The sequence below is a fragment of the Callorhinchus milii genome, unplaced genomic scaffold (genome assembly GCF_018977255.1).
Source record: "Callorhinchus milii isolate IMCB2004 unplaced genomic scaffold, IMCB_Cmil_1.0 Scaffold3, whole genome shotgun sequence".
Taxonomy (NCBI): domain Eukaryota; kingdom Metazoa; phylum Chordata; class Chondrichthyes; order Chimaeriformes; family Callorhinchidae; genus Callorhinchus; species Callorhinchus milii.
This window is the reverse complement of record NW_024704744.1, coordinates 86,253,096-86,325,184: the sequence shown is the minus strand read 5'-3', so window position 1 is coordinate 86,325,184 and position 72,089 is coordinate 86,253,096. Positions and strand designations below refer to the sequence as shown.

The 72,089-nt window shown below is 39.1% G+C and overlaps 2 protein-coding genes across 5 annotated transcripts in view; both read right to left on the bottom strand.

Moving 5' to 3' along the window:
• The window catches only part of sertad4 (SERTA domain containing 4), a 12,160-nt gene extending 8,041 nt beyond the window's left edge, over nt 1-4,119 (bottom strand). The window contains exons 1-2 of one of the 4 annotated variants that reach the window (XM_007892475.2): nt 3,890-4,119; nt 1-155 (exon numbers count right to left, since the gene is read on the bottom strand). The exon at nt 1-155 is cut by the window's left edge and continues 20 nt beyond it. In XM_007892475.2, coding sequence (XP_007890666.1) covers nt 1-140 — 140 coding nt within the window. In that variant the 5' untranslated portion in view covers nt 141-155; nt 3,890-4,119. Of the gene's footprint in view, nt 156-700; nt 781-2,233; nt 2,411-3,889 lie in introns of those variants that run through there. The other 3 variants (XM_007892477.2, XM_007892476.2, XM_042333316.1) reach the window with 3 other exon arrangements.
• A 13,627-nt stretch (nt 4,120-17,746) lies between these two features.
• On the bottom strand, nt 17,747-60,207 carry syt14a (synaptotagmin XIVa). Its single transcript, XM_042333725.1, has 8 exons — nt 60,164-60,207; nt 58,486-59,714; nt 54,566-54,787; nt 35,028-35,308; nt 30,071-30,520; nt 25,792-25,981; nt 21,658-21,714; nt 17,747-19,423 (listed from the first exon to the last, which is right to left on the bottom strand). Exons 2-8 carry the CDS (start codon nt 59,594-59,596, stop codon nt 19,110-19,112), a joined length of 2,625 nt encoding a protein of 874 aa, XP_042189659.1. The 5' UTR covers nt 59,597-59,714; nt 60,164-60,207; the 3' UTR covers nt 17,747-19,109.
• Nucleotides 60,208-72,089: the final 11,882 nt, after the last annotated feature.

The following is a 72,089-nucleotide window of genomic DNA, read 5'->3' as shown; positions in this document are numbered from 1 at the left end:
AGGTCTCCGTATTTAGTCGGGGTGGGAGGCGCGGGGCTTTTGCTGAAAGACTCTTCCCAGATGGGGACGTACTCTGGGATCTCCGAAGGTTCTTCAATGGGAAGATCGCATAGTCTGCTCATCGAAATCACCAATGTCATTGCTCAACCTCGGCACTGCAGATTCAAAAGGGCGAAACGTTAATAAAAAGAAAGGGCAGTGGGGAGGGGATAGAGTCTTGTTTGCATTGCACTGGATTTTGGGGGTGGATTGTTTTTTTGGATGGTCGCTGTTTATTCCAGCTCCTCTCTCTCTCTCTCTCTCTCTCTCTCCCTCTCTCGTGTTAACCTTCTCTCCTTCATCCCTTATTGCAACCCTTCACTGTGATCCCACTTGCCATCCCTCTCTCCCATCCCCTCGGTCCTCTCCTCTCACCAGGGAGGGCGGTGATCCCTTTGCTTCAGTCCACCAACTTTTGCAGTTAAAAAAAAATCTTAAAAATGCCACTCGATTAAATAAAACCCGAGTCATTTTCTACACTCGATCAGAAATATTTAACCATCAGCCGAGGTGAGGGGAGGGGGTGGGGAGGGGGGGGGGGGGGCTTTGCATTATGGTTGGGTTTCTCTGCAAAAAGAAACCACGAACCCATCAAAACCCCTTTCCTTGCCCCCCCCCCCCCCCCCCCCCCCCACACACACACACACACTCCCTTCCTTACCTGTCATTCAGGGCCCGTTCCAGTTGCGAATCGATATCGGGTTTGGGGAGATCGCGAACGAAAATCGCATTGAGATCCGAAGCGGGAGAGCGGGGGGGGAGGGGGGAGGGGAGAGGGGGGAGAGGGGGAGGGGGAGGGAGGGGAGAAGGGGGGAGGGGGAGAAGGGGGGAGAGGGAGGGAGGGAGGGGGGGAGAAGGGAGAGTGGGAGGGAGAGGGGGGGAGAGGAGGGGGGGGGGAGAGGGAGAGGGGAGGAGGGGAGGGGAGGGGGAGAGGGAGAGTGGGAGAGGGGGGGGGAGAGGGAGAGGGGGGGAGGGAGAGGGAGAGGGAGAGGGGGGGGGAGAGGGGAGGGGGAGAGGGAGCACAGGCAGAGCCGAGCAGAGCAGAGCCGCTCAAGTCATAACAGTGTGAGAACCGACGGGACAGGAACATTGGCACCAGATTGACTCTGTGTTGTGTGCCTTTGGGTCCCGGAGCAGCTCCGCGCAACGTCAAAACCCTGAACATTAAACCCGGCCCTGGGGTTTGGGGAGAAAACACTGCACTGAGATCAGGAACACACACACACACACACAGTGCCTCGCGTCCAAAAATCAATCGGTAGCCTCGTCTTTTTCTGAGCTACAGATATTATCTGTTATGCTTTTTTTCCCCTTCTCTCACTACTGGTTACAGTCAACAATCTTGTCTTATAAATTGTTAAGAGGGAGGGAGGGAGGGAGGGAGGTTGGAGCTGAGGAGGAGGAGGAGGGGAAGCAGAGGCTGGGGGTGGGGTGGAGGGAGAGGGAGACTGTGTGGGAGAAAGATTTGATCTGCATAACCATACGGCTTTCTTCCCTTTTTTTCCTCCCCAGTGGTTTATTTGCTGTGTTTCTCTGCCACTTCCACCGAGATTATCCCCACTGAAGCTCTGAGCTCTGAACGGATCAGTAGTGCCAAACATAATTTGGAATCCAATCAGTTTTGCAATGGAAATATTAAGCAGAATGCGTTTCCAATTTCAATCCGCAGACAAGGAGATAAAAACCCATGTGCATACAACTTGGGGGTGGGTGGGGGGGGGGGGGGGGGGGGGGGTGAGAGAGTCACTTTCTTTTTAAGGGGTGGAAGAAGAAAAAAAAACAAATCCAAAAATGTGCAAATAATTTCTTAGCTTTCTCGTTTCTGTACTCCTGCAGTAATTTCTTGCTGGTGGTCACACAAGAGAGAGAGAGAGAGAGAGAGAGAATCTCCAGGGCCTTTGCAAAGTAAACTTTTATTCTACATAACCTGTTTCTGGTTTGCAAAGCATTAAAAAAAAACAGCAGTAAAGTAGCCTCCTCGGGAGAAAGAGGAATCGGAGCCAAGACTTGGGTGTATTCCAGACATTTGGCCATCACGAGTGGTTTCTTTACTTGAACTCCCTCCTCCTTACTCCCCCCCCTCCCACACATACACACAAGTCACCTGAAACACGAGCATTAAATGTTTTTATTATTTATGGGGGGGGGGGGGGGGGGAGAGGGGGGAGAGAAGAAAAAAAATCACAAGACATACCTAATTCTATCAGCACAGCGACTAGTGAAATTGGAAGCGGATGCGGGAAGCTAACGCCAACATTGCTGAGTGCTTAACAGTCACAGCCCCAGGAATCCATCCATCCCACCTACAGTATCCATTTCCCATAGAAGGAAAAATTATTAAAGAGCGGAATGAATGCCCTTAGTCTTTACTGTGCAGAATAGGGCGGGATCGCTTTTTCAGATTGGTTCACAAGAAGTCCACACACACACACACCCCTCCCCCCTCCCCCCACACACACACACCCGGGATAGACTCCAAGAAACAAACTGCTGGATGCCTTTTATAGAGCATTTTGGTTCAAGTGCGTGACATTTCATACACGCGGTCAGACGTGGCAACACCAGTTAATAAACCCGGACTGTATTTGCGCAGCTCCGCTCGCTCTGGGTCCAGGGGGTAGAGATGCCCTGGATGGACAGAGGGTGGGTCAAACCCCGACCAGACCATGTCTGTCCTCTTGTCTGTGCGTGAGATCTCTTACCCCGATCTGCAGCTTCAAACCATTTTAAAAAAATACCACCCCAGGAGTCTGTCTCTCCCTCTCTCCCTCTGTGTGTGTGTGTGTGTGTGGAGTATTTTTTCCGGTTTCCATGATTATCAAACGCAATCGATCTCAAGCACTTAAGCTCCTACACAAACACACACACACACAATCATATGCAGAAAGCATTTCCCACCTCTGGATAAAACTCTGTGCAGACTGAAAGGCACATTCCTCCAGACTTCACATTGTTGGACATGCACCAACAGAGAGGCTTTGTGCAGTCCAGCCCTGAATCCCCACACCTTGCGGTGAACAGGGAACATCCCCGTGGATCACACGGGGTAGATTAGAACATGCCTGTCCTCCTCTGTGCCACAGAGCTCTGACACCTGTGATTATGCATCGGAAGAAAGTTATCCGCCAGATTCAATTAATTTGCCCCTTGATTTGGCTGTGCAGCCGCCAGCGGTGCGGTGGGACTGCACTGTGTAACGCTGTGTGTTTAGTTTGCTCCGCTCTCTGTGTGTGTCCAGACAGGGTCTGGTTTCGCGTTCAAAATGCTATATGTATGTTCAAGTGCCTCCTGGACTGGGGAAAAAATATCCCAAATCGGGCCGCGCCTTGGCATCTGAGTCATTACACGCCCTATCTGGTAAGTGCGTGGATTAGGAAATCGCCTGAGGTTTGGAATTCAGGAAACGTCTGAATGGGTCAATTATTGTATAAACAAAGTCTCCGCCGATTCATAAATTGGCTCTAAATCCTGCAATACACGGCGGATGCTTCTTTCGACAGCGCGACCTGGAACCGAGTGGTGTAGAGAGGGGGAGATCTCCAGTTCCCTGTCCCCAGTGCAGCACTGACACCGAGAGCTTATCTGTTGCATCGATCCACATCCAATGTCAACAAACAAACCAGACCCCTACTTTTTGCACTTTCTCAGCTTCGTTACACCCAATTGGTAACAACAATTACAGCGGGTGTTAACCACAGGCTCCGCTATTCGTAGCCCTTATGCAATCTTCAGCGGCTCTTTTTTTAAGATATAAACACAACAAAAACCTTCCCCCCGCGGATTATCCCGCAAACATCTCATCGAATTTCTTACAACACATTGTGCCGCCATACACACGCACACTCCTTACCTGTGACCTCGCCCCAGTGCCTGGATTGTTGGATTGTACAGGTTTTTCAGGTGTAAAAGGTGTTAGAACATTTCATAAACTCCTCTTATTCCGCCCTCCCCTTCTCCCTCTGTCTCTGTGAGAGTTACAGTGATCTCGGCATCTGCAGATCAAACAGGGAGTTGTTCAGTTGCGAGGGTTTGGGGGAAGAGGCGGAGGGAGGACGGAGGGAATAGAAAATCTTGCAAATCCTGTTTGGCATGTCCCTGCGGGCTGTCGGATGCTTTGCTCGGCAGAGCAGGTGAGCACAGCTCAGGGATCTCCGAGGACTAGCTCAGCCCAGCCCAGCTCAGCCCAGCCCAGCTCAGCCCAGCCCAGCTCAGCTCAGCCCAGCTCAGCCAAGCCCAGCTCAGCCCAGCCCAGCCCAGCCCAGCCAGCTCAGCTCAGCCCAGCCAGCTCAGCTCAGCCCAGCCAGCTCAGCCCAGCTCAGCCCAGCCCAGCTCAGCCCAGCCCAGCTCAGCCCAGCCCAGCTCAGCCCAGCCCAGCTCAGCCCAGCCAGCTCAGCTCAGCTCAGCCCAGCCAGCTCAGCCCAGCCCAGCCAGCTCAGCCCAGCTCAGCCCAGCCAGCTCAGCTCAGCCCAGCCCAGCCCAGCTCAGCCAGCTCAGCCCAGCCAGCCAGCCAGCCAGCTCAGCCAGCTCAGCTCAGCCCAGCCCAGCCCAGCCAGCCCAGCCCAGCTCAGCTCAGCCCAGCCAGCTCAGCCCAGCCAGCCCAGCCCAGCTCAGCCCAGCCCAGCCAGCTCAGCTCAGCCCAGCCCAGCCAGCCCAGCCCAGCCAGCTCAGCCCAGCCAGCTCAGCCCAGCCCAGCCCAGCCAGCTCAGCCCAGCCCAGCCCAGCCCAGCCAGCTCAGCCAGCCAGCCAGCCCAGCCCAGCCAGCTCAGCCCAGCCCAGCTCAGCCCAGCTCAGCCCAGCCAGCTCAGCCCAGCCAGCTCAGCTCAGCCCAGCCAGCTCAGCCCAGCCCAGCCCAGCTCAGCCCAGCCAGCCAGCTCAGCTCAGCCCAGCCCAGCTCAGCCAGCTCAGCCCAGCTCAGCCCAGCCCAGCCCAGCCCAGCTCAGCCCAGCCCAGCCAGCTCAGCCCAGCCCAGCCCAGCCCAGCCCAGCCAGCTCAGCCCAGCCCAGCTCAGCCCAGCCCAGCTCAGCCCAGCCCAGCTCAGCCCAGCCCAGCCCAGCCAGCTCAGCCCAGCTCAGCCCAGCCCAGCTCAGCCCAGCCAGCCCAGCCCAGCCCAGCCAGCCCAGCCAGCCCAGCCCAGCTCAGCCCAGCCAGCTCAGCCCAGCCAGCCCAGCTCAGCCCAGCCCAGCCAGCTCAGCCCAGCTCAGCTCAGCCCAGCCCAGCCCAGCCCGCTCAGCCCAACTCAGCCCAGCCCAGCCAGCTCAGCCCAACCAGCCCAGCCCAGCCAGCCAGCCCAGCCCAGCCAGCGCAGCCCTGACCAGCTAGCCCAGCCAGCCCAGCCCAGCTCAGCCCAGCCCAGCCAGCTCAGCCCAGCCCAGCCCAGCTCAGCCCAGCCAGCTCAGCCCAGCCCAGCCCAGCTCAGCGACCTGCGCTCACTGCTGAGCTGTTGCCTGTAGCAACCCCAGTAAGGGAGACTTCTCTCCTCCTCTTCCTCTCCCCCACCCCCAACACCCCCACTCCCTCCCCCCAAAACCCCTGCTCCAATGTAAATAAAAAGGGTTTTCATCCAGAAAATGAAGTAAAACTCGCATAAGTCTGTTCTGTATCAATCATATAATCACCTAAATCATACATCTGCCAAGTCCCATTCAAGAGTTTATATTCTATATAAAGTTCTGCACTGTCCTATAAAGTCCAAAATAGTCCTGTAGCTCACTGGTTAGAGCACTCACCTCGCAAGCAAGAGATCTGGGTTAAATTCCCAACAGGGCGAAATGTTGGACAAGTTTCTTTACTCCACACACCTGTTTACCTAACAGTAAGTAAGGAACCCTGTTGTTAGTCGATTGGTGGGTCGCTTTTCTGGGCTTAATAATTCCTATATAAATAAAAATAATTTGATCGCTCAATCCACGTCTGTTTGTGGGACATTGCTGTGCACAATTGACTGCCACGTTTCACCCACAAAATATGCTCAATTCATTTACAGTATATTCTGTGAAGCGCTTTGAGCCGTCTCGAAGATGTCATAAAGCACCGTATCAAATGCAAGGATTATGATTATTAAGTTGTATTAAATGTATGGTCCCAACTGGTACGACTTATGTGAGGTTTACTATTACTTCACTGCCTTTGAGAGGGTAACCTTTGACTCCCCTAGCCTGAGAGCTAGTGCTTTGCAACTTCAAAAAAGAGATCTAACTGATAATAAAAGTTTTAAATCCCTATGTTTGCAATCAAAATGCTTGCTACAAAAGTTTTATAGACCTGGTTTTGAGGAAATGAGGAATCACATCTTTCAAGTGTAACAGTATATCCTGTGAAGTGAATCCTTCAGATGTCTCGACAATGTGATAAGGCACTCTATCAAATGCAAGGATTATTATTATTATAAATTCTTTAAAATGCATTTTCAGTGGGAATACTGAGCAAATTTAGCATCTGTCTGGTTTTGGACCAGAATATCTGGACTTTTCTAAAATGAGATCTACAAGTTCATCTGCATTTGTATAGCGCCTTTCATGTCGGGAGGATTTGGCAAAAGGTGAGAAGACAAAGTGGCCAAAAGACTAACCTGTCCTCACTGCAAACAAAATTTATATGTATTAAGAGTGTATTATAGTGTGAGTGCTGAAAGTTTACTAAGTTTACAAATGGGCAACCAATGCAGTGAATTTTAGATACAATTATGCAAAACATAGCTATAACAGTAGGAAATTTATTCAAAATAATGTACAATTCAGGATTGGTTTTCAAAATAAGTGAGTACCATAAGATCACAATAGAAGGTTGTGTGAATAAAATCCTTGAGCCCATCTGATCTCATTGTATATCAACGTGATTTAATTTCAGTCCGAAAAAAGTCATGTGTCAAAACCCAGCAACATTTGCTATGCCTGTCATTAACACTTATACGAATACAGATGATATTCATATAAACCACCTTCAGTAGTTCCTTTGAGTTGTGGTATTATATATATATATTTCATAACTTGGATACATTTTGGTGTACCGTGTATATTCCATATAGTAAGTACCACTGTATATGATGAGTACAGTGGAGTGAGCTGGAGACCCAGTATTGCCAGCTTCAGACAAAGAGGCACTGAGATGTTTTCAGGAACCCACTGAAATGAATAGAGCATGATTTAGCTATTTACGGTGAAAAACTAAAAGGTGCATTTCTTTTCACAAAAAAAACCTCACTGAGAATATGTGAGATTTGAGATGTCTATGTTTTGATGGTGTCATCTCAAAATAAATGAATATCAGCAGAATCCAGAGGCTGAATGATAGCCTCAAACTACCTTTGCAGCATCTGGGTAACTGCATTTTGGAAATCAAATCAATAGTATGCACTGTTACAGCCACACTGCAACTGAGACAAGGCTGTGAGGAGAATGTTAACGATGGTTAGAATTGATGAAGCTAGGATACTCGCAGAAGCACATAATAGCTGATTATAACCTGTGCAGAACAGAATAATCGATTTATCTCATTTACTAATGTTTACAATGGGGCTCTTTGTTTTTCAGAGTAACTCCAGAGTTAATTTATACGATGTGAACAGTAAAGTTTATATCACCTGAAGGTAATGCAAAATCTTATGTGTAATACAGTGATGCATCTTCTTTCCCCTCCTCCACTTTTCTACCCTTCCTTCCCAAAGATACTGACTCTTCTCGGGTACAATTTCACAGACACTAATACCTGATCCAAAGTGATCATTCTTCTAGTGTGAGCACTTGGGAATATCAGCGATGAGAAGAGGCTGTCAGAACTAAACAATTTTTCTCTTGATGAAAAGAAAATTGAAGGGGCAAACATGATTCAGGCTTTTAAGACCCCAAACTATATAGTTTATGTGCATATAAGTCGCTTTTTGGCTCAGTCATATTATGCCTACGAGGAGATTCTCAGACTCTGCGTAAATGTATTTATCTTGGTGCTGTGAGTTTACCATAAGGTAATTAATTCATTCAATTTAAAATAAAATATGGGCAAATGTGAAAATTGAGGACACATTCATGAAACATATTGTACAATTCCTACAGTGTGATGTCTACCACTTTTCTGACTATCTCCTTTGTCATAGCATCTTTTGAGACTCTCCCTCTTTGCCTCTTGCATCAATTATTTAAAGCCTGGGGGAGCACCACCTGTTGCCCTCCGAGCCCTTCTGTTATGTGCTAGTTTCATCTTTGAACAAGGGAGCAGTGCTGAGTGAGACACAGTCATTGCCACATGGAATTTTTTCCCGGAACACATCTACTCTTCCATCGTGGCACAGGCATCACAATTAGCATAACTCTGCTGTTTTTATGTTTATTACTTTGTTTTTTATTTTATCACTGATGTGTCACTGTCAATCCACGTTTTCACCACAATCATTTGCAATGTCAGCTTTTTTTAATATGTATACATGTCCTATCACCCCACTGAATTATAATCGTAATGGTTTACCTTGGTGCTTTGTTTCGGGTCAGTTACATCTGGATCTGATCTCTTATCGGGTCTTTTGAATAGCAGACAGCGTCACTGCTGCCCATGACATACTGTCATCCTTTTCCCCATGTCTGGATACTTTGGGCTGCTCTCTCCTGACTAACGACTGCTGCAATCGCTCGATTTCTGTGTCCATGAGACTTGCAGTGCTACAACTGTAAGTTGTCCTTTTTTACTGAGCCATTGATGCCTGAAACGTCACATTCCACAACTGGATGAACAGACGTTTTGAATTTACAAACCTGAATTAGATTGGTAAAATACTTTATCAGAGGGAAATACTGAACATTGTAGGTGCCTCTACATTAACTTTTAGGTTTCTATTAACAGAACATAACAGTGATAGATTTGCCATTTGCACACTCGGCATCGATGTATTTCAGACGTCAGTACGTATCTTTATCACAGAATTGTAAAGTTCTCTAAATGGACGTTTATGGTTATATTTTACGAACAAAGGAATTTCAGCCGCTCCCTGTTTTTTTTTCTTTACATCAAATTTGAACGATTTCCAAAATCTCAGGCAATACTTTTTTTCTTGGGAGAAAGAGGGGGAGGGGAGACTCATTTCCCCTGCTCTCCTCTGCGTTATTTTTAACTTTCATTTTGCTTCCAGCTTTTCGAAATGGAATAATGGAACTTACTTCAATTAATGCCAAACAAATCACAACGAGTTGATACAATGCAATATATTCTCTCTTTGAAACTCTTCCAAAATTGTGTGAGGGCTGAGTCTGAGCAGCTCTGAAGATTTTTAATGCCGTATTCTTGTAATCTGATTTATTGTCATTGTGATGAAAGCTTTTATAGTGCATTCCTCTTTTGAGGAATTTGCATCAATCGATTGTCAGCAGCAATCATCTTCTAAAATATTTATGCATTGGTCTTATTTACTGCCCCTAGTAGTACTACATTTAGTTTATGAGTTTGACACAATTACGGTACGATAGAATATTTAACTATTCATGTGTTATGATTGCAGTATTAAATCATATGCACTTCCTGTAATGACAAAGTTAATCTATCAGGTAATATTAAAGATGATAATAAATATTAGCAGTGGTGTAAGCCAGACCCATGTAGGTGCCGACTTAGATACATTGGCAAAGAGTACTAACATTGGACTCGTAACACAAATCCCCCATAATACTTGACACATTCCTCCTTTACCTAGACACTGCATCTCCTCTCTGCCACCTGTTCATACCACCTATCATCACCTGCTGGAATTCATTGAAAAAAAATCAAACTGGCCACACACAATGCGCATACAAGCAAGCTCGGATCTTCATAAGCTCAAGTTATGCATGACCATGCATGCATCTCAGGAAAAAAAATCTCTAAAGAAATTACAGCCTTGGGGCTGCCTTACACGGGGCAGCTTCTCTTGATCTGCTTACATACATTCCATCATTATTCCTGAATTAAAGCATTAAGACCCAGAATCATTAAGCTAAAAAGGGGAAGTATCCACTGCCAGAAGATGTACAAACTTCATTGCATTATAATAATGTAGGGAGGAAGCAAGACCCGTGTTTGAAAACTTTTTTTTGTTTAGAAAATAAACAATCAATCAGATTAAACACTGAAGAGTAAAATCATCTGTAAACAACAATAGTAAAAGCAACATGCGCATCTAAATTTTCATATAAACAGATCATCCTGTCATACTATAATGTACTGCTGTCTTTAAAGGTTGTGAATGTAAAAAACTAAACTGATTGTAATCTGTTAGAAGCCAGACATTTCATAGCATGGCTCCACAATAATTTAAGAAAATACAGGTATCATTCAAAGTAATGTGAGGAATAACACCATTTTCTATTGTTCTACTTAAAGAAACTGTATATTCCTGACCTGACTTGAAGAGTTTATTAAAAACATTTATTGTGCAAGCAAAAGTCCCTGGAATCTCTCTTAACGCTACAATTCGTCATTTTTATTAAAACAATACTAAATGTCATCATAATGAACGGGAAAAATTGGGACGAGTTGAAGGATTGTACAAGGGGCACATCAAATCCAATTCATTTACAACTCGATTGTTCTCAACCTTACCTTTATTGAAAATTACTAATATTTTAATAGCAAAGTAAAATCCACATTTTCCGAGTCTAGTGACATCCCCCACTTTCCATTAAGATTTTGACGTTAACTTGCAATTTACAGGTATGTAATGTGAGCAGGCCTGTCTGCTTTATTGTGGTGATACTGCAAAAATAGGGGATACATTAAGTGGTACAAGGAAGACTAATTCCACACAAAGGAATCTATGCAAATTAAAATGGGTAGCGTAATTTAACATGAATGAACATAAGGTAATATACGTTGCTATAGGGAACATGAGATATGTGTACACAACAAGCAGTGTCCAAAGGCAAAGTTAGAAAAATGAAATGTAGGTAATATTATCAGCCATTTGTTATAAAAAATATCTAGTTACTGTAATTCCGTGACTTTAGGGTACCATGCAATTAGAACAGGCTAACGGAATTGAAGTTGTTTTTATTGGATTAAAGGAAGATTAAAGGGCACGATTTGAAATACAGAGACACATATAAAGTAGGTGCAAGCAAATTATTAGCCCACTTTTCTTACAGCATCCCTGCCAATGAAACCCCATTGGGACCATGTATTGAAAAATCAGACCTTAAACTGCGAGGCTCAATTTTTATGAGTTTAAAGTAACTATGTTGCTCTACCGCAGAATTTTCAGGCAATCACTGATGAAAAACAGAAACTCTGCTTTGTAGACCCCCAAAATCGCTGCTGTAACAAGCACCAAACCTGGTGCAGTGTGAACAGGTTCACTATATGAGGAAAACTGTGCCCTTTGATCAGTACTGCACTGAATGAGATGCCTCAGAGAAGCGGCACAAACTCACCTGGGGGAACGACAAAGTTAACAGGCTTGTTTCACCAGCAACAAGAACACCATACATCGTCCAATAACAGTGCTTTGGGAGAAATCGCAGCCTTTACAATCCCACTCTCGTGGCTGAAAGAGAATATATGATGACAGGGGAAAATATTCACAAAGGGATATCACATCAACATTTTCATGGATATGCCTGCAGGAGCGTGATTAATGCGGTTCCTCAGGATGGGGTTGCTGCAGAAATTCTTTTATATGGAAATTTTTCTCAGGCATCGAAATATATAAATGGGAATGGAGAGTAGATTGTCGGGACTTCAAGAGTATTGTGGTGCTTTTCTAACATTAAAAATTGGAGATCTTCAAGGGTTGCAAGGAATCTGATGAAGGAAAGAATGCAATGCCATACTTAACTTTTGCAGATTTTTTTCACATTTATGAAGCAATGTTTCTTTATATACAAAATATCCTTCATTTACTTACTGTTTTTTGAATGTATTAATTATATAGTAAGCACTCCAAGATGCTATCCTGTGTGAAGGGCCCTATATAAATTTGATGCAAACTGGCTGTGGGTTTGCCCACAAAACATACAGTCATCCACTTTACAGTATATTCTGTGAAGAGCTTTGGGATGTCCTCCCGATTTGAAAGCCGCTATTACAAAATGCGAGGATTATTCTTATTATGATATATTTAAGCACTGCCCAATTTCTTAAAGGGACTAAAGGTGGAACACAATGTGGAACACAGGTTCAAAATACATGGCATGGTCATCATGACACATTACATAGCAACCAAATTGATGGTGGCGTAGCTTGTTAAATACTTCAAGGCGTTCAGCTATGTAAATAGCTGTATTTGTATTCAACTTGTGATAATATAACATACAGATTTTGTTCTGGTGTTCAGTGACAAATAATTATAGGAAAGTAGTAGAAGAATCAGCAGGGGATATGTTAACATTGAAATTTATGGTAACAGAAGGGCAATAAATGAACAATAAACTTCTTAGAAGATAATAATATCAATTTATTTTTCAGGTTTGAAGATTAATTTATTTTGGGGTCAACGCCTCGCTAATTGCAATTTGCATTTTTTATATGTAATAAATTGGATAAACGCATATCTACCAGGGTCTCATAATTAATAGACAGGAACCATACTAATCTGATCAGTTAGATCAAAATTAAATTATGATCAAACACAAAACTAAATTGTGCCACAGAGCACTGAAAGGATGCACGATCATGCCTGCAATTTCCTGTGTGGTTCTATTTCAATATTAGCTCTGTCATCTGGGGAAAACAGAGGTGTTCCACCAGGAGGGAGAAATTGTAGGTATGCTGCAATGAATCACTCTTGTGCCTCCTGGTGATCAACTACAGAGTAACATTGGCAGAAACCTGGAAACAAGTCACTTGGCTGTCCTCTTGACTGCGGACAATGTACAGAGTGTACAAGAGTGGAAGGAGTAAAGTGTAAAGATGGGATAACAATTTAAAATGACACAAAACAATATGGTGTTACCTCTATCATTAAAAAGCTAAATGAATTAATTTCATAAGCAGGTTGCATTGATAATGAAAACTAGTTACATTTCATGGGATAGTTTTCTTCATTCTTAAAACACATGCAAAGTTTTAGAAATTAAATTATTGCACATATTTTATAAACAAATAAGTTAGCAAATACAGTACTGCAAATTAGATCCTTTTGTGCTTATTAATACTGTACAAAAATAACATCCTCATTAATTATAAAATAGGACCAGAAGCAGCTAATTTGAAACAGTGATGTTCTGTTTAATTCAAACAGCACTTACATTAGGAAAGAACAGCTTGGACATGAAACATATCCATTACAATAGTAAGAATTACAATATTAATCTTACTCACTACCTTCCAGCCCTTTGAGAAGCAAATATCAAATCAAAATATTTCTGAAATAAACGCAAAGTTAAATCTTTTCATTCCTTTTAGTTGGGCAACAAATGCCACATTTCAAAGTTGTTAGAATAAATACTGTGTAACGTTTCATGTTTTGTTCCCCCTTTTTATATTCAGCTCCATTCAGTTCAACTGTTATAAAAAGGCAGCAGTGGAGAGATTTTGAAATGTTTGGCTGCAGGTTCCCACCTAAGGAAACGTAATCACTGTGCCCAACAATAGAAAACTGCACCTAAAATGGATAATGTAAATGCTTATAATGAAACATGTTTCCCCCAAAGAATTTGCAAGATCACTAATTAGATGCAGATCACCAATATGTTTCTGTTCAGACAGAGGCTAACTAAAAGAGTTCATTTTTGTTTCAAATTACCCTTATCCAATGACGAACACACTTGAAAACAACTTGAAAACTGGTAAAGTCATATTGCCTGTTGATGTTATACCCCCATGCAAGAACAGAGACACAACAAAGAGGTTGTCTGTTTTGCAATTTCTGAAGGATTCTATGTCCAATGAAGCAGTATCGGCACTGGCATCAGAAGTGTCCTTGCAACAATTTCAGTCAATTATCTTGTCTGCCAAAATGTGTCTATTGTGGTGATTAGGCCACTTTTTTGGACAGCTGATTTTTTGGACCACAGGGAAAGTTAAGATTACATCCCATTCCCAACTGCTTTTTTCTAAAAAAAAACTCCCAGTCTGTTAAACTGCATTTATTACTTTTCTGTAAACAAACAATGCTTGTCTATTCAGCCAACACAGCCCAATCAAAAGGATGGAGAATGGAAGAAAAGCTAAACTTAACATTATTGTTGTTCTTCATCGGTCATGTCAAAACTTCCCTAAGAAGCAAAATGCAAACTAATCAGGCAGAGGCAGAAATTAATATTTACAATGTAAACTGAACATAACATGCAAGTGATCTAAATTGCCAAGTCCTTCCCCAATACGTTGTAGCCTTCAAGAAACATCTGGATTCCACAATAAATCTATAAAGGTGAGGTTAAGAGCCAAAGACACCATTACAAATAGATCATTGTCTTTAGATTTACATTTCTAACACGCACATTGCAAAGTTTTCTTAATACTATTATGATAAAAATAAGGCACCGATAAGATCGGTGTTTTGCAGGCATTAAAACGTGAGAGAACACAAATGTGTCATATAATGTGAGGGTGCAGATAAATATAAAATGCAAACATAGCAAGCATTTTATCTGTTCTGTGTGCTTTCATTGCCATGAAATCAGCTTCTGACATTAATACCACATCAAGTCACAATCCCGTTTAGTTATTGCATTCATATGAAAAACTGGTGATCAAGCATAAAATACAGTGGAACAAATTTGTGTGCCAGCCTTCTTAAAAAATGGCAAGTGAGAAAATTATAAATCATTGCATCAATACTCACAGTCTGTTCAAAATAAGGTCTCACAAACATACAACCTCAGCACATCCCATTATGGTACAGCATTCTACAAGATGCACAAAAGTTGATTTAAAAAATCACGATCGTCTTGTTCATTTCAAACAAATGCACAGGTTACATTTGCATGGCAAGAACAGAATTCTTGATGGGTATTAGTGTCTTCAGCATGACTTGTGATTGATTTTATACATGTTGGTTAAATACCTTCAGACATTTTTCTATCAGTACATTACAGTATCGGTTCTGGTCATGTTTTATGTAACAACTATTTATCTTGAGGTTACACTCCATTTTAATTATGCCCAATGTATCCCTTCCCTATATCAGCATTATCCATGTTTGAAGTTGGATGATGAATTCATAATTATCGACTCATAGCAGCAGCTGCAGCATGGTACAATTAATATTTGATTAAAAATTAATGATGGCTACGGGTAACCTCTCATTTAAACACAGATTTTACAACACCAAGTAATTCCTTTCATTTTTACTTGTAGTACATTGCTCATCCAGACTCTTTCAGGTTATTTTCAAGAAGGAACTGTAAATCAGTGAGGTTGTAAATCCTATTTACTTGTGTGCCTGCAAGTTTTTTTTGTCCATTGGTGTATTGTGTCAACTATTTTCGTAATCGTGTTTCTGTAATCAACAATAGAAAGGGGTGCAAAGCGTGCAATATGATGGCTCCAGTTAGTGACTCATAGACTGCAGGACAGACCAGATTATATTTGAGTGAAATGATATGATGATAATTTAGCCAAACATTAATAATACACTGCACTTCAGCCCAAAAGTCAGCTTCTACGTTTCTTTTCGATTCTCTTCTTTGTGTCTCATTTTCTCGTCTCCTTCGAACTGCTTTTCGTTCTCTCTTCCTTTCAGATCTCATTTCATTTCTTCTGTTCACTTTTTCACCGCTCCCCACTGTCACCCCTCTTTCTACTGATTTCTAAAGTTCCCTTTGTCATTTTTTTACTCTCTTTCCTCATGTTCTGCGAGCTTCTTGGGTTTCTTATTTCATTCAACTTCAATCTTTTGTTTCTACTTATGTCGCTTGCCTGCCATCCTATCACCTATTCTATTTCCTTTATTTCAGTTTTCCTCAATTTTTCTCAAGTACCTTCACTTCAATGTTGGCCTCTTATTTTTCTTGTTCTCTTTTATTCCCAGGCGAATACAAATATAAGCAAACAGAGCCCAGTGAAATCTTTTGAAACTTTGTTTTATCAGTTCAAAAAGTTTCTGCTTCTCACTTGGTTCATCTGTACTGCAGCCAGTGTGAAGTTAAAGTGGCCAGTGCCTGACTACACTTCCTCGATGTGGTGATTAAGGGGATGGATCCCTTACTGGCAGCTCAGGTAGGAAGATGAGGTACTCATCATCAGCACCCCCGAATGCAGAGATTTTAATTTCCGTTCTTTCATTTACTTCTTAGTTTATTCCAGCTCGATTGAATTTCTTTCTCACTGGTTCATCGTTTTTTTTCTCACCATGATTTTTCTCTCTCGTTTCTTTCTGCCTTTGCCCCATTTCCACATTGTTTCTTTGTTTCTCTTATTTTTCTTCTATTGTCCTATTTTCTTCCCTTCTCTTGTCCTGCTTTGCATTCACATTTCTCTTAACTTTCTTTTGGTTTCTTCCTTTTACTTATACTTCTTTATTGCTACTGCCTTTTAGAATCTGTTCCACTGAGCTACATTTTTCTCTCAATCCTATTGCCAAATTTTACTTTTTACTTAGTGCCTCTAAGCCATATTTTTCCTCCAATGTAATTGTCCACTGCCTCCCTTCTTCCCCTAAACTGTTTCAAGCAACTGTCCAACATTTTTTATCATCCAGACTCTATGTTACTTTGACAGAATGCATCACTTCCTTCACTATGTGTCCTGGTTTCCTTCAATCATTTTGTCTCAGTACCTGCTTGACCTGCTAGCATTTTCCTTCCTTCTCCTCTCACACACACCACTCACTTCACCATTGTAGACAGAGCAGGCTATATGGTAAGATTACTTTCCAAATCAACCAACATTGTGGTAAGTGAACATGTATAAATCAATTAGAAAAGCAAAGAGTCATTTTTTGGGGCAATTGTAGCCTAGCATAATTTTTGGGAAAAGTACTTTGTTCAAAAGTATAGCGGTTCAGCTATGCAATAGCCTAAGCTGGTGAGGTTACTGTCATTGATCTAAGAAAACTATGCAAATTAGCTGGCTTTTTTCACTGCTCCACCTCAGTTTGATATCATATTCCTTTTTAAATTGAATAACTTTCATTACTTTCCATGCATGTATCAGATTAGTAGTTTATTGCCTGTCAAAACTGCCTTATTACAACTAAGTCCATCAATCCTAAGTACACCCTGTAAAATTACAAACTGCAATGAAACAGAGGCCAATGAATCAGAGTATGCAGAGCCCACTAAGATTTTTTTTGTATAATCGGACTGCGATTAATAATTTAATGATTGGTAACTCGATACCACGGATCTAACGTAATTACCTACTTTCAGTGATACTCAAAGCAAGGCCAGGAGTCCTTCAGCGGTCATTTGTTGGCCTCAGCAGACCTGCTGCTCCAAGTGTTTCTGGGCCTCTATTCATAGTTGCTCTGCCATAGGAAACTGTCAGAACTAGGAGCAAAGAAAAGTGCTCGGTTCAGAATACAGACCTATAGCTTTAATGGAACTATTGGTCTTCTGTTTTCCTTCCCCTCTCCCTCCTGTGGGGATGAGTTTGGGCCTGACCTGACAAAGGCTCACACTGGAATGATTGAAATCAAGAGCTCACACTGTGAGTGCAAACCCAGATTCTGTTGCTCTATAGTGCTGGGTTTTGGAGCATTCCTGGAGCAAGACATGGCTGGAATTATCGGCCTCAAGAAAATATTAGTGAGTATCACTGATGTTACCATTCTGATTTATGCTTACTAAAAAGGATAAACCTTTTGTCTTTAAAATAATAATAGAATTATAATACTTCAAAATAAAAATAAACAATGCATTTGTTCATCAACTAGCTGACCTAATTTAATAACAAACATTTAATGTTTTCCTTTGAGTACCTTTATTTTTTTTAAAAAACTTTAAACAAAGAATAGCTATGCTTGACAGGATGCATCATGCATTGTTTTTTGTAAAATTACATTCTCTCTTTCTTCCAGTTTCTTCCTCTTATTTTAGTTCTTCTATGATCCTATTTTTCCTTATTGTTACTATTTTAATTTTTTTTTCACTGACTTTAATTTCTTTCAAAGCTCCATTGTCAATCTGAATTTTCTCATACTAGTCAACTGAAATGACAATGTGACCTATTAATGCACATACACTCAAGACACTTCAACACTGTTGGAGCCTTGTAAAGCAAAACAACATGATCTATATTTGTCACCATGATTTAAAGATGTCAAATAAACAAACCTACTCACCAACATTGCCAGATGGTTTCTCAAGGTAGAGGGATAATCTTACTTCACCAACTCTTACCCAGATATATTCATAGGACTTTTGGCCAACAACCCAAAAGTGTCTGGATGTGCCTCTGACCAGCATGATCAAATCAAGACAATTTCATTATCTGTGAAAAAATGATGACCAATGAACCTTAGGCCCCAAATTCCACCTAGTTCTAAGCCGGTCTAAGATAATTCGGTCATTAAATTTAAAAGTTTGCACAAATTGTGGAAAACTCTTCAACTTAGTTATAGTTTGGGAGCCCTGCTTTGAGAATTGTGGGAAACCAGTTTCTAATTTATGATGGATTTTAATAATTTTTTACGATTCTGCTTCATCTTAAATTTTACAACAAAATCACCTTCCAGGTTATCAAGTAAGTGGAATTTCAGGCCTCTTGTGTATTGTGCTGTTAATGAATGTCTGAATGCGAAATTAAAGATTTTAACATGAAAGTCTGTGTTCTGGAACCATCAAAACACTCAGAAAACAGTGCTATTAATGGCTTCTAGTTTGGTGTGCCAAATCCTATTATTGTGTAAAGATCTGGACTTCATGGGGCAATACAAACTGAATCACAATGTGAATTTTTCATGAAGTTTGTGACGTGTGTTGTGTTGAGAGTAAATGATACACATTATACATTAAATTGTGTTCCCTCGCATTTTCTTTACAGTCATTTCTTCTCCAGCATTTATCATAAACTGAGCCCATAATAAGGCATTTTGTTCCACAAGCTGGACGACGGACTCAATAACTGTTGTAATAAGTTGTTCCTCTGTTGTTGGTTTGGTAAGAAAGAGTGTGGGTGAAAGGAATTGTATTGACCCGCTAAGCCAAGGGCCATTGCCGTCCACAGCCCATCCATTAGGATTCCAGTAAGGAATGCCATCGACACACCTGTTGTCCTTTTGATTCTTTCATTTCAGTCCAATGGTTCAGCTCCTCCTCCCCTGAGCTGTTGAGGCCGAGTGAAATCCAGCCAATCATTTCCTTGCGTTTCATGCTCCGTTTGTTATACACAGACAGTATGAGTGTCACGTCTGAAAGTTGAAAGAGTGCTACCTGAAAAATGAATGTCTCCTTGTACAGAGGGTTTGGCTGGCCTCGACGAATGGACGTCTTACATTTAGACATCTCCTGTCCCATAGAATTCAGCAGTGTTAACTTGACATACGTGTCTGGAAAATCAATTCAGTTTAATAGAGGCATTAGAAGCACAAAGTACTGCTTTTACAATGCAACACTGTTACCAATATCAAACACTTAGCAAGCTTCCACTAGCCACAGCACTTAGTAAGCATACTAGTTAGTTTCCATTAACGGATATACAATACATAAAAAAATAAAAAGGGATGCCTAAAAGACAGCAGAGGTGATGAAAAATGAATCAGGAACAAGGGGCAACAGGGAGCACAGAGAATGCCATCAAAACAATTTGGTATGGGATGGTCACTAAATATAGCAACTGTTGGAATAACAATCTCTCCATGGTTTGTTTTGTGTTTAAATTTTGACCTAACTGACAACAGTAGGGAAAGGCTATAAAGAAAATAAATTTGTTGTTGCGTGAGATTAACTGAATTGGTTTGATATTCTGGATGTCAGTTCTGGTAAATACCAATATTATGTAGAAAAAATTCAAAATATCGCATCTGGTGTCAAGATTTCAATTAAATCCGACGTTTTATCGGTGGATAACACCATATATATGTTATAGTAGCAGTGCATGCCTTAACATGCAGTTGCCTTGAAATCTCTGTTTACTTAAAGAACAGAATTTGTCAGACAGATGTTTTCTTTCTGTAATTAAAATAATTAAAATAAAATTGCATTCAACAAAGTGAGAAATAACAGGGCTCAACAATGTTAAGTGCTAATCTTAGTCAATAGTCATAATGTTAAGGTATAACATTAAGCTTCATTCAGTGTCCAACTTCCCCCACCTCTCTGGCCCAGGTCCAACAACATTTCTCATTCCTAACCTCACAAAAACATTCCAACTGTACTGTGAAATTTCCATTTTATTTCAGGCTTCTTGAGTGAGAGTGCCAGATTAGTTCCAATTGCTGCTGAATTACAGCTAGTTGTGTGCTCTGAACTGAAATCCACTTGAAGCTGAATTGAACCAAGGTTCGCTTCACTTCAGACCATTAATAACTGGATTTAAACACAGACCCCCAAATTGCAAGGAGAGTGTAGAAACCTAATGTGCCACCAAAGCTTTTGCTATCCACATCACAAACATCTCTTCAAAATGGAAAATAATATCTGCCTTGCCTTAATGCATCATATGCAATGCTACAGATCCATTTTGCAAGGGATGGTGACCTCCTGCTGCACTGAACTGTTGGACATTTAGGCTCCTCTGAAGTATAAATGACTTTTGTCTTATTATCAAAATCTATTAAATTCACATTATTTTGTCAGAATAGTGAATAAAACACAATGGATTGATAAGTACATTAGCGTCTTGTTAATCTAAACACTGCCAATCTCAATGCCTTAGTGATGCATCAAGCATGCATCAAAAATGACTGGGGTAATTTCTCTATACAAATTTGACTTGTTTATCTTAGAGACTCATTAAACCAACTGGATTTGATCCAGAATGCAGTGAGGTTATTTAGTCATCTCTGTACTTTTATTTCGAATTTCCAACTTTTAAATATTGGAACCTTTCACACACCTCAGCTATGCTTAACCCAGTTGGCCAGCCAAAAATATTCTGAATCAAAGCACAACATTCCACCAGTACAGATCACATCCTTTCGTTCTCAATATTAAAATTCAGATCAGAGGACAACGCTAAATATTCAATATTAAATTCTTGACTTAAATGATCTCCATTTTCAAAGTTCAGCACTCCAATCTCTAAAGTCTACTATAATCCATTGAAAACAACACATTTTTACAAATTATGCAAAATAAATATTTGTCTTAAATGCTCTGAGTGGTCTTTTCAGTTTCCATTGACTGATTAATTGAATAATCAATTGATGAATGGTTGGGCAGTGGTTCAAAGATTTGTCAATTGATTGTTTTTATCTGGAGATTTCTAGAAATCCTGATCAAAGCATTAAATTTCTTGGCAAAGCACATATGTATTTGTCAGGATTCAATTGCATCTTTGTTTTTAAATTTAAAAGACTCTAAACTTCTAATATTCTTGTACTGTAAAGAGTACTGGCATAAGAAGCTAATTTGATGCCTTTGTATCTACCCTAAATTACTTTTCCCATAAGGAGAGATGGTTAGTTCCAGATGTACAGTTTATTCTGATCACAGAAAATAACATTAGTTAAAAGTCTCTTTTAGTAAGCCAGCGTGAATGGTGGACAGCTTCACTGCTGGCAGGTTTCTTTCACATGAAAGAGACAAGAGCCACTCATAGTGATCCTGTACTGCAACTCACCTCGGATTATATAAACCTGCCCACCTATCAAGTGTTTTAGACAACAGAACAGTCCATCTGACAACAGGGGGTGGAAAGCAGTAAAAGAAATAATGGCCAGATGTCAGTAGTGAGTGAGAAAGGGTCATAGGTCAAAAGTTAAACGAGGAACAGTGTTTACTGTAGTGGTAAAAATACAAGAGTTTAACAGTTCAGGTTACAAGGAAGGGTTGAACAGAAAGGGTTATTATCACACGCGGTGTAATTACACCGCCTCCCCACATTATCATGCCCCCAAAATGTAATCTTACTTCATCTTTCAAAAATGTAATTTTTGGCAATCCAAGTACAGTATTTTGCTATTCCTTCCCTCAACACAAACAGTAAATACACAAAGAGCTTGTTTCCCTTACACTGAGTGACATTACACTGCAATTTGACCAACATGTAAAAACATTGGCACTAGTCTTATTACTGTACTTATAAATTTAAGTGAGTCTTTAATTTGTCAAGATAGGAGACATCAAACTACAACATGGTCTTATTTGTGAACATGAAGGAATAGGCCTTCAAATGTCACTCAAAGTAGGTTAACAAGTCCTCTGAGATATGTAAATTTTCACAAGGAGCTTCTTGCCAAGTCTTTAATCCTTGATGCAGTTTCTTTCCCCAAACAGCAATGGTGCAACAATTACCATTTTATAAGAAAAACTTGTACTTTATGACTCTCTATTTCTTCAGAATATTTTAAAGTAATTCACAAGTAATTACTCCCAAGAGTAGTGACTTTTTTTTAAATGCAACTTTGGTAACCATTTGCACATCCCACAAAAAGCCAGGCAGTGAATGACCAATTAATCAGGAGCACTGTTGGCCAGGACACTGGCGGGGGATTAATCAAGAGGATAGTTGGTCAGGACACTGGGAGAAACCTCCTTGACTTTTTAAAGAGTGTCATGGAATCTTTAACATCAACCTGAAAATTGATAGGTTGGGCCTTGATTTTGCATCTCAGCCGAAATACAGCACTTCCAACAGTGCAACACTTACCCAGTACTGTAGTCTATGAGCTCATGCACCGATGTGGGGCATGAATCCACCTTTTGACACAGACTAGAGTGCTGCTAACTGTGCCAAATTGTCACATTTTAAAGAATAAGCAATAGAAATGTTTTAACTTTGTACTTTTTACCTAATAATCTCATGCACAAAACGTCAGGGCCCTCCCTACATGACCAACTCAACCAAACAAATTCCCAAAAGGTTAGGTCAGATACATGACAGAATAATGGCAGAAGCAAATGATGCAGAAAAATATAGTTAAAAAGATTCAAAAGACAAATGTTTAAATGCAAATGAGCATATTAATAATAATAATAATCCTTGCATTTGATATAGCGCTTTTCACGTCTTCTAGATGTCTCAAAGCATTTCACAGCATATGCTGTATATTGTTGCACTGTTACTGTTCCTATAAATCACGATTAGGCCTAAAATTAAATACATTTAGGTACTGAATACATTCATCTACAACTTGATTCACACATTATGTGTTTACTAATATCCAAAGGTAATACAACAGTTTTACCTCAGGGTGTCAGTAAAACTGTTTATATGTAAACACAGTCATTATTATGTAACGTTTTAATTCACAGGCTTGCCAACGTTCAGTTTTCAACAAATTTAAATGGTTATTTTCACAAATGTAGCAGAGAGAAAAAAACAATAACTTGCAAACAAATTGTTTCTACAGAATTCCAAAATGTTTCTGAATCATGGCTGAAGGCACCAAACCATCATTATATTTTGCCAGAATACCTGAGTCCAAATCTCAGTAAAATAACTGGCCACTATACATTTGATTGTAGTTTTAAAAAATGGTCTTTATTTTGTGTGAACGGGTCTAATTCTACTGAATCATACTTGAGCTTAACTGTAGTTTTAATCATTCTGTAATAGAATATATCATTTACATATGATAATTGTTTTAAAATCTAGAATCATAAAATGTTTGCAGCATAAAAGCAGGCCATTTACGCTAGTGTTACCAATCGTTGATGGAGCTCTCCCATTTCTCACACTATTTCCTCAAACCCTTTGATTGAATTTCTAATATCCCTCTTGTTTCCTTTTTGGCAATTAGTAGAAATGATCCTTCTCTATTTACCTTATAAAAATAATTAATTTTGGAATTCTTTATTAGATTCCTCTAAACTTTCTCTGTTCTAGCAAAAACAGTCCCAATGTCTGCTCACATTGCCATTTTCAAGACCAATGTTTCTGTACTCCTAGATCTCTCTGCTCTTCCACTAATTTAAGAATGTTAACATTAGGGTGTATTTGTTTTCATGCTCTTCCTCCCAAAATGGCCTATTTTGCATTACTCCATATTGTGTTCCATTTAGCTAACCCACGTCCTTCTATAGTTTTTTGTATTTCTCCTTAAAGTCTGGCACCCTCCTACAACACACATTTAGACAACCTTACCCTTCTGCCTAAGTCTAGATTTAAATAAGTGTTGAAAATTAGGTCCCTAGCACAGTGCTGATGAATCTTTAATAATATCCCAGTATGAAAAACATCCCTTTATCTCTATGATCTGTTTCTTGTCATTCCGCCATCTCTCTGCACCTGATGCATTGCATTTCTGTTTAAAAATTTGCTCCAAAGTACTACCCAAATGTTAGAAAACTAAATGTTTCCCTTGTGGGTGATTGCGATGACTAAAGAAAGGTATACACCATTAATCTATTAATCTATGGAGTGAAGGAAGCAGGCAATGATAGAAAACCCTTAAAGAGGCCCTTTCCCTGCTATGTTTTTTGAAATTGATTTGAGACCGTACATTACATTTTCCCAACATCCCTTTTTAATTTTCCTTCTTTACTTTCATCTGCTCATATATTTTCTAAATTTGTTTTAATTGTCAATTTAATTACAGATAATGGCAGTGGGATGAATGCATACTATAGTGCCTAGGTGACATACAGAGGAAATATTGCACAAAAAAAGGATTTTTGTTGTTAAACAGAAAAATGGATGTTGTTTCAAAAGCTAATTTACCAATGTCATTTAAGCTCTAAGGTTTCTCTTCAATGGTATAATCTTACAGAAGATATGTCTGTGCACAAATACATTTAGTTTTATTTCTTTGGTGGTGAATATCAGGAATGGGGAATGGATATCATCAAGGTGGCTCAGGTCAAGTACTGTAAAATGCAATCAGATCCAGAGCAAAGCTACTCTTTCCCAACAATTTATTTTGATCCAACCTCAACACTGCAATAATATAATATTGTCCCCACTACCACAGCAGTCATTCTTTTTGTCTAACTGAGTTATCTCAATCAGTCCTGAATGTTACTGATGTCTATTGGAACCTTACCTCATACTGCCCCATGTCATTTCCCTTAGTACCATCAGCAGGCACTGCTGAGCAGATTTCGCCTTCCAACAGTCAAAGTTGCATTCAACTTACATCCCAGGGGTGAAAGTGTGCTTTCTTTTTACATTTGCATCGTCAAATTATACATCTTTCTTGTGCTAGACACGCACAGGGAACAAATGTAATTCAGCTAAACATTTTTTCCATTACCCATGAAACAAACTAAGAAGGAGAAAATTTAAAGAATTCAAAGAGCTACACAGCAGTTGGAACCTGGTACTGTAATAGGAATCGTTCCATGAATACAGTGAAGGGGGTGCTGTCTTTATTACGTGTGTACCATCTGGTGAAATCTGGAAGTAATAAGAATTTATCGCGTACACTAAAAACAAAGCAAACAATCATAAGACGGATGCTGACTTTTCTTAAATCCATGGAAAGATCTGGATGTCTCACAATTGTCTTCCAATTCACAAAATAAAAATTGAGATTGCATTCCTCACTATACATTATCCTGCATATATTTCTTCCTGAATCAGCTTTAGTGAAGATGAAACATTCAGGATTTCACAAAAAAAACTAGAATCAGTTACCAATGAGCATTACCTTGTATGGATTTTTAAATAATAGCAGAAGGAAAATATAAATCATTTGATGACCGACTGAAAGCCTGGACTATTTCAATAAGATTACTTTTCAAATTAAACGTTACAGTTTCAGTCAACACTAGTAACATTCATCATTTGATTCCAGATAATCCTTGTACTCACTAGGTGGTCTGTTCACTGCCAAGTTTCTGAAATGGCTTCCTTTTATAACTTCTACTGATAGTCTGCCAGTGGTGGCATTGTACAGCAGACCAACGAGTATTTCTGGTGCGGCACCATGTGCCAGAGACTGGCAGGAGGAAGTGCTTTCACTGCAGGACATCTCAGACATGCTCACCTGGGAGTCACAGCCCTGGGAATAAAATATTAAAAATATTATCATTTATAATTATCTTTATGTACAGAACAATGCAGTGAACTTGCATATTTGGCTGTAACAGTTAATCAGAATCGTTTCCTCCACATAAATAGTTATTTTTTCTAACACAAACAACCATCATATAACCACATAAATCTGTTCAAAAGATGTAAATCCACTTTACATCCATTTTACAGTTTATTCTGTGAAGGGTCTCAATGGTGTGAGAGGCTTTATATCAAATGCAAGGATTATTATTATAACAGAAGAGATGTTAGTCATGTCAAACAATTGGTACTTTTGCAATTCAATGTCTGTAAATTGAAATAAAAGCCACATGTTTTAACTTTACAAAGAAAGTAGGTATTAGGGATCACCTACGTAAAGGAGATCGAGTCAGATACGATCACATCATGACCCATGTTAATCTCCTATTGCAACTAACCACAGGAGAGATCAAATCTGACAACATACACTGAGACCACAATAGAAGACCTATGTATAGTATTACATATCTATAAGTAGCCATTCAACAACAGCTGAATGAATAATTAGAATCAAAGCCATATTGGAAGCCACCCATCTAGAAAATTATCCAAAATAAGTTCCTAAGGGAACTTTATTGTTTGATCAGTTTCATGTTTTCATCAAGGAAACACCTAGCTGTTACCATTACATGGTTCTATCACCCACCAATAGGATGTACAGCAATAGCTATCAGTCCTTTCTTACTTCATAGTTAGGTGACTGTACCATAAGAATATATTAGGCAACTTTATAGACATGAGCTGTACATGTACCATTTGTGTTTATGTAAAATGAGGAGCCTCCAGGGTCCATATGGACTTCTCCTGACACTTTAGGCATTAGTAAACACCTTCATACATTCCTAGAGCCTTTAAGGGGAAGATATTCTGGCAGACTTTCAAGAAGTAGTTTATCACTGGTAGAGCAACTCACATCAGATTGAGACGTGTTGTGTATACTGTATTTGAAAGCAGGTATGGAGCAAAACATCAGGTAGCATAAAACAATTTTAAGAAACAATCTAAAAATAAGAAAAAAGGTACATGACAGTGGTTAGCTGATTATGCAATTATGGGTGGAAAGCGCCATTATAGCTCACCCCAACCATATGCTCAAACAATGTCCACACACAAACTTCCCAGCAGATTTCACCGGATAGCAATTAGGAACTTAAATCCTGACAGAATTTCCCCCTTCCAAGCTCAGGATGAATGAAGTCAGCAAGACTATTGTCCTCTTGTTTTAAACTAGCTCATTCAGTGTAACCATTTCAAAATGCGTACATTTTTATTAGTCCAGATTCTTCCCATCAGTAAGGTTACAGATGTGTCTTACTATTAAAACTGACCCACACACTTTCAGATACCACCTCTGAAAGACATACCCAATTTATTGTTGGTGGAAAAAGTTTTGTTCAAGGCAAACCACGTCGGATTATTAACCACTCTTCAAAGGCTCAGAATCTATTAGTTACTTGTCGTGTAAAATTCTGTGAAGCTCCACCCAACTCTTCAGTTGAAGCTGAGGATTGTAAATATTTGTCAATTTTTATCCAATATAGTATAGAAATGTACTGGATTAGAAAAGACCATGGGTGATCTCAAGGCTAAAAAAAAATACATTATTCTATCTGTCATTTCCCCCAATCGATTTAATCAGAAAATAGCTATCTGTTTCTCTTTGAATCTTGGTACAGTCAGTCTCCACCTATGCTCCAACTTTAACCCCACAGCGTTAGAGGAACAAGCTATGAGAAACAATAATATAAGCTTGGGTTCTTCATCCTTAAAAAGGAATGTCTTGCGGGACCTCACAGAGGTACACAAGATGCTAAATGGGATTCAGAAAGCCAAGCCAGAACAATACTTTCAGATACACTAAGGCAGCAGGACAAGAGGGCACAGGTTCAAGGTAAAGGGCAATTGCAGCACAGACACCAGAAAGTATTTCTTTAAACAGAGTGTAATTTTTAAAAAATATATATTTTTCTCATCCTCAGAATGTGCTGGAAAAAGAAACAAGTTTCCCTGAACTTTATACATGAATTTCAAATGATTTTGCCCCTCAGCTTATAAGTCCATCCTTTTAATATGAGGAAGAGAAAATAGTTCCTTCTTATCTGTTAAGCACTTTGAGGTATTATGTATGCAAGTTATTATAATATTTAGTAAAAAGATTATTAAGATGGAACAGATCATACCCCTGAGCTATGAGGGAAATGTTGCACTGTAGTCAAGCAAAGTAAGCTAAATTTAGACTGTATAATACAGCAACTTTTTATAAAGCAAAAATACTGTTTGTGCGCCGCAATCAGAATTATTAAAGATCTTAAAACAAATGAATTTGTATCCTAAATCCTTCCTATTTACCAATTACTGTATGTGTTTCATTTCCTTTCAATGAAGAGTCAGTCTGCAGAGTCTCTGGAATGTTAAGATTGCATTTTCAAGTCTGAGGTGTATCTAGTTTCCTGTCATATACTATCATTCAAACTAAATAACACAAAGCAGATTGAAACAGAAATATGAAACCGATTTACTGAATTTCTTCATTAAATCTCTGGATCTGAAGGTGTCTCAGTGCTTTCATTTTACAATATTGTAGAAATTCTGCAAGCAAACATATTGGAAGCTCCAACACCCCAGCAAACACTTGCAGCTCTTGGAATCCATGATTTTCAAACACTGATATTTGGAACCTCTTCTTTTAAGCAGCAAGCAGGAACCATAAGAATTTTCCGTGCTGTTAAGGTTTAGCAACAACTGGATATGAATTTTATAAACTGAATATTTTTTAACTGCAGGGTTTGACAGTATGATTAGAAGGTAAAAATACAAAGCTAGCAGTAAAGCACACAAAGAAATATCACTGTAAAAGAAAAAAAATCTCCAATTCTGTAGCTCCTTTTATATCTTCAGGTCCCTTCATTACAAAAATAAAATTGGTCACTCACTCCATGGCTGTTGTGGGACATTACTGTCCAGAAATTGGTTGCCACATTCAGGATTATTTATTATTTATTATAATGGTCTCTGTCTTACATCATGAACTATCCCCTCCATCCTCACAGAGGAAAAATAAACAAATCACTGCAACTTTAAGAAAAGCGATATGTAACGATGTATATTAATATCAAGTATTGATGCCTATAGGGAATTTAAGGTAGCAATCTAGTCTTGGGGTTCAGATAAAGGGCATAAAACAGCTTGGCCTTAAATCTTACTTCTTTTCAAATCGCCTTCAGCAATGGAGTTTCCAGTTATCGACTATCTCAAGATTGATCGGTCTTTGCTTTGCTATGGTCGTTTTCAACAAAGGAAAGTTTAAAAAGTGATAGTTTTAATCTACAAATGTTTATATTGCATTGCTTTCTTTTAGTTTAAATGAAGCCAACTGAAAAGTTGTACGGTGATTTCCTATAAAAAATAAAGAATGTTAAATCCTTGTCTTCTTTCTGAAGACAGTAGAGATTTTTTTCTTTTGAAAAGTCTGGGACATTATCAGACCATTTTCCAACTCAAAGTAAGTTTCTCAAACTTTTTTCCATTTTTTTATCTTGACAATAATATTAATTATAATATTAATCCTCGCATTTGATATAGCACTTTTATCACATTGTCAAAATGTCTCAAAGGGCTTCACAGGACTTACCGTAAAGTTTAGTGACTGCATATTTGTAGGCGTATATGTGGCAGCCAATTGGCGTACAACAGTCAACCATGAAGTAAATGACCAATTTTATCTGGGAGATTGTTTGCCAGAACAAACTCCCTTCTCTTTTGAATAATGCCATGAGATTTTTAGTGTCCATCTGAACAGGCAGTCAGAACCTGGGATTAACATCTCATTCCTTGACAAAGTCATCTTTTCTCAACGAGACTTGGTGGTACAGACACACTTTCAACCCTTCAGACCAAAGTCTGTCAGACAGGATGCTCCTAGTTGAGCAAATTTCCTGCTGCATGATTACCATAACTTAATGATTTAACCAATAATCTATTGTAACATATGAAATTCACAATTGCTGCCCCTTTGGATTAATATTTCACTACTTACTGTGAGACTGCCACAAGATTCCAGGACAATTGGGACGGACATCTTGCCTTGAAGATTAAGTTTGGTGAGATAGAATACCTTTTCACCAACAATCCTTTCTTTTTTCATGCGACGTATACTGTAGAGCCTAAACCGCACTGCGTAATTACCAATCATCTCAGACTCAATGCGATTGAATTTAAAGGCCTCTGTGAAGACAGGGCAGGGCCCTCGCTGGACACACGTTTTTGATCTTTGTTTTTTTGTGGGGAGAAGCACCAGATGGACTTGCCACGAGCTGTTGCCAGTTCGGTTGTGTGTTGGAATGTCTGTAACAGCTGTTACTGTTACCATAAGTTTCTGTGCTTGTGAGTCATAATCAAAAGTGACATCTAATGTGCCATACTTAGACACAGGTTCTGGGTCAAAAGGTTTTGGGAGCTGAGCAGAAGATCCTCTAGCAGACATGTCCTACGGAACACAAAAGAAAACTTTAGACAAATAACATAAATTCTTTACAAATGTAAAACATTTTTTAGAATCAGCTTCCACATAATCTCTAGCAGGTCCTTTTATTTGTTATTGTTAGCGCTAAATAGATGCCTTCAATTTGGCATTCACAAAACATTTCCCACAAAATGGAATATTCAATAACCTAGTCATCAATCATTTTAACCTTGAGGGTTAATGAATGAAGCAATATTTTACTGCATACGTTCTTGCACTATGTCACATATGAATTTAGTTAAGTTGTTGATGTGCACTAGTAATAAAGTTCTAAATGTAAAACTTTTATAGATTAAAACGTGTAATTTATACAAATTAGGCAGTTTAAATGAAAATTGGTTTAGCAAATAAACAGCAAATGGTAATCAATAAAAAGCTCTTTGTTATGGGTTGCGACGCCAGAAATTTCTTCGAGGATTGTTGGGTTCCCAATTTACAAATGATGTGTCGATGAGGTGAATAATATAAAGTGGTATCAACACTAAATAACTATATAACTAATATAAGGGAGATTAGTAAAAATCAATAGTGTCTATCCCGATTACAAAGAAACCTAGTTTGTTTGTTAGGTCCAATGTCTCAGGAGCAAAATTATAAGCGAGGTATGAAAGAATGCCCGACTTCTGAAGTCCCTTCCTTTGGAGTGATGAAACTGGCAGTGCACAGGAAGGCTTGTTAGCAGCGCATCCTGTGCATGATGCAAATGGTGCAAGACGTAATATCAGTGACAACAGAAAAAACACAGAAGTCAGGCATTTTCTACGGTGGAAAATAGCTAGTCAGTGCCAGAGGCTGGGACTACCAAACCTCTGATTAGCACAGAGCTAAAATAGATCCATGCCCTAAGCAAAGCAGATGCTATATCAAACGGCATTACAATTGGGTTCTCCAAACAATTAGGGATGGATTTTAACATGCATGAATGCAAGGTGAGGTACAATGGAGTAAGAAACATGATGTGTAATTGATACAATTTGCAAAGCTGGAAAAGGAGAAAGACTTGAATGTAATTACATATATCGACCATTTAATCAAAGCATATGAGCAATGTTTTATACGTTATAAACTTAGCTAATCAAATAGTGGAATGCATCTCAAGGGCATCGATTGTAATGTGAACTAAATTATTCTTATATAAGTATGATGAAGCCATAATTACAACATTGTAGGCAATTTGGAGCATTAAATCTTCAAAAGAAAATGTGTATGTTGAGCTGGGTTCAGAGAACAACAAAGAGGATTCTGGCACTTTGAGTGCAAATAGTGCATCACAGAAATATCATACCACTGAAAGAAGTTAGCCAAAGAAAATGTGAGTATGTGCCAAGCTTAGATTAGATACTCTGGAACTTCACACAACACCATTGGCATCTAGAGAGAAAATTGTACAATCTTTCCTCGGGTGATTAAATTCAACAGTTTAAATTGGGCAAATTCTACATGATCGGTGAAAGGAATTCGCCTGACAGATCATTTCAGTGACTTTTTCTTGGTTTCATTCTACCATTTGTTCATATGACTTAATTTTTTATTGTGAACAGAGGTATGAGAGAAATAATCTAGAATACTGTGGAAGTTGATAATAATAACTGCCTTAATTCATTCCAGACAGCTATGAAAAGGTAAAACCTAAACTAATTAGTGATCAGAAAAAGCACTTTGACCCACCAAAGCTCATTCAGATGTTACATGAACTCTCCCATCATGGCACTTATTTGTATTTTGAATAATCCCAATGTTTAACTTCTATTACCTGGGAGCTACCTTTACAGTATAACTATTCAAGTAACTTAAGTTTTTCCGATACCATTTCAAAATGTATGTTTCATTGATTTTCATTTATGTCCTCCAGTTCCACATTCTTGCCTTACTTTGAAATAATTTTCTGTCTTTATGTACATATACATTAAATGATGAAATAATTATATAATGAGCTCCTAATTCTCTTTGTTCTAGAATTTAAAGATTAAGTTTCTTTAACATTCAGCACTCATCTCTTTTATACCTGGGATCAGAACTGTTGTTCTGTAACTGCAATTAGATCATTTATGCAGCATGGTAAGAAAAAGTGAACACACTATTCTAGGTACCATTTGATCAAATATATCAGACTTATAACCCATACGAAAAATTACCCTTCTTATTCGTAAACTAAATACTGAACAACAATCATCTGCATTTTGAAATTTACGTGAAACATTTCAAAAGGAACAAAATATTCCCAATCTTAATTTACAACAATAGTTTATTGATAGTTGTAGGTTTGTGCCAATAAGATGAAAGGTGACAGTACTTGGCAAGGCTTTACCTCAAATTTACTTCAAGGTATCAAACACTTGCAAGTCGGATAGATTAAGTTTTAGATCTATGTAGATGCCATTTCCCTACATCAGTAAATTGCCTCAACCTCAAATGCATGATCAGCAGCCATTACTTCCCCTCAAGCATATTTCCATTTCTTGTATTATCCATTCCCGTGAGTTAATTGGGAACACGACTGTAGCTTCCAAAATTATTTTTATTTAGAGCGAGGATGCTTTTGTTTCATCTGTCTGGGCTGGATTAAAACAAAGGACCCAAAGTTGAAAGAGCAATGTCCTGATCCTGCACCACCCACACAGCAAATGCTTTCAGTAAACTGAATAGTGGGTTTTGACCATAAATATAATCTTTTTTCCTTCTTGCCAAATTTCCTATTTTAACAATAAAAGATCAAACATTATTCCTTATTATAAAAATATTAGTTATCTGGCATTCATGGGTAGTTCCACATTTTTGCTACATATTTTATTAAGATTTCAACCCAAGATAATTCTAGTCTTTCCAGTTCCTTTTTGGCCTAACGGGTAAAATGACCTAGACTTTATTGGGGTTATATTGCTACGTTTTCTGGTTAATATCATTTCAGAAGACAGATGCTGTTGTCTCCTAGAAGCTGTAAAAATGGTAAAGATTATGCCTTAAGAGGAAAAAGTGTTCTCAAATAACATCAGATAATTGATTAGAGACAATTTTCAGACAGGATTACAGTAATACCATAGTAGTTTACTTAACTTGACATGGGAATTCGCTATCAGTTCTGATAACCTTCTTAAATCATAGCTTTACTATTTTGGATCATCCATTAAGCCTATATCTACCGTTCATGAAGCAAAATATTTCAGACTCTTTTATAAATTCCAAAGTAGCATCATGGCACCATGTTTATTGGAACATAAAGTTGTTCAAATATATTTAAAATCCATGAAACATCCAAAACCAACAAAGTTTTTATTTTAGGGAAACAGCTCATCGAACCTCGGTAGTCTTGATGGACAGTGGTTGGCAAATTAAAAACAGAGAGTAGAAAAGTTTTTAATCCAGGACTGTTTGTGTGAAATCCAATGCATAAGTCCTCTTTACATTGTTCAAATAATATTTTCTGAAAACTGCCAAAGTTAAAAAAAAACTCAGTAAATATCCACACTTACTGTCCATTATTCAATACTGGTTTCCATATGTCAGTAAATCATAGCCTTAATTATTGCTGTATGATTCAAAGCTATATATATTAGCTGTGTATCTTGCTACAATTTATAGCTGTAACTCTTCCCAGGAGTAAAACAGATCTTAACTGATGTGTCAGCAATGAACTGGGATATCTGGGCTGGTGCTTATCAGTTTGTGCACAGGCTTATGCACTGGAGCAACTGTGTCCTCAGGTGAGATTCCTGCTCTCAGAAGAATTAGAACAGAGATGCCAGACAATCAGTGCAACCCTGGGGCCAAATATGCATATTATACTTGTCCTAGCATAGAATAGCTGCAAACTGCTAGATCCAATTTAGAATCATATGGCTGATGCTATTAAATTTAATATGCTCTTTCACTTATTTTGCAACTTAACTTTTTTTCAATAAACATTGCATTATCACACATGGCTGTTAAGCAACAATGGCTTTGGTCAGTGCACCATGTCACATTTGTGATCCCTAACAAGATGTTTTCTGTTCCCAGTTCCCAAAGGTTCAAAGAAGGCAACTCCACAGAGAGAAAAAAACTTAAGTGTAAGCGAAAAAATGTTAACAGACACCTGTTTGTGGCCACAGTAAAATGGCTTCATTCTGGAGCAAATCACCTGACTGCTCTCTCGATTACAGAATAGTGGTTGGTGGCATGGCGGGGAGGCAACAAGCAGGATAGAATTACTTTAAAAGTGTGTCTGGCATGTTGTATAAATATGGATGCTAGCCTCAGAGCTTTCTTCTTTAATAATTGGAAATATAAATGTACAAATGAACAGACAGCCCAGGCAGTGTCCGAATAGCATGAAGCAAGGTGAAGAAGACTGTTGGATTAACTGTAAGCTATGTGAGGCAGCTGTACAATAATGGATTTTCAATATTTATTTAATTTTATTCTTAATAATTACCAGGGATATTTACAGTGTAATATAATCATAAAGAAAAATGTGCATCTCCATTCCTATTACCTCTGGACTGAGGATGGCAGTGCTGTCGCTGGGAACGTCCTCCTCGTATCCCTTGTGATGGTAGCCTTCTGTCTCATGGCCTGGGCTTCCCTCGCTGGGGCACTTACTGTATGAGCAGCGAGGACTGTTACAATCTGCACTGGAATGGGACAGTTCACACTTGCTGTCATCAAGCTCTGATGGTGTGTAAGAGAGATGCGGTGATCCATTGTCGTCCTGATAGGGGGGAGGTTGGAGTTCATCAAGTGGGGGTGTCCTCCTCATCCTCTGAATACAGTGCTCTGATCGTTAGAATACAACATTATAAATTATTAACAATAATACAAATACGTCTTAATCATTATATAACAGGTAACGATGTACTAATAATCTGGTGGTACCAAATTTATTTAAAATAAATGCATCTTCTAGACCTTTCAGGTAAATCTTCATACTCTATCCAATTTTTGTTTAAAAATTAAAGAAAAGTACGTGTTCTCCTCCAATACATCAGCAAGGTTATCATTCAGCGAATATCTGAGGTCTATGCTGAATTAGCTGATCTCAACTGGACAGTTGAGTTGGGTTCTCATATTGCTTGGTATTAATTATGGGCAATGACTCTCAATATTGCTAGTCAGCTTCTTCATAATGTTCTTTTACCTTTTTTTAAAAATAAAGTGGGTTTAAAACTAAAAAAAATGAGAATGGGGCAACATGGTGTGAACAAGATGCAATTTAATAACTCAAATTCAAAATGAGCACACTGAATGAGTATACTGGGGTCTCACAACACCAACAGTGTTTTCATTGTTTCAGCAGTCAAATACTATAATTTACGTATTTTGTGACACAAAGGTCAAATAAATGAAAAATATTTTTCCAGCATAATAATAAATTGTTGTACTACATATTATCAGATTGGTATTTGTATATGTATTTTATATAGTCAATCGAAAGTTACTGAAAATTGAGTTATATATCAGGCTTGTAGAGTTGCTAAAGCAGATCAGCACAGTAGACAACCTTATTTCAGTGATTTCTATTCCTATTTCAGTGAGTGAATAGTGAACCTGTGGAACAGGCTCCCTATGGAGATGGTTGAAGCAGGAGGTATTGATTCTTTCAAACACAGATTCTTTTACGAAATAACATTATGGGATGTAGTACATAGGTAGTTTAGGACATATGTGCATGCGATCGCCAGGAAGGTGGAAGGTGAACTTGATGGACCTCTGTCTCCTTTGGTCCAGCATTTCTTATGTTCTTATATGTTATGTTGAATCATAGTGCTCGTCAATTTTACAGTTCAAACTGACAGCCAAACTGACAGAGTTTGGCTGCCATAAAAGCAAGGAATTACCAAGAGCCATTATTAACAAGATGTGACACAATTGTACTTTGTGGAGATCAGTAATGTGATAGTGAATGTCAGCTCCAATCGCCATATATACAAATATACTGAAAATATGCCATTTTTATGATGTTGAGATTGTTTTCATTATTTGAATGTCTGCTTGATCTCCAGGTAATAAAACTGTACGATTATTGTAAAGCTGCATTTTACAGTTCACTACTTTAAAAAATACGAAATCTGGAATGATCCATTTTGAAAACAATCAAACTCCAGTTTATTATCAGCTTAAAGTTACATTATTACTTGGGCTTCAAACATTTTTGGTCTTGTAGGCACTGTGGCTATCCACAAAAGTGATGATACTTGATAAAGCTTTAAACAATGAAGAAGTTAAAAGTACATTGCTGTTCCAAATGCATGGATTTGGAATTTTTTTCATAGTTTTATTCTATTTGAAAGCACTGGAGTTATGATTCTGGAGCTACCATAGTCAAATCTACTCGTCATCCATACAAATGATTTTGAAGAAGATATCATTGAAAAGTCTTCCAGAATGAATTCTGAACAATTTCCCATTCCCTAGCCCAGGCATTTGAATAAATCTTACCCCATTGGTAAGCTTGTTAAATGTGGATGGAAGACGTTCAAAGAGAGTTTCAGCTTGGAGTACTCCCCTCTGCAAGGTGGTATGATGAAGAGCAAGCACAATTGATTGGAATCGTTTCTATATTTTACCCTCTATCTATATCAATTTGCTTTTCTTTTCCCTGGGGAACTGAGGTAATGCAGAAAAGTCATGTGCCAAATCCCATTAGCAGGTCAAAGAATGCTGCATGCCCTGAGAGACAAATAGAGACTCACTCCATTCACGTAAAAGACCGTTTTCTTTCCAGTTCAGAGTCAGATCATCTCAATATACAATAATCTCAGATCAATTTAAATATATTACAAATGTTCCTTTCTCACAAAACATCATCAGAAGTCATCGCAATAGCTGCGTAGAGTGGATACAGCTGGAGCTAGTACAGTAAACTCCAGATAAGTCGACCCTGTCTAACTCATCACTATCATTTAAGTCGTCATGACATTAATATTCCAACTGTTTCCCATACAAGCTATTAATAAAGGACTTTGCATGACTGGTCACTCTGCTTAATATGTAAGTATCATTTGTACAAATTCTTGTAAGTATTTCAATATAAAATTGATTGGATAACATGTCCTACAAACAAGATGGTGACACTCATGTTTGCATCATTGCATCACAGAGACCTCTGGTCTACTGGAGGGCTGCGCCATGGCCTCCCGCCCTATCCTGTGACTGGTTATGGCTTTCAGTGCCAATTGGGCGCACCTGCTCAGATGTTTTGTCATTTTTTTAAAAATGTAAAAAAGTATGCAGTACAGAAAGGTATTATTACTTGTTTCATTTAAGTGTGGAATTCAGTCCTCAGAAACATAATTTAATTACTATAATAACAACAACAAGATTCCATTTATAGAGCGCCTTTCACGTCGGGAGGACGTCCCAAGGCGCTGGACAGTTGGGTCAGGACCCGAGCCTTGGGGGGAAAATGGTCAGGGTGAGGGGAGGGAAGGGAGCGAGGAGGGGGGAAATGGTCAGGGTGAGGGGAGGAAAGGGAGGGAGCGAGGAGGGGGTAGAGAGTCGAGAGGGGAGCTGAAGGCACGGTCAAAGAGAAAGGTCTTGAGACCGGCCTTGAAGGAGGAAAGGGAGGAGGCAAGGCGAAGGCAATGGGGATGGAGTTCCAGAGGCCCGGCCACCGATGGTAGGGCGGTTGGGGCGGGGGATGTGGAGCAGACCGGAGCCAGAGGAATGGAGGGTACGGGCGGGTAAGTAGGGGGACAGTAGGTCGGAGAGGTAGGAGGAAGCAAGGCCGTGAATGGCCTTGTAGGTGAGGATGAGGATCTTGAATTCGATCCTCTGGGGGATGGGAAGCCAGTGGAGGCGAGCGAGGGTGGGAGTGATGTGGTAAACTGATACAATCAAAAAAATCATAACTCCCATGTTTTGGGAGAGCCCTTAGAAACCACAAGAGTATTCAAGCAGCGAAGCATTCATCACCCTGTCAAATGCAGCAGCCCTGGTGGAACCACTCTGATATCATATAAAGTTTAAACATTGTATTATTTCTCCCTCCACTAAGAATAACTAAATAAAACACCCTAGGCCCCAAATTCCTGTTTGTTTAAAGCAGAAGAAAAGTCCCTTTCACAAATGGTCTAATTTCATGGTAATAATAATATTAATAGTAATGACTTTGGACAGACAGCGCACAGCCCAATGGACGAGTGACAATTTATTCCCTTAAATCAAAACCTAACAGCCAATGAGCAGCCAACTTTATTCTTACACTGCTGAAGTGCCTTAGCAATCTCACATTTGAATTGAATGAACCATATCTGTTATGTGTTTCATCAGCTCTCAAAAGTACCACTAACAGAGAACTCATATCAAGGGGGAAAATGATAGCTTGCTCTTCATAACTTACACCAATTATGTCAAATCTCCATGAACATAATACAATGGATATAAGAGCACTTGAGAAGGCAACCTTCAATGACTGAGAAACAACTGCAAACAACTATTGTTGCATTTCCAGACGGAAAGAATATTTCCGAGTTAAAATTATAAGTAATCACAACGGTGCCTACACTCACTTTTCCAACCTTAACACCTAACTGGAAAGGGAGTGGGGGAGGCTTCAACTGAAAAAGCACAATGAAACTATTGTACTTTTGACATCACTTGCTCTGTTATGGAATTTGTGATCCAAAAGTGTAGAAACAATTTTAACTAATCCAGAATGGTACAAGTTCACAATGAGTTTCCAAAGTTTAAGATGATGTGATAGAATTACGTGCACACACAGTTACATTTATAGTGAACTACTTACTGTTTTTCTAAACTTTCTCTAAGGTATAAGTGACACTAAGGTATGGTGGAACCACTCTGATATCATATAAAATTTAAACATTGTATTATTTCTCCCTCCACTAAGAGTAACTAAATAAAACACCCTAGGCCCCAAATAGGTCTTCACATGCATAGTGTTCTTCAGTGTTCTTCAGGGTTTATTCAACAAGTAAATTGGTCAATTGAATTAAATATACATGATACACATCACATACTTGGTATTTTGTAACCTCAAAATGGTAACACAAAGTTCCTTTTGTATCTCTGTTAGTTCTGAAATTAACTGTATTATATTAACCATAGACGAATCATAAAGGATTCCCCTGAAAGGTACTTACTAAGATGAATTTACTTTTGCCAACATTTTGAATGTAGATTGATCACATCAGGGCATGTTTTTTCCAGAAGCAACTCCAACAAAGATAGCTTTGTTGGGCACAATAAATGTTTAGGGTGAGGTGATGACTACTGTAGAGATATATGTTCTTACTTCCAGTGAACTGGCTTCACAGTTTCTTTTAAAAAAGCAAAACAAATAGAAGTTAAAGAAAAAACGGTATAGTCTGAGCCAGCAACTCAAACGGATTATGCTTTCTCCCAAAGTTTTTTATCCAATCAATCAACCTCCTTCACCTTTTCCTGAGAGAATCACTTCTCTGTCCACTGACCTTAAACAAAGAAAAAAAGATTGCTCGTGGGACTGAGGTAAACTCTGAAGCTGCTCAATACTTTATTCTCACTGTTTTCCCTTTTGTTCCTTTTTTTCAATTGAAAAGGGACAAGGTTCAAAATAGGGACATCATCAAGGTTTAAAAGATTCGGCAAGAAAGTATGATAAATAAAAAAACAATGCTTTGGCAATGTCGAGCTTAAAAATCCATCATTGGTAGGTAACCACTTGTACTAATTGTACAAGTGTCAATTGCAGTGACTATAGAGCAGGTCTGTCAGAACGATCAGTGGTTGAGCATGGTCAACTATTATCTGCAGCAATGGAAGTGTACTGTAGCTTCCTGTTTGNTTTTTTGCGTTGACTAATTGGCTTCCAGGGGTAAAAAAAATGACCACGTTGCAGGTCATCTGATCACTAATGATGTAGTTTCTGGCACATTGCACACTATAATCAGGAAGTGTTGCTGATGTCACATCCTGAGATCTTCACATGCATAACATACGCAGGAAGTCCATCTGCTGCTACTTCCTGGGTGCTGTGCATGCACAATATGCACAGAAAGTGCCAAAGGGCTAGTGGGTCAGGGGATGTGGAGAAGGCCGGAGCTGGCTGAGCAGAGGGAGCGGGCGGGTTGATAGGGGGTTAGGAGATCGCAGAGGTAGGGTGGGGTGAGGCCATGGAGGGCTTTGTACGTTAGGACCAGGATCTTGAACTGGATCCTCTGAAGGATAGAGAGCCAATGGAGTCGGGCGAGAATGGGGGAGATGGGGTCACGGAGTTTGGTACAGGAGAGGACATGGGCTGCAGAGTTCTGGATTGTCTGCAGCCTGTGGAGGGAGGAGTTAGGAAGGCCGACAAGCAGGGCGTTTGCACAGTCGAGCCTGGAGGTGATGAAAGCATGAACAAGAGTTTCAGCGGCCTGAGCGGTGAGGTAGCGGCGGGGTCGGGCGATGTTACGGAGGTGAGGAAAGGCAGAGCGGGTCATGGCTTGGATGTGGGGAAGAAAAGACACCTGGGTTCCTGATTGGCTTGGGTTGAACAAGACACTTAGGTTCCTGACTGGCTGGTGAGTTGAAGAGTGCAACCATGGAGGTCGATGCTGCCAGAGCCTGAGGTGCTGAGGCGCTGGCGCGAGCCAATCAGGAGGGTCTCAGTCTTGTTCAGATTCAACTGTAGGAAATTTGCCCTCATCCAGGACTTGATGTCTGTCAGGCAGTCTGTCAGGACAGCAGTGGTCCTGGAGTTGAGGGTGGAGGCAGAAAGATAGAATTGGGTGTCATCCGCATACATATGGAAGTTGACCCCATGTCAGCGGATGATGTCACCAAGGGGGAGCATGTAGATATTTAAGAGGAGAGGGCCAAGGACAGAGTCCTGGGGGACGCCAGATGTGACAGTGCGGTGGCTGGAGGAGAAACCGTTAGAGTCAACAAAGTGGAAACGGTGAGAGAGATAGGAATCGAACCAGGCAAGCATAGGTCCGCGAAGATTAAATAAAGAGGAGAAGCAGTGTATGAGAATGGAGTGGTCGACAGTGTCGAAGGCGGCAGAAAGGTTGAGGAGGACAAGGAGGCAGAGGGAGCCCTGATCACAGATGTTCAGAATGTCATTAGTGACTTTGACCAGGGCTGTTTCCATGCTGTGGTCAGCGCGAAAGCCGGATCGGAGGGGTTCAAAGAGGGAATGGCGAGAAAGAAAGGAGCGGAGCTGGGTTGCTCTGTATTTTTGTAGACGAATGCAGCAGCCATTTTGCATATAGCAAGTTTCCAAGGCTATGGAGTGAATGACCAATTTATCTGGCAGCTTTTTGCCCATGGGTCAACAAGAAATCTCACTTCTCTTTTGCAGTGGAATCATGGGATCTTTATCGTTCACCAGAATGGACAGATGAGACTTCAGTTTAACATCTCATCTGAAATCAACATAACCAACATTACAGAACTTCCCCAGTATTTCATTGGAATATCACCCTAGTCAATGAGCTCAAAGCACCTTGTGGGGCTTGAACCTGGAGCCAAGAGAGCTTGCAGCTCAACAAACCTGACATGGACTGAATAGTGTACAGGCCAACAAAATACAATTTTTTTAAAAAGATGGTAGCTAACCATCAAATAACAGCAAGCTTTACATTCAGGAAGCAGAGAAAACGATGGCAGGGTATGAGGGAGGGGGTGGCGGGAGCAGTAGCTTACAAGTCCTTGGGAACAAAATGTAGGTGCCAATTCAGAATTAATTTTAAAAAGCACCATGCAGCAGACTGGAAGCACACACATTAGATACATTTACTTAGCATTAACACAGTCTGCCCAGCATATCTGTGTTGCAAAATGAAAATGATTAGATATCATGATGCATTACAGTCCTATGTCAATAGCACACAGTTTACCGGATACCTGTTTTGAGATATAGAAATAACTTTTTATGCTCAGTCAATGGGAAGTTGGAAATGGATTTTCTTAATTAGTGCAGTAAGCATGGATTCCTGCTTTGAGCTTTCTGAATTCTGCAAATCAAAATAAAGTTCAGACTGTAATAATCCTTGTACTGATATGATGAATTATTTCCAGGTATTATAGTAAATATTTTTTTAAAGAAATAAAATGGATATAGTCAAAATGCAGAATTCAGTATCATCTATGTTAAGTAATATCATGAGCATTCAGTTTGACTCTCAACATTATGTTAATCCTTCACTTAGGAGATCATCTGTGATCAGTATAACAGTTATCAAAAACATTTCAGATGTTGGATACTCACAGAAGAGTAATCAATGTACTAAAAGAAAACATACACAAGGTAAAAAATTATATATTGGTAAAGCATATAATCTGCTAGTATTAGTTTCTATGATTCATATCTAGTTGTCTAACTGAAATGGGTCAGTGGAGGATTACAACGTGTGAGTGTTGCCTCCAGGTTTCGCATTCTGCAAAGTTCTTATCTCCTGATCTCAGCAATATATCTCCTGGGAAGTGTCAAACAGAAATCAGGTGCTTCCTTGTAAGATGGGGATGGAGGGTAGAAGGGGAAACAAAGAGTAGAAGAAGCATCAGAAGGCTACATGTATGCTTTTAGCCCGTCAACAGGCTGGGGAGCATATTGCCTACCCAATATAGCTACATAGCTAGAAGAAATCAGGGGAGAAGTCAGAAATACAACTCAGAAATCATGAGTGTTTGAACCCATAAACAAGGAACAATTTGCTAAGATCTTAAACACATAATGTGTTATATGAATATAAAACCTATGTGAGTTTACAAAAATGTAAAGTAAAATAAATTGAGGTGAAACACACCTCCTTATAAGCACAGCACATTGAAGTTGCTTCACTGACTGGAACAGCAAGAGGAAGTTCACTCTGCGTTTAAAAATTTAACATATGCTTTTCTTCTAAATGATTTAGTATTTTCTGAGCTTCCCAAGGACAGTAACGTGATCCAAAAATTTAATTTTCATGATTTCTGACACGCTAGACTGCCTATGGCTCAGAGATCATGTCAAAACAAAAACAAAGGACAGAAACAGAAACTCAAACAGGGAAAAGTTCCCTATTCTTAATAAAAGAATAATTATTTATTATGCAGCAATACTTTTTAACACTGTATAAAAAAAACTGTCCATGCTTCTCACATATGTTAACCTCAAAATCAAAAGCACAGAAAACAAAGGACGCAAACCGAAGGGGAAGGCATAAATGTTTCATTTATTGCAATATTAAATATTTACAGTTTATGTTTTGGACCTGTATGCTATTAGCAAAGTGCCCATCTACTGAAAATTTTTATTGACCACTAAACTCTCCTGTTAAAAGGGCCATGGTCTCACTTCTATTTTTTTAAAAATGTCACTACCCATGATTATCCCTAACCTGGAGCAAATTCAGGTATCAATTTTGTTTTAGTTATAGCGAAATAGTGTATGACCGACTGTTTATACTCTAGTCTAGATGATGTCAATCCAAATGTGAACCCAACTAAGATCATAGGCCCCAGTCTGATAAGAGCCGATTGGCCTGGTCAGTGCTCACATGATGAGGAGATGTGGCTCAGTTGGCAGCACTCTCATCTCTGCGTCAGAAGATCGTAGGGGCAAGCTCCATCTCGGGGCTTTGAGCTGATAGTCTCCTAATATTCTGATACAGTTTTGAGAAAGCCCTGGATTGCCAAAGGTGCTCTCCTTCAAATATAATGTTAGATTGAAGTCCCCCCTGCCTGTTCAGGTGGAGGTTAAAGATCCCATAGTACTATTCGTAAAGAGAAGAGAGTTTCTCCCCTGGCCAACACTCCCCAAGTAAAATTGGTCATTCCCTTCATGCTGCTGTTGAATCTTTGCTGGGTGCAAATAGGCTGCTGCTTGGCCTACAAATACACAGTCACTACACTTTACAGTAAATCCTGTGAAATGTTTTGAGAAGTATTGTTTGAAACAATGACGTGCCAATGTGCTATATTAAATGCAATAATTATTTTTATTATTATTAAATTCTTTCACAAGAATTCTGGGAAAAATATTCCAATTCTCTTATGTCTCCGTGTTCTGCAGTGCCACCCTTGAATTTAGGTCCTCTCAAAGATCAAAAGCCACGACTAGATCTGTGAACAGAACAATATTAAAACTTTAGAACATAAATTTTGGAAGATAACATATACATGCTGCAACAGTATTCTTAATTTTTTAAATGTTTTTACTGTCGCATTTCTTAGAGTAATGACAGGAGCTTGTGACATCCCAATTGTTTTTTTTTGTTTATTTACAAATGTTGCACCGTTTACTGAATACCCACATCAGTTTCAAAGTATAAGTAAAAATGTACTTTACCTGTAATATCTGAATTTGTGTGAAAAGTATGGAATTTGTGTAAAGAGGTGTATTTTCCTCATTTCTGGGTCCAGTGTCTTTTTTTCCTCCTTTATGTGAAGTTTTCAATTTCACTGCAGTCTTGACCTCTTTTGCATATCGTCTACAGGCAAGCAGCTGTTGAAACTTCTAAAATGTTCAGACTTTTACCTATGAACTGCTATACTTAATGTTTTCATGTAGAGACTGGCCTGAGGTGTACCATTTGCAACAGGAAATCATTTCAAATAAAAGTCCACATTTGCCCTAAAAAAAAACAGTCAGCACGCTTTGATGCATCCTCTTTATGGGAAAGACAAAAACAAATGCAAGAATTTTTTTTCAAGTTCATGTTTGATATGATATGGTACTTTTTAAGAAAAACTGTTCACCTCAAAAATAAAACCATTAAAGAAAACACCTAAGGAGAGATTGCCAAAATCTTTAAGTGTAACTAATTATATTCAAGATACAGTGGAATCCGCTTTTGCTAGACACTGGTTAACCCCGGATGTCAGGTGAAGCGAACAAAATGCCCGGCCCCGATTCATTTGTATTCTTACCTGTGTTAAATACGCCCATTAATTTAGACAAAAATCCAGTTACTCTGGGCAAAATGCCACACTGGTCACCGCTGATTGTACTCACTCGGGCCTTCTGCGTGTTCATTTAGCCATGAGAATGTAGATGGGAGAAGTCAAATTGTGATTGACAGTTGACTCCAGCCATTCACAAGCGGCTGGAGTTGGGCTGTCAATCAGTGAAAGGGGAGGAAGGGGAATAACAAGGAAAGGAAATGGCGATTGATTGACAGTTGAGCAGAATGTGATTGGGTGGAACCCAAACATTTACAAGCGGCTGCAGGCTGCCAATCACCTCAACGCCACCACTAATTGGTCCGCTTGCTGTTCTATATTTTGCGGCCAAACAAAGGTAAATATATTGTACTGAATTCTGTGAGAGTATTTTAACTTTAACTGATTAGTTAATATTGCTTCAAGTGAAACAATTTATTACATATTATTATACAGCGCTGCCACAGCTCCTCTGCTGGACGGAAATGGTATTTTGTCTAAACTTACCCGATACGTCCACCTTAACTGGCTTCCACCATATATGTACAACAACAACAACAACTACTTGCACTCATAAAGCTCTCTCCATGCAGGATAGCATCTCAGGGCGCTTAAATCAATAAGTATGATCAATAAATGTAGCAATATCAATGAATTTTAATTTTTAAGTATTCCTTAAAAAAATGTACATTCTAAAATGATTACAATGAATATTAAAAGTGCTATAAATTAGGAAATATGTTCTTCACAAGGCTTTACATTATTTTCACTACTTTAGATTATAAGCTTTATGCATATTTCCTTCCTTCCTTCAGCTAGTTAGCTGAAGTAGAATCAGGTCTACATCTCTATGATCTAAGCCACTAACAATGTGGAACTAGCTGATAGCAGATGCATCTATCATCATCTTTTCCAGTAAGGTGAAATGCACTACAATCATGAGGCATCTAACGTGGGGTCCTAGCTGAAATATATCACAATGTGGGTTGGCATATAGTTTTGACTTATAAAGGAAATACCCAATAAAAAAATAAAATGCAAACAATATCTTTTTAATCATTGCAAAATAGCAGATGTTTTGAGAATTAGAAATTTTAAAGATATGTGATATATGCTTTCAGCTATGATCTGTAGGTATACAATATTCATCTTGTAAGATTATCGTTGTGTGGTTCAACACTAAACTGAATAGCTAAATTTGCACTGAGCTATTTTTAACTTGCTGTGTCTGTAGAATATTTAAAATTCAGAGCATGTTTACATCCTCCATCCAGAAGGGTAATGGAACTGTGCACCAGCAGGCATGCATAATTCAAATCAATATCCTCAGGCTTACAACTTGAAGTTGCACTTGATTTTGAATTAATCAAACCAGGACTGTACCATGTAAAGCCATTATATAAATTTGGTAAAGATGCTTCTTTTTAACAGGCAAATTAACAACTTCTAACTGTTTGGGTGGGCATACTCATTGCTATATATTAACACCCTGAAGTATAAAGATTCTCTTTTCTACTCATTTTATGCAAAACTAATGCATGTATTCTCTGTTATTGGTAGTGCTTAACAGATTTTCCTTTCAGTTTTTTTTTAAAACTCACCATTTATTTGTTTCATAAATAATCAGTGCATACTGTAATAAAATATCTGTGCTATGCTCAGATTTCAAACTTATTAAATGGGTTATAGCCAGCAGAGTATTATCATCTTACTATTGGAATTAACAAAAACAATTGTCAGGACTCAAACTATTTCTACATACAGGGGCAGCATTGCAGCTGATGTGTATTTCCAAAAGAGCATGCCAGCTAGTACTTAACCAGCAGCAATGAGAGCAGAAAAGCAAGCTGCCTCTCAAATGCTCCTTTTATAGTACGGTTGTAAATTTGAATCCTTTTGTTCAAATGTACTACTGTTATTTGACTTGCTATTTACATTGCCACTTGGGAGATGAGAGGATTCAGAGCAGATGTCTCAGGATTTGATGTTGCGAGAAGCACGTCCAGACTTCAATGTTTATGGCAGTGCATCATGGGTTATCTGATTCAATCTCTGAGGAATGATGGCATTTATACTACTGAAGATCAAATCTGACAGTTCCGCAGCAGCCACAAATCTAGGACTTGAATTTGAAAAGTCTTGCCTAACTGCAGATGAATATGACAGTACTTATATTAGCAATCTAACTACAAAGCACTAAGAATAACGTCAGTGTTTATAAACATGAAACCAAGCCAATCTGTGCTGCAATTTTGAATCCTAAAGCAGGTAATGAGGGCCATGAACAAATACATTTTCTTTAACTCCCCTTCCCCCAGACCCAATACAGTGGTTGAGTAAATGAATTCTGCTGCTACAACCATGAATGAATAAATGTGTCTGTGAACCACCCTTCCCAACAAAGACGTAGCAAAGCCTGGATGAGTAAATGTACTCAGGTGCTCCAAGGGTTAAAATATCTCTCCAGTGACAGTCTCTTGATTTGCATCTGCTAGGCACTGACTGCACTCAAGATGGTATTAATCAGTATAATACATACTCTCAATTCTTTTCACAGGAGCATAGCATTATGACTACGTCAGTTTTCCTACCAGCAAATGTAACACTTAGTTCTGCACAAAAGACAGCACAAGAACTAAAAACAAACTTGTCAATTGGTACAAATCAGATGCACAACTAGTTCCTAATGCTAGTAAATCATTGAATCAATATGCTTATTAGCATATATAGAGCACAACTTAGTGGTAATTTTTTTCTGTAAAGAACCTGCTTTTGTTTTTATTAATAAACTGCGTATATACACAAAACCTGAATTAAAGTGCCCCAGAATTATACCATCTACAAAAGTGTTTTGTTAAAACCAGTATATTAAAAAAAAGATTGTGAAACATTGAGATGGTATCAGTTATAATTTCAGTAAACATTGATCCAGCAGGGTTGCTCTGGATGGCGAGGTCATCATTCACTTCCTGAGAGTCAGACAGAAAAAGTTCTGTCCAATTGTTTGCTTCCAAAAAAGGAGTTCAGGAAGCATTTCTTCTCACAGAGGCTTGTGAAGATGTGGAATGCTCTCCCGGGGAACGCTGTAGAGGGATGGGATCAATGGGGATGTTTGAAACAGTGATAGACAGGTACTCGGGTACCAGGGATACTAAGGAATGTGGCAAAATTTTAGGATCTCTGCGGTGTTACTCCCTTCAAGCCTAACAAAACCTCAGCCTCAGTGAACAAGACTTCCAGTAGTCATTTTCCTCCAGAACATAAAGAGACCATTAAGACCATCAGGCCTGTTCTACTAATATAATAGATCACAGTAGATTATTTTTAATCCATTTCCTGCTTTTTCTAGATACTCACCAATGCCCTTATTTCCCAAGAATCTATCAATCTCACTTTTAAATATCCCAATTGATTCTACCTCTACAGACTTCTGGGGAAATGCATTCCTGATTTTCACCTCCTTTTATGTAAAGAAACTGTCTCTGATCCACTTTATTCTTAATATGCAGAAATGATCTTGCTAACTGTTCAGTATGAGAGCTTCAGACTGCCTTTTCCTAATTGCTGCCTTAAATTAGAAACCAGTTGGGTGCTATAAGGATTCCTGCAATTGCTCCCATATACACTAGTCGGGCCAATTTATTTTGCAATTTCAAAGTTAAAAGCCATTTTCACTGTTGGTAGAAGATAAACCCTAACATGTATTAGAAGTCCAAGGTTGGGGTATGTTATCAGGCTCTACAGACTTGCAAAAATGCAAACAACTGTTTGAACTTAGGTGATATTGTAAAAATATGATTTTAGAATATCAGCATCACAAATATGCTTGAGTTGTTATGGACAAACCAAGCTGGGATCCAATTTAACTTCATTGTTCTATCTAAATTGAGAGGGTAAAATGGCATTCCCATGCCTCCTGAGATGAAAACTTTGAAAATCTAAATGTCCTTTTAAAGCTCAAAGACTTTTTCTCCTATGATCTCAATAAAATTCTGAGTGTTCACATTTGAATTCAGTTTTAAAAGACAGACTTTATGGTAAACATATCCTAAAGAACTCTGGCATGCTTTCTCTATGTCCAGTCACAGCATATCTTTCTAGACAGTAAAACAACTAACCAAAAAGCAGAACCTTATAAGCAAATCAAATTCTCCAAAATCACAAACGTACAAAAACAGTTGTTTATACTAGTCTAGCCGGTTAAATTAAATGTACAGAAACAGTACAAGCTATAATTTATTGAATTGATTACATTACAGGAGCTCTTTCAGGAAAGATATTGCTTAAGACTATTTTTTAAACAAACAAATTAACCTACATAATGTGCTGTCAATGGCTTAATGGCCTATTTGTCATACAGCTGTCCTTTTAATTTTTTACTGGAGCATATTTTGCATTACAGCCCATTATGAGATAACTAACTGTAAGCAGACATCATTCTTATTTTCATTGTAGTTAGTTGTAATGTTTGATGTTGTAATATGGAGTCCTGTAGCTCAGTGGTTAGAGCACTCGCTTTGCAAGCGAGAGACCTGAGTTCAATTCCAGGCAGAGGGCGAAACCTTGGGCAAGTTTCCTTACTCCACACACCTAATAATAATCCCTCCAAAATCAAAAACAATAATAAATTGGTTGTTTTCAATCTACGACTGTTTGTGGGACATTGCGGTGCGCAATTGGCTGCCGCGTTCGCCCACAAATATACAGTCAATTCACTTTACAGTGTGTTCTGTGAAGCGCTTTGGGACGTCCTCCCGACGTGAAAAGCGCTATATCAAATGCAAAGATTATTATTATTATTATTATAATAATCTCACCAGCCTTAATAATAAAAGACATATTTTGAAGAAATTTGAAGCAACAAATCATTGGCAAAATGTTCAACCCATTTTTTTCTGGAGAGCAAATAATGGGTGAGTAACTGCACATCAAAGGGGCCTTGGCAGTTCACCTGCTATTTTACTCACAGAATTTGTAAATAGTAGATAAAGGTGCGTAAAACTCACCTAACCACATTTTGTTTTCACAAATGTGTTTGTATTTATTTTATTTCCAATGTTATTATTCTATCCTGCCCCCCCTCCCCCACTTAAGTCAGGAGCAGAGGTAGGAGAACAAGGGGTGGTGGGGATAAAAGCCACAGCGCGGAGAGCAGTCAGCCAGTCAGGAGCAGAGGCCGGAGAGCGAGAGCGAGGGGAGCAGTCAGCCAGTCAGGAGCAGAGGCCGGAGAGCGAGAGCGAGGGGAGCAGTCAGCCAGTCAGGAGCAGAGGCCGGAGAGCGAGAGCGAGGGGAGCAGTCAGCCAGTCAGGAGCAGAGGCCGGAGAGCGAGAGCGAGGGGAGCAGTGAGCCAGTCAGGAGCAGAGGTCGGAGAGCGAGAGCGAGGGGAGCAGTCAGCCAGTCAGGAGCAGAGGTCGGAGAGCGAGAGCGAGGGGAGCAGTCAGCCAGTCAGGAGCAGAGGCCGGAGAGCGAGAGCGAGGGGAGCAGTCAGCCAGTCAGGAGCAGAGGCCGGAGAGCGAGAGCGAGGGGAGCAGTCAGCCAGTCAGGAGCAGAGGCCGGAGAGCGAGAGCGAGGGGAGCAGTCAGCCAGTCAGGAGCAGAGGTCGGAGAGCGATAAAAAACCAAGCGACCAGCGGGAAAATTAAAAAGTGACACCAGAGCGACGTCACAATCAAAACATTCTGAAAGAATAAACTGACAGCTAACACTAACTGCTAACTAACTAACTGTAAAATAACACTAACTACTAGTTAACAACACTAAAAATAAAACAAAATACTCTCCCTCCTAGTTTAGGTCAACCGCGAATTTGGATATATTAAGTTCGATGTCCTCATCAAGATTGTTGATGTAGATTGTAAATAGTTGAGGCCCAAGCACTGATCCTTGTGGCACTCCACTAGTCACATCCCGCCAATCTGAGAAGGACCCGTTTATCCCTACTCTTTGTTTTCTTCCCGTTAGCTATTCTTCAATCCATGCTAATATATTCCCCTTAATTCCATGGGCCCTAATCTTGTGGATCAACCTTTTTATGCGGCACCTTATCAAATGCCTTTTGGAAATCTGAGTACACTACATCCATTGAATTAGCTAAAATAGACTGGGGAATTAGATTAATGGATATGATATGTCACACCACTATTTAAGAAGGGCGGGAGAGAAAAGATGGGGAACTATAGACCAGTTAGTCTGACATCGGTAGTAGGGAAAATTCTAGAATCCTTAATTAAGGATGTCGTAGTGGGATACTTGGCGGATCACAATATGATTAGACAGAGTCAACGTGGCTTTACAAAAGGAAAGTCATGCTTAACAAATCTTTTAGATCTTTTTGAGAACATATCAAGTAGATTAGACGGGGGAATCAGTGGATGTAGTGCACTTAGATTTCCAAAAGGCATTCGATAAGGTGCCACATAAAAGGGTGATCCAGAAGATTAGGGCCCTGGAATTAAGGGGAATATATTAGCATGGATTGAAGAATGGCTAACGGGAAGAAAACAAAGAGTAGGGATAAACGGGTCCTTCTCAGATTGGCGGGATGTGACTAGTGGAGTGCCACAAGGATCAGTGCTTGGGCCTCAACTATTTACAATCTATATCAACAATCTAGATGAGGACATCGAACTTAATATATCCAAATTCGCGGATGACACTAAACTAGGAGGGAGAGTAAACACCAAGGATGACATAAAAAAAATGCAATGAGATATAGATAGGCTAAGGGAGTGGGCAAATAGGTGGCAGATGAAGTATAACGTAGGAAAGTGTGAAGTCATCCACCGAGGTGGCAAAAACAGTACAGCAGATTTTTTAGAAGGGCAGAGACTAGATAGTGTTAACGTTCAGAAGGATTTGAGTGTCCTTGTACACCAATCACAAAAGTTAGTTTGCGGGTACAGCAAGCAATTAGGAAGGCTAACGGTATGTTGGCATTTGTTACAAAAGGGTTAGAATATAAGAGTAGGGAAGTCTTGCTGCAACTCTATAGGGCCCTGGTGAGACCACACCTAGAGTATTGTGTGCAGTTTTGGTCTCCGTATTTAAGAAAGGATGTACTCGCCTTGGAGGGGGTACAATAATAATAATAATAATAATCCTTGCATTTGATATAGCGCTTTTCACGTCGGGAGGATGTCCCAAAGCGCTTCACAGAATATACTGTAAAGTGAATTGACTGCATATTTGTGGGCGAACGCGGCAGCCAATTGCGCACAGCAATGTCCCACAAACAGTCGTGGATTGAAAATGACCAATTTATTATTGTTTTTGTTTTGGAGGGATTATTATTAGGCGTGTGGAGTAAGGAAACTTGCCCAAGGTTTCGCCCTCTGCCTGGAATTGAACTCAGGTCTCTCGCTTGCAAAGCGAGTGCTCTAACCACTGAGCTACAGGACAATGTAGATTCACTAGGTTGATACCTGGGATGAGGGGGATGAGTTATGAGGATAGGTTGAGCAATTTAGACCTATATTCTCTAGAATATAGAAGAATGAGAGGTGTTCTATAAGATTATTAAGAGGCACGACGGAATAGATAGCGGGAGACTTTTTCCCCTGGTTGGAGAAACTATAACCAGGGTTCACAGTCTTAAAATTACGGGTAAGCCCTTTCGCACTGAGTTGAGGAAAAAGTTCTTCACTCAGAGGTTAGTGAATTTACGGAATTTTCTACCCCAAAGGGATGTAGGTGCTCAGTTCTTGAACATATTCAAGACTGAGATTGATAGATTTCTTGTGGATAAAGGGATTAAGGGATATGGGGGTAAGGTGGGTAGGTGGAGTTAGAATGATCAGCCATGATCTTATTGAATGGCGGGGCAGGCTCGAGGGGCCGAATGGCCTACTCCTGCTCCTAATTCTTATGTTCTTATGTTCTTATAATTGAACATCCAGGAATGAAGGCTGCACAGATGGGCTTTGATTTGAACATAACTGATTCTAAAACTTGTACATATAAGGCCACCTAGTGGAATAAATATTATCTACAAGTCTCAACTTCATATCAAACTCTAATTTAGCTTTTCACGTCATAATAAAACAAAACATTTAAAAAAAACTCTGAACTGTACTTTGTAGTGGAACTTAGCATAAAGAAATAGAGACGGGTGAAGAGAATAAAAATATTAAATGGAATTTGTGTAACTGTACACCATTTCTAGACAAATGACTCTTTTTTCATATACAGTATTTAATGTAATATATTAGTTTAGAGTAGAAATTGAACTAGTAGATCACCCCTAAATATTTTTGTTTCAAATACCTGGGTTGTTTTGTGTTAAATATTGTAACCAATTGAAGATGTAGGCTGATCTGCTAATGCAGCACACTAATCAATATACAGTACATAAAAGGCAAATGCAAACAGTAAAAAATTCTACTTAATCTGGCTCTGCTTCTTTCGCTATCACATAACACCCAAAAAATACACCACAGAGAGAGAATAACTAAAATGCATTGCATCATATTTGGCAATGAGCGGATTGTATGTGCACTTGTGCTAGCTCCCCACACTGGAGCCAGCTAATCCCATTCACAATACTCCAGTATGTTTCCAATCTATCCAATCTTGCTAAAACACAAGATGCTCAAACACTCCATTCAATGTGTTTATGTGTATTGTTTCAATATACATTTGTGATGCTCATTTCTAAAATCAGTACCAACTTTTCTTATCAGTAATTCCACCAGAATGCACACAATGAGTCCAACTGCATTCTAACATACTACTATGGTTCCACAAGATGCTTCAATTAGCTCATTTGAATGTATACATCATTTCCTTTCCGATTCCTCGCCAGAATTTTATTGCTCTCATGCAAAAGAACAATGCACATCCAATTCAATATCTATATATTTGATAGATGCTACTAAATAAATTACTTAAACCAATACATTTAAAAAATAAGGTAATAAAAAGATCTTTTTATTATAATGGACAACCAAAATCAGGAATGACTACTAATCAAGCACATTGAAGATAACTGTAACAAAACAGGATTCAACTTACTATAAACTATATATCTTTAAAGGCCGGAAAATAATCCAGTCAGCATTTATAGTAGGTAGCTACAAATGTACTAACAGGAATATTCTACACCAACACAGGCAAACATACTCAAACTGATTCTGCATACAGCAGTCAAAAAATTTTTTTTAACTGGAGCCAGATAATTAAGCCTTACCTTCATCTGCAGAACCCTCACTACTGTAGCCATCATATTCGGCTGACAACGGACTGTATTTGAGTCTAGATTCCCAGATGTAACCTTTCTGGTGATGTCTGTTGTCTGCGACTGCACCAGAGATGCTGTCTGTTCTGGACAAGGCCTCGTGGTATTTACCAAGCACCTCATCTTCGCTCTCCGATGAAGAACCATGGTGGTCTCCATCACCATAGTTGTTATCTGGGCAACACAACAGCAAAAGGATTTATCAAGCAAAGAATTGAATAAAGAAACCAAGTAACCTCCTGAATATAATAATTTCAAGTACTGTATGTTCAAAATGAGTGTTGTTCCCGTCAATGAAATATTCTAAGTTTGAACTTTCAGAAGAAACTAATGTCATATACTCTTAATAAATTGTTACATCGCAACAGGAAAGTAAAAGTTCTGTCATTCTATACTTTTTTACAATGATGTCTCGGAATGTGGGCAACTCTGGCAGGATCAGCATCTACTGCCCATCCCTGGATGTCCTGAGAAATGTTGGTGGGCCTTCTTTTTAAACTACTGCAGGCCTTGTGACAATTATGCTGCCACAATATCATCTGTTAGGGAGTTTGAGGATCTTGGCCCAACAAGGATGAACTAGTGGTGACATGTATATATAATCATTCCTAATCCTTACGTCCAATTGTCCAAGTCAGGATGTTGTGCGACTTTGAGGGGAGTATTCTCATGATGATGATGCTTTTGTATATAGATATGGGTCGTATATACAATTTTGATATCGGAACACACAGACACATTTGAAAGGGATGTAAAAGAACCCATTAATATCAATTTGGATGTTTACTATCTGTATTTATAAACATGAAAATATTGAATGTCAACATTCTGTCCCTCAACATACAAATTATATGTTGTTTTGTATTCTATCTTTCCATTGATAAAATTCAACTTTTTTTATTGATGAAATTCTGAAATATTCTAAAAAATAGAAATACAGTTCAATGTTTAACAACAAATATATTCAACTGAAACACAAACACTCTAGATAATAACAAAAATGATAAGTAGAAATGTGAGTTTCATTGGCTGCATGTATTCTTTACTATTTTTCAAAATATTTTTAGAAATCTTGTGGCTGAGGGTATTTTAGTAACATCATCTGATTTGCTGATCACACTAAACTGGTACAACCAGGTGATTAGCATAGGAAGATCTTTAATATTCAAAGGGATCTGAAGACAATCTGTCATTAATTTGGGATCTCAATATAGATACTGTAATAACAACATGATAATACACATTGGTAGCAGAATCATAAAGTAAGCATATGCTGCCTTAAGGTTAAGTATTGAAATAAACTATTGATTACTTTTTGAAGCCAGCAATGGTGGTCTTGAGAACCACATAAATATAATATATAAAGTACAACTTTCGCCATTGAATTATGTAGGATTTAATATTAGAATGATATTCTGCAGTTTCGTAAGATCAATTTAGATTTAGAAGTTGAGAGAGGAATTTCACAGAACTTTACTGATGTTTTACCAATGGTTAATAGTCTCACTTGGGAGATTAGAGGTGTTGGATAATGTCCACAATAGAATAAGTTAAATATGATCCATAGAAGTACAAATTTCTTGGAAAAAGTATTTTATTTCATAAGATAATTTCTCATATTTTCGTTGAGTTGTGCTTTCTTTTCTTGCGCATTTTTTTAAAACAAAATCTAAAAATATACAACCCTAGTTGTATTTCTTCCTAATTCTATAAGATACCAGCTAATACTGCTTCTCCCACAATAGAGACTGATAAATGTTTCTATTCGAAATTCCTCTAGTGCCTAGTGCAATTCTTGTCAAAATTGTAATATGCATTCCATCACATAGTTTTGTTAATATTATAATAATAGTAATCCTTGCATTTGATATAGCGCCTTAATACATCTTCGAGACGTCTCAAAGCGCATCACAGAATGTACTGTAAAGAGAATTGACTGTATATTTTGTGGGCGAAAGGCAGCAGCCAATTGTGCACAGCAGTGTCCCACAAACAGTTGTGGGTTGAGTGACCAATTTATTATTAAGAACTATATTTTTATGATACACTATTAGAGCAACAGATTTTTTATTTAGTACTGATGTACTCAAAAAAACGACTCTGATAGGGCTTGACAAAACCTCCCGTGAAGATTAAGTAATGCTTGTCATTTGGTCGCTTAAATGATAACCAGGAATCAAGACAAATTACAGTGCAATTTGAGGACATGACGTTACTGACTATTTGATACCAAAATGTAGTATCTTTCTCTTTCTTTTTTATCGCATATCGTTACTGCCATTTAAAAGAACACTGGATAGTAGTAATTAATGCCAAATGGCACTATCTTTAAAAACTGAAGGACTGAAATTACACTATTAATTTGGGAATGACACTCATTCAGAAGCCTGCTGGTTAAATTATTCTTCCGGTTATAGACTCAATTCAGTGGTATCTAAGGATGACTTCTTGACAACTAAAGGGTTAGATAAATAAATCCCCTATTTAGATTGAAAAGAACGCTTTAATTGTAAAAGCATCAAATAAAAACAAGTAAAGCAAAGGTCAATGATACTATATAACACACCGTATGTACTAAATAGTTCTTTGCTGGGAAATTGCTATTTGGGCTACATCCCATCAAATATAGAATTTTTTTTCATTGCAGTCACAGATAAGCCATTACCAGATTTGTACTTCCCTCTTCTGTTTTGTTAACAATATATGCTTTTTCCAAGTGTATTCGTAAATCCCAATTTCAATTCTGCCCCCTACTGACTGGTAAATAGGCCAATTTTGCTTTAATTATGCAATATTCTGCCCAATTTATTCTCAATTTTTTGCAGCAAATTACTTTAATGTTGGGTCCTTTTGCAGCACACTTCATTCCCTAAACCTGACATTATGAGAACACAATGAGAACTATGATAGTTACAGACTGGGATGATCAAATACTTCATGGAATGCAATGGTTGGTTCCTGTAGTTCTGTTTTTGGGTGAGAATGGGGTAATGTTCTGTGGATAGCAGACCAAGTTATAATATTTGAGATATGAGGATAGATGTATATAGCTAGATAAATATTTTCTTTATTGCCTTAAAGGATCAAGGAGTGTTAAGACAGAACTTTCTCTCACAATGGTTTTCAAAGAACAAAACTTTGTGTAGCTAAGTTTACTCTTCGTGTTTGGGCTTTTGCTCTTAGGGATGACAAGTCTCACCGGTGAGCCAGATGGGCTGGTTAACCATTAACGCTGTTTGATTGCTGTAGACTGCCTGGCTTCACCAATTTTACTCAAGATTAAATAGGTGAAATGCAGTGCATAATAGGGTAGATTTTCCATGCTCATGAAAAGAGTGAGCTTGAAACACCGAAAGGCATTTTCTCATTCTATGCTTTCTTATTTTCCCATTAACTGCTTCTTTGTCTATGAGGTTAGTGGTTTTAATTGTTTACATTTATCTCAATTACTTTGTTTCCTTGATTTAATTTCATCACACTGCTATTATTTTCAATGACAAATTACAATTTCAAAACAGTTTTTCAGTCCTGATGAACTCTGTGACAGATAATCACTCTAACTTTCACATTTTTGGTAGAAATAATATTGACTTCCTCCACTCTTTTAAAAGAACAGTTTTTTTTCTTGCAAAGAATTTGCAAAGAATATTCTTGCAAAGAATATCTTATAAAAAGTAAACAGCCATCCACACAGATAAGTAGGGAAGATACTCTTGAGGAACCAGAAAAATGTAAGTTTTTTTTAAACACTGCGTTAGAAATAAATCTGTGGTCACAGTTCCAAAAATAAGAAGGGAAAATTCCAATAGTCCAGCCTGAAGTCACAGAGCAGAAGATCAAGTTGAAAGGAGCACTCGAGAAAGGTACCTCACCTCTGTCTGACGTTTTCTTTTCTTTTTTTTCTTTCTTGTCTTTGATTTTTCCTAATAGTTTGACATCAAAAAACTCTTTCCCTGCTTTTTTATTGCCTTCTTTAGAAGCTTCTTTTTGTGTTTGTGATTCATTTTTACCTTTTGCAGTGTTCTTTTTACCGTTTGACAGATTTGTGGGACATGTTTTAGAGCCTGATTCTGAAGGAGGATCCGATTTATCAGTGCTTGATTTGTTTAATCCAGTTTCTGATCGGTAGCCACTCACTTTCTTCCCTTCATGACTTTTTCTTTTTTCTGTGCTGGGTAGAACATTGATATTCTCAGTTTCTTTAAGATCCTTCAAATCAATTACTGACATCCTCCTCTTGACTTTTCGATGGACCTGCTCCTTTGTTTTTTCTGTAACAGCATGTGGCCCATTGTTATCATTTTTACTGTTTGAATCCTCAGTTTTATGATTATTAGATTTGCCAAAACTATTCTTTTTATCTTTTAATAATTTATTAGCTGCAGTATTACTGGTCTTCAAACCCGTTTCAGATGATGCACACTTGAGTTTCTTTTCCTCTTTTTCTTGGGACTCCAGTTTTTGTGCAACACCACTGCAATTATCATTGTCTTCCTTGACTATCGATCCTTTGTTACATTCAGAGTTCCTTCCTTTATGCTTTGCACTCTTTTTAACTTCTGTGTCTTTCAACTCCTTCGAATCTGTATGGTGACTTTTTGATATTTTCTGCGTAAGATTTGTACAATCTGCCGGTTGCGGAATTGATGCTCCTTCTAGTTCCACAGCAACATCTCTTGTACTAACTTGCAACTCTTCTCTATCCACATTCAATTTATTACTTGTTGCACCACTTCTTAGAAATCCTGCACTATTGTCCTTTAAGTCTGAAGTAGCTGTTTCTTCACAATCACCAGACTTTTCCTCTTCTGTGCGAAGGCCCTGTATTATACTTGTTACCTGTTCTGTGACAGAATCAGCCACAGTGTAACTAGCCTGCCCAACTGCATCACTCAGTTCCTCTACAGCACTGCTAAACTGTTCAACTAAAGAGGACACTGATGGCAGATTCAGAGTTTCCTGAAAACTCTTGAAAAACGACATTTAATCAAACAGTCTTTGTAACCCTAAGAAAGCTAAGTTTTTGAAGCAACCCCATTCAGATGCCTGGAGCATGTTTTTAAAGCAGCAACAAATCAACATCCTTTCAGCTGACTGACTTCTGTTAGTAAATAAATGCAAAGGATTTACAATTAGCTATTGCATACCGATATAATAAAAAAATTAGATTCAACAATTGAAGAATTCACCTAGACTTAGCCAAATAAACGCACACAGGTTTTGCTAAAGTTAAGAGATTATGGGTTGAAAAAAGTGGTAAATGATGTGTAGTAATTATGATGTGGGCCATTCATTCAGCTTCTGGAGCTTTCCTTATGATAACTGCTGGAGGACATGTTGGGGAGAGGTGGGAGGCGCTGAGGGAGGTGGTGGGAAGGAAATAACCCCCATTGACTTTGTTAGAATAATTTGCACAAAAGCAATTTTCTGCAGCTATTGATCCTGATTTTGAAGTTACATTCAAGGAACGGAAGTTAATTTCATTTGTGCATGGCAGCATTGTCCAGGAATACAATTTACTCACAAAAACTAAGAAAATTCAGAACTTACGGATATTGTCTTGTGAATGCTTGTTGGTCCTGTACTCTGCATCAAGGCATGGAAACTCTCCTACATTCTCAAAATACAGTTTTTTGTTGATATATAGAAAGAGGAGGATCATGAGAATGATAAACACCCCAACAGCAGAGAGGAATCCAACTGCCTCTGGAGACACTGAAAAAAGATGAGAAATTAAAGATATCTAAAGAGAGCTAACAAGATCTTACAGGTAACAAATAATATATATCATAATAATCCTGGAATTTTATAAAACATCTTTCAGGTCATGAAGACGTGCCAAAGTGCTTTACAGGAATTACTGTAAAGTGCAGTGACTGCATTTTCAAGATGAATGTGGCAGCCAATTTATGCACAGCGATAACACCCACGCAGCTGTGAAGTGAATGACCGATATTTATCTGGAGAATTATTGGCCAGGACACAGGGAATAACTTCCTTTTCTTTTGAAATAGTGCCATTGGATTTTTAACATCCACCTGAACAGACAGATGAGACCTTGGTTAACATATCATCTGAAGGAAGGAACTTCCAAACAATTCAGCATGCCCCAGCACTGTATTGAAATATTAGTGGACTGTGGGTTCAAAGTCCAATCAAATCTTCACTCAACAACAACAAATTACATTTCCATAGTGCTTTTCACATCAGGAGGATGTTCCAAGGCGCTGGACAGCTGGGGATCCGCACTCAAGCGCTTGGTTGGGATCAGGAGGGGTAAAGGGCAGGAAGGGTAGGGTAGGAGGGTAACCAAAGGCACAGTCGAAGAGGAGGGACTCGAGACAGGTCTTGAATCGAGTCAAGGGAGGAGGCGATGAGGAGGGACTGTGGTCTGGAGTTCCAGAGTGGCTGAAGACCCACCCGCCAATGGTGGCGTGGGCAAGGCGGGGGACGTGAAGCAGGCTGGAGCCTGCTGAGCAGAGGGAGCGGACAGGTTGGTAGGAGTTACGAAGTCACAGAGGTAGGGAAGAGCGAGGCCGTGGAGGGCTTTGAAGGTGAGGATCAGGATCTTGAACTGTATCCTATGGGTGATGGGGAGCCAGTGGAGTTAGGCAAGGATGGGGTGATGGGGTCACGAAGCCGGGTGCGAGAGAGAACAACAAAAACCCTCCACGCAGGGTAGAATCTCATAGCACTTAACGGTGGTGGAGGCTGACTCCGAACCTGGGGGGGAGGGAAGAGGTGGCCATAAGCACAGTCGAAGAGGAAAATTTTCAGGCGGGACTTGAAAGAGGAGAGAGAAGGGGCAAGGTGGAGAGATTGAGGGAGAGTGTTCCAGAGTTTAGGGGGGTAGTGCCTGAAAGCACGACCTCCGATGGTGGGGCGAACGGTGCGAGGGATGAGCAGGAGGCCAGTGCCAGTCGAGTGGAGGCGCCAGGTGGTGGATTGGGGAGTAGGAAGTCAGAGAGGTAGGGAGGTGCCAGGAGGACACGGCTGCAGAGTTCTGGATGGTCTGCAGCCTGTGGAGGGAGGAGTTGGGGAGGCCAACAAGCAGGGAGTTTGCGTAGTCAAGCCTGGATATGATGTGTCCTGCGGCGAGAGACAGTGGCAGAGCCGGACAATGTTGCAGAGGTGGGGAAAGGCGGAGTTGGTCATGACCCGATGTGGGGCATGAAGGACAGTTGAGGATGCCGAGGTTCCATATTGGCTCCGTGAGGTGTAGAGTGCATCCATGAGGGGTGATGCTGTCAGTCACCGAGGTATGAAGACACTAACGGGAGCCAAGCAGGAGGGCCTCAGTCTTGTTGACATTCAACTGGTGTTATCAAATGTCTCAAAGAATTCCATACTGTAAATAAAACCGTTTTAAGAAATCCTGTTAAAAATTAAGGCAATGTATTACAAAATTAGAAGATTGCTGTTTTGCCCAACCAAAATCAAATCGACCATGTGGAAATGATTCCACTTATTGTCTAAGTGTTTCCAAAAATCTGAGATCTTTTGAACCGAAAGCATCAGACTTTGAAGATATAAGATCAGATTTCAATAATATTTTGTGAATAATATCATTTACTATCTCGCATTGTCCATCAGAGTATTTAGATGTATTTCCACAATGCTTATTCCGTTCTGTTTCTTACAATTAGTAAAATGATGATTATACAAATAATGCAGTTATTTTTATAAATGTTTTCAGATATTAAAGCAAATTTGAAAATACATTTCTTTTACTTGTTTTTCTAAGATATTATTTTTCATAAAATCATTAAAAAAAAGGCCACTGACAATCTTTCAAGTCTTTGGTCTTTGGTCTTTATGCTGCTGCAAAAAAGCAGATGCTTGAAATAAACTGAAATTTTCAATACAGTAAAACAAAACTCAATAATATAATGAACATCAATCATCACTTAGTGGATATTAAGATTTCAAGGCCCATCTTTTTCTGACTTGTTCAGCATGAAGAAAAAAATGGTAGATATTCCACCTGTGTCCTGATTTCCTCTATTTTCGTTATCTTTCAGAACTTCCAGAATTTGGCAAATTCTTAGATACAGCTTTTGTAAATTGTTTAAAGAACTACGGATTTCAAAGCGACGACTGAATGCAAAAGTTTGCCAACCCTAGATGCTCTGAGATACTAAGAAAAGAGAGGAAATTTAGATTCAAGTGGAATTTCTCCCCAGTCCAATATTTTAAAAATCAATATTTTACTAACCCATGGTTGAATGTTCATGAATGCATAATCACTCCAAATAAGTGAAATTAAAACTTTATAATTTTGTGAAGTTAAATTGCACAGTTCTTTTTTCTAACTTCTTTTTAATACATTAAACATTGCATGTAGTAATGCTCATTTAATTTCAGTGCTGCAGCATATGTCTATGGTCCTTAGAATATTCTTCTTACTGCTCAACTTTTGAGACAAGCAGAATATATTTCACAAGGTGTCAAATGGCAAAAGTTCTTCAACATTTGTGAAAGGTATCATTATCACTAGGTCTTATTTCTGAAGCACAATAGTTATTTCCTGAAAATATGCAAGGATTTGTTCATTAATTTACTGATGGTCTTCTGGTCTATAACAGTGACACATTATCTTATGATGCAATGTTCACCTTCTTGTAAAATATTGAGCAGTTAGTTCATCAATTCCTATTGAAAATAATGGAAATGTCTATTATTATCCAGATAAGAAAGACAACAGTAACAATTTAGAATGTTAATATGGAATTAAAACCAATACCAGTCTATATTTCTAATCTGCATTTATGCCTCACTCTGAGATTCAGTGGAGACCGCGCTATTTCTATTGCTATCTAAAAAGGAAAAAAACAATTAATTCAATTAACAATGTATGAGATTAGCTAGCAATGCATGACTTGTCAGCTACCTCACTTACATTATCAGTTTTCAGAGATTAGAGAAGTATACCTGTGGAAAAAGCATCTCATTAAAAACATTTTCTGCCACTACCTGTGTAAGAGTAGATTTGAGCAGGTTTAACAGGAGTTGATACATTCCTAAAGGAGGAAAGTATTTTAGGAGCGATTCTTGCTGTTTTCTTCACTAGTTTCATACAACCATGTTCTTTCAACCACAAAGGTACCTTACAAATCCTCAACTTCTGGCTCACATGTCACAGTTTGAATTTCCAGATTATAACAGGTACATTACATCGCTCAGCGGGCTCCAGCCTGCTACAGGTCCCCGCCTCGCCCGCCCCAGCCTTGCCAGGTAGGCCTTCTGCCACTCTGCCCCCACCCTCTGGAACTCCATATCGAAGTCCCTCCGCCTCGCCCCCTCCTCCTTCAAGATCCATCTCAAGGCCCTCCTCTTCGACCATGCTTTCAATCACCCCGTTTCCCCTCCACCCACCCCAATCCTGACCCCCAGCTCGGGTCCGAAACTCTGACTGTCCAGCACCTTGGGACGTCCTCCCGACATGAAAGGCACTATACAAAGGTAATTTTGTTGTTGTTGTTGAAATATTTGTATCAAAGACTCAGTAAGCGTCCTGTCAGTGTTCCTACAAAATTAAAACTTTCTACAGACTTTTTCTACTTGTCAGCATATGTTTAATGGCCTGTGGAGGGTTAGAATTGTGGAAGGAAAGCAGATAAACAGAGCTCACTATATATCCTGATATTGTGCCATTGTCATATATATTGGTTTCTAGGCCAGCTGCAGCTTCCTCACCCACACAGCATTTGAGCATTGAAACAGATCCGAGTGTGGAGCCCTGTAGCTCAGGTGGAGTCCTGTAGCTCAGTGGTTAGAGCACTCGCTTTGCAAGCGAGAGACCTGAGTTCAATTCCAGGCAGAGGGCGAAACCTTGGGCAAGTTTCCTTACTCCACACGCCTAATAATAATCCCTCCAAAAAAACTCAGAACAATAATAAATTGGTCATTTTCAACCTACGACTGTTTGTGGGAGATTGCTGTGCGCAATTGGCTGCCGCGTTCGCCCACAAATATAGTCAATTCACTTTACAGTGTGTTCTGTGAAGTGCTTTGGGACGTCCTCCCGACGTGAAAAGCACTATATCAAATGCAAGGATTATTATTATTATTATTAGTGTCTATCACCAGACCTACATATTAAGGGGGGGGAATCTAATTCTGCTGATTTTGTATTGAATATTGCTATGGTATGAATTTTGTGCTACCTTTGTACCAATCCCAGTCAGTTTTACACCTCCGACAGTTACAGGGGGTGGGGTGCAGACTATAACCAGTGAAGGAATGGTATTATTGGGAGACTGCCTCCCCCATCCCGTAGCTTCAGCTGTATATCAATTGAAGTCCTGCAGCTTAGTGGTCAGAGCACTCGCCTTGCGAGAGGACCTGGGTTTGATTCCTGGCAGGGCAAAACATTGCACAGGTTTCCTTACTCCATACGCCTCTGTTTACCTAGTAGTGAATAGAAACCCAGTTGTGAGTCAATTGATGGATCACTTTTCTGGGGGTAATAATCCTTCCAAAACATAATAATAATAATTTGGTCACTCAATTCACGACTGTTTGTGAAGACACTGATGTGCGCAATTGGCTGCTGTGTTTCACCCACAAAATAAACAGTCAATTCACTTTACAGCATATTCTGTGAAGTGCTTTGAAACGTCTCAAAGACATGGTAAGGCGCTACATCAAATGCAAGGATTATTATTATTTATTATTATTACTATAGACTCCAATTGCACCGGGTAGAATTATTACAATTCTAGTCACCGCAACATAAGAGGGCTGACCAGGTAAAGGGGACAGGAACGAAGATGATTCTCCAGTGTTAGAGGAATAAGCTATGAGCAAAGATTAGCCAAGTTTGAGCTCTTCAGTCTTGAGAGAAGACTTCTCACAGAGGCTGTTATACAGGGATATAAATATCTAAATAGAATTGAAAAAGCAAACCCACAACAATTGTTTAGGAAGCTCTGAGAGTAGGGCAAGAGGACAATGCTTTGGAGTAGCAAAGCGCATTTTCAGGATAGACACATTAATTTTTCCCTTTACTCGCAGTTGAATGTGACTCAAACTATGAGAATGTTAGGATGTCAGGGATTCAAATTAATAGGTTGGTAGAGGCCAGGACCTTGGACTCATTTAAAACATAGCTTGGTGTTATGTTGGGAAGAATTTTGGTAGGGAGGGCATTTTGGAAGAATGAGTTCAGATGGGCTAAAGGGCCTTCTTCATCCAAACAAATCTTGTGAAGCCTGATGACCAAACACCTTCCACATGTTAACAACAGAACGCAGTGTTAAACTGTTTGCAATTTAATTCATTATGAAACCTTACTCTTCTAAATGTTACCAATGAATTCCAGCACCATAACATTGGGAACTTAAAACTCAGCCCGAGGCTGCAGGTGCATCCTCCTCCACAGTCTTCCTAACATCCTCATAGTTTGAGTCATATTCAACTGCCAATAATAGAACTGAATCATAAGTCAGAACTGCTATGTTGCTGTACAGTCATATGTTTCCATACAAGATAGATCCTCTGTTTCCTTACTTTGTTTTGTTTAATGTTTACAATTTCATTACATTACATTGACAAATGCTTTGATGTACTTAATCACATTATCACATTTAAATCTAATAAAATGTCTCTAAGATTTTATTGCTTTATTCAGACTAAGGGGATTTTCTCTATGGAGAAAGGCAGTTCATATAATACAACGATGAGTTTAAAACTACCACGAGATCTGTAAAAATCCCTTGTGAAGGCAAATGCTATTATACATCTCTAAATTTAAATCTTCTAAAGTTTAGGCTACCTTAGAATGTTTGACAAGCAATCGATATATTCAATATTTTGTATTCTCATTATATTCTATTAAAATCGAACTTTATGAAGAAATATACTTTTAGAAAAATATGCTTATTTTAGGCACTGAAACATCATCAAATAATAATAATTCTTGCATTTGATATAGCGCTTTTCACGTCTTCTAGATGTCTCAAAGCACTTCACAGAATATACTGTAAAGTGAATTGATTGTATCTTTGTGGACGAAATAATAACTAGTTAAGTTAATTCAACTTAAGGAAACAAACCATTCTTACACAGGTATGATTATTTTCTACTCTCGGCAGACTTCTGTGTATTTTTAAGCACATTCAGAAACTCTTTCGTAGAAACCTCAAATAAGTTGCAAGTAAATTATTCAATTCAAGTGTTATTTTTGAACACTTACCCTCATTGTATTTTCTTCTTCCATTCAAATCTTACACTTTCAGTCTCTACATTCTTCTACTTCTTAGAGAGCTGAAATATTTAAAAATGCTTTCCAAATGTTCAACTTGTTGCTTAAACTCATGATGCGATATGTCAAAAAGACCAAATGTGTTACAGTTTCAAACAAAAAAAAAGGTCTGATTGTCAGTTAACTCCAGCAAGATGATTATTTAGGCTAAAGAATTATGAAACATAGTAAATACATCTGGAACTAGCCACAAACACAGACAAACTAGTTTCCAACCTGTCTAAACATGATATAACCCGTTTGTGATCCATAAAGTTCATCTAGTGTATTGGATGACACCATATGGATAACCATCTATATATCAGTGGCATATGAATTATTTAGATGACTACTGAAACAGTATCCTCTTCATATACAAATGAGTCATCAAGTGTGAAGTTGGAGTAATGAAATGCTCCAGATATCAACTGCGATATTTGCTTTGTTAACTGTAAATGGATGTCTCAAGTGTATTCTGCAGTATAGTCCCTCTTCTATAATTAAACACAGCTATAAGAAATTGATCTATCAAAACTATGACCTCACTCACAATTGTATTACAGCAGAGTAGAAAGGAAAGATAACCAATCATGTAGTCATTCTCGCTCTTCAATAAAGCATCCTCCAAACAACCCTTCACTTGATCCAGATAGTTTGGATTGAGGGAGGAGACCACGTGACCAACATCACTCTCTATTTATGTCCCTCACCTAATATTGCTGCATATGTTGTTCCCACTGCTGTGGGGTGTGAAAAAGTGAAAGCATGAGTCACGAATGCCCTAGTCTAACTGATCGCAGTTATATATTAGGCACACCCAGCAAGGACAGAGGGTAGAGGAGATGGTCATATGAGAGCACAATGTGTGGATTTCATCTCTTTTGAAGAAAGAATTTGAGTAATCATTTTTTACTTACAACATCCTCCATATATCACTGAAAACTGGTCCTGTAGAAAAAGGATTTTCCTAGTAGTGATAAGGAAAGGCCCTTGCGTGGGAACAAATATTGCAGAAGTCATTATGGTTGCCAGAATCAAATAATAAGATTTGTAAAAGTGTGAGCATTGGCCTAAGTAACAGCTGCACATATGTCATCAACAGAAACTTTACCCCAGAACAATCATGAAGCTGCTTGTCAATGATAGATCCTTTGGTAAAGCTATTAGATTTCTTGCTGGGAAAGCGGATTTTGGCAGAACACCAATGAACAAATTTCTTCCATTTAAACGTGTACGCTGTTATTTAAAGGCTTTCTGGTTTAAGCAAAGTGTTTAGTTCTCAAGTAGTTAATCGCTAGTCTGACAGAGCTTCCCTCTTTACAACCAACCTGCCAAGTGAGAAGTGGATGGGTCAGGAGGGATGATCTTGCCTGACAAATGAAAGAGGTGGTCTTTCCTATGGGAGAAGTAAAATTTGTCAGGCAATATTCACCATTAAGATATCTCCAAATAATGAGTTCCGAGTTTGTACAGGGTTATCAAAATTACCTATGCCCTTCTGTTCTAATTTTCTGACCTATGGATCAAGGGGAATGGAGGAAATATGGACAACTAATTGTTTCTTCCTGGAAAGAAGAGTGTGCCGTTACCAAACTGTTCCCATATCATCAAGGAAAAAGCATGCAGTCAATATATCCAAATATAAGTCTCCACAACCGTCTGGAGCTCCAATCCTGGAGTCCCTCCAACTCCGTCCCTGCCCTCTTTCAGGGCACATCAAGACCTAACTCTTTGACTCATTGTTTCCTCACCCCACCTTCCTCAGCTCCCACCCCCAGCTCGGGTGCCCGGCATGGCAGTGTTAAGCATTTTGAGTCATCCTTTCGATGTGAAAAAGACCCTGTGTAAATGTTATGTTCAGTTTCGAGAAGGGCAACACAAAAATATTGTTTATGTGGTCCGCGGATGTTCCTAAACGTGGTATTAGCAGCCAAAAGGTTAGACCATGCTGATTTAACTAGTCTGGAATTGCTTGGTTGTGTAGTTTCATGCAACAAGCCATCCATCTATAGGACACCATCTACATTTGCTCTGTGTTTGTAATTTCCCAGGGGATTGAGGTGTGAAATTGTTCTCATCTGGATAGAAGCTTTAGGTTGAATACATAACTTCCCATACTTGGCACATAAAAACAAATGGAGTCTTTTACAGGCTGTTAAACAAAGACACTTCAAAAATCAGGTGCTATGGGAGTTCTAAATGCCTATTCAACTCTGAGGCCACTGTATCATACATGACCACTCAACAATTGTTTGTCATTGACAATACTGCAGGAGAGAATCGAAAACCTAAGAATATCTGGCCTGCAAAACCATCAGATATGTCAGATAGAATCTTTACTCCTAGCTGAATGTTCAGAAACTTTGATTAACAGCTCAGAAGCACTTTGAGACATCTCATATCAAATGCAAGGATTATTATACATATTGTAATTTTCATTCCTCAAAGACAATGTCGGAGCCCCAGCCTAAGTATTGCATTGTGCCTTTTTGGCTTTATTTTGCCTCCTCTTATCTTCACCTGAGAAATTAGAGGATTCTGTCCATGGAGCACAGTACAAAGTCCACTGCCTTTAGACATGTTAATCAATACCAATAGAATAAATGCTTAGAAGTTATCAAAAACGGTATAGAAGCTAAAACCTCCGAGTTGCCAGAGATGCTATTGTGATTATTTTAACCTTCATCCATAGATTGAAAAAGGCTGTCCATTGGTGAATGAATTCATATTGTTGATTTTGGCTTGCAGTCCTTATAATATGCTCCCTTCCAACATCCCCCAGTTCTGACGAAAGGTCATCGACCTAAAACATTTACTCACTTTCCTCTCTTCATAGATGCTGCCTGACCTGCTGTGGGTTCCCAGCAACTTCTGTTTTTATTTCACATTTCCAGCACCTGCAGTATTTTGCCTTTTGTTGAAAGGCATAGTCCTTTGTTAACTCTTGAAGAGGAATTTCCTTGGCCAACATATTCTCTCTTTTGTGAGAGAAGAATAATTGAGAGAATTGATTGACTGGAACTACCTTTTGCTGTTGCATTTTCATGACAGTATCAACCTGGATCCAAAGCAGAGCCCAAATGAGTTGCTTTAATTGGTTATATAAGGACTACAGCAGAGGGAGCAATAAAATCAGCTGAGCACTTGGGGTCAGATGCAGAAACCCATCACCATTCTTAGAGTTCCACCTATTCAAGCAAATTTTCCTGTGTTTAGAATGGAATGAACACTTTCTCTCTGAATGGATGCACCCTGCTTACCTAATTTTTGAAAGTGTTCAGCTTCCCGTTGCTTGTACCACTCTATGAGGACTTTGGCTCGCAGTGTTAATAGGAGCCAAGTTAAAATAATCTCGGCCTGGCTGGCTGGTCTGTCATCAGTAACGCTTTGGAGTACTATGCACATCCCTGGTTCACAAATCTTTCTATCAAGACTACAACAGAGGGTCAACTCAATTCTGATATTCTATTGCCAAGCGTATAACCTTGGAATCAGCTCAGATTTTGATGCTCTAGTCACTCAATCAGAACCCAGTTTTAGGTAGCACAAGGTCGATGGTAGAACTCTGAAGGTAAGCAGACTTGAGATCAGTGTTGGGAAAATGTCCCGGAGGACTCTCATAGTCTATATAATAATAAGAATCCTTGCATTTGATATAGCACCTTATCACGTGACGAATATACTGTAAAGAGAACTGACTGTATGTTTTTGGAGGAAACGCTGCAGCCAACTGCGAACAGCAATGTCCCACAAACAGTCGTAGATTGAAGGGACCAATTTATTATTATTATTTTTTGAAGGAAGGAATTATTACCCCGGGAAAAGCAATCCGCTAATCGACTAACAACCGGGTTCCTACTTACTGCTAGGTAAACAACACTTCGCCCTGCCGGGAATCAAACCCAGGTCTCTCGCTTGTGAGGCGAGTGCTCTAACCACTGAGCTACAGGACTCCATGTAACAGAGTGTCCACATTCCACAACCTGAGCATGGCTTTCATAACACCATGAGAAGCAACGGGCTGACACTCAATTACTTATTATCACCTAGAGAAGGATTTTCTAATAGGTCCTGGAACTGAAGGCGAACTTTTCATTTCCCTTAACAATATAAAATCTTCTCAGAATCTAGGCTGTGTTCAACAGCAACTGCCACTTCACTTAAGTGGCTATTGTTCATATGTGAACCTGGAACCGTATATACGGCCGCCGTATATTCAAGTCCAACTCTACAAACACCTTTGTGCACAGGCAGTTCTGTCATCCGGGGTATTTAGAGAGTGAGCTGTATATGGCAAATTAACTAAATTCAAAGAATAAGGAAGCCCAATCTTATGGTAGGTAACCATATTTTTAGTCATTCATTTAGTCCCCAAAGTACAAATAAATTATGCTAAAACCAGTACAGAAAATGGAAGCGAGGAGCTTTGTGACTTAATATCGAGGCCAGCTTGATGCAGCACAGCACCAAAGCACTTGTCAGCTGGAGCTGTCAAATTAAGACAGTAATGCTTCGTAAAAGCATGTAATTTACTCCATGAATCTTTCTTGCAGATAGTATAAAGAGAACCTTTGCATATTGCCAAATGACAGCCATAGCATAAGAAAATAATCTTTAATTTATCTTGCCGGATAATGACCAACTAACGAATTACATAATATGATCCATTTAACAATTCAGTCAGCCAAACACTGCTTATTGATGGGTTTGCTTTCATAACAACATTCGCTTTGTTTCTAATTAATCTCATTCTGTGAAGTGCCACCAAAGGTTCTTTTACATGAAAAGCACACTATAAATGTAAGTTGTTGCTGGTTACCTAACATTTTGTTACCCAATGAAAAATAATTAAAAGAATGAATAAATATGCTTTGTTTAATAGATTTACAATAAATCTCTGTAAATAAGAGAGACAAAATAAAATTTCTTTTCACAAGGAAAGTCCTGTAGCTCAGTGGTTAGAGCACTCGCTTTGCAAGTGAGAGACCTGAGTTCAATTCCAGGCAGGGCGAAACCTTGGGCAAGTTTCCTTACTCCACACGCCTAATAATAATCCCTCCAAAACCAAAAACAATAATAAATTGGTCATTTTCAGTCTACGACTGTTGTGGGACACTGCTGTGCGCAATTGGCTGCCGCGTTCGCCCACAAATATACAGTCAATTCACTTTACAGTGTGTTCTGTGAAGCGCTTTGGGATGTCCTCCCGACGTCAAAAGCGCTGTATCAAAT

Bases quoted from the DNA above. Each gene is read 5' to 3' on its own strand.
- syt14a (XM_042333725.1), bottom strand. From the start codon at position 59,596: ATGTCGTTTTTCAAGAGTTTTCAGGAAACTCTGAATCTGCCATCAGTG. The intron at 21,715-25,791 runs GTGAGTACAAGG...CCCTGTTGTCAG, and splicing joins GGCAGTGAACAGACCACCTA to ATGGACTGTTCTGTTGTCTA. The intron at 19,424-21,657 runs GTGAGTTGCAGT...TTGATTTTCCAG, and splicing joins GCAGGTTTATATAATCCGAG to ACACGTATGTCAAGTTAACA.